Consider the following 72,089-nt stretch of genomic DNA (forward strand, 5'->3'; position numbering starts at 1 on the left):
ACCAAACATGACTGGGAGAGGGAGGGAGTCACTGTTAGAAACAGAGACATATTGTAATCGATCCGATACATATGATCTAAACCAGGTTAACGGACGATCAGCAATACCAGAGTTTTTTAGTTTGAGCAGTAGTATGTTGTGGTACACTGTGTCAAAAGCCTTAGCAAAATCAAGGAAAATAGCTCCAGTTAGGTCTCCTTGTTCAATGCCAGTTTGGATGTCGTTGCAAACTTTTAGGAGGGCAGTTGTAGTAGAGTGATTTGGTCGAAAACCTGATTGATCAGGGGTCAGATAGTTAGAAAGTTGGTAATACTCGCATAATTGCGTATGGACACATTTTTCTAAGATTTTTGACAATACTGGGAGCAATGATATAGGGCGATAGTTAGAAACCAAGGTTAACTCCCCACTTTTATGAATAGGCACTAATCTTGCAATTTTCCAGAGTTTGAGTATGTATCCAGACACCAAGGATTCATTAATTAGGGTTGCGACAGGCTTAGCAATTGCCGACGCACTGAGCTTCAACAGCATTGCTGGGATTTGATCAGGTCCAGACTGGTTTTTCATTGTTAGATTATTAAGGTGTTTCTTAATGACATTGATGGGTACAGGTCTAAAATTGAACTTCTCTATATTGGGTGTTTGCTGTTTTAGTGGGGCCTGATCCACATTTGTAGCTTCAGAATGCGTTCCATTTATTAGTTTGTCAATCAGGGTGGTGGAGCATCTTACAAAATAATTGTTAAAGGCATTTGCTACTTCTAAGGGGAGTTGCAGGTTTTGGTTATCCACATTGACAGTGGAGGGTTGGGAGTGGATTGGTGGATTTTGTAAGTTATTTATGAGTTTCCAAAACTTTCTAGGGTTAGATATGTTATTGTTCAGATTTTCACAGAAATATTGTGCCTTAGCCAATTTTGTTTGTTTAGTGCATATATTTCGCCATTGTCTATATACACAGTGATCATTCATAGAGCCAGTATGTTTGAACTTGACCACAATGAATCCCAAAATTGGTACATTTGAATGAGGTCAGCTGTGATCCAATTCAAGTGTGCTCCTTTTACTCTCACCTTACGCAGCGGGGCATGTAAATTCCAAACTTGTAGGAGTTCGGACTGAAAGAATTCAACTACAGAGTCTAGATCTGGGATTAGGTTTAATTTGTGCCAGGGGAGGTTCTTGATGTCATTTAGAAATGATTGAATATTACATTTTTTGAAGGACCTGATGATTTTAACCTTGGGAGAGGATTTAGTATCCTTTATTTTGTGCACGCAGTACACTAAGCAGTGGTCACTGAAATTGTTAGGGAGAACACCTGCCTCCTGGATTCGGATCGGGAGAAGTGGAGAGAATCCAGTCGAGCAGGGTATGATTATGGCTTTTGATGTTTATGCGAGTTGGGGAGGAGATTAATTGCGTTAGCTGCAAAGATTTAAACAGCGAGCGACAACTGTTATTTTTTGGATTCAGCCAATCAATGTTAAAATCTCAAAAAGCCAAAATTTCACTTTTTGGGTTTTGAGCTATGGATTCACTGAGGAGATGTGCTATGTCTGAAATGGAATGCACAGGGGAGCTAGGTGGGCGGTAGATTCCTGCAACAATGATTGATTTACTGCAAGGGATCTCAATTTTGCCAGAAAGGAAATCAAAGGTGGCAGGAGAGCTAGATTTTTGTAAGGGGGTGAACTTTGTGGAATTGTCAACATAAATTACAATGCCGCCTCCTCTCTTTGCTCTGTCAATTATATGGCATGAATACCCATGTATTGCAATGGCAGAGTTAGGTATTTTTGCAGTTAGCCATGATTCAGAGATCACAATGATTTTTGGCTTGTATTGTAAACACCAAGCTTGCAGTGCATCAATTTTTGGTAGTAAGCTGCAGATATTACAGAGCACAAAGGAGAGGCCTTTTTAAATTGGAAGGCTAGGAATGGAATTTACTGGGGGACCAGGGTTAGACTCTACATCATGTGCAAGGGCAAGTAACATAAGCAATAAGAATTTGGACATAGCTTTTGTTTGGCTATATAGTGAATGGCATACTTAATAATTTTGTGAGGTGGGGGTAGGAGGGCTATTTTTTATAACTCTCCACCAGCACTTAGCAGATAAGTTACAGCAACAGAGAAGGACATGGTGTATGATAATTTGTTTTTCAGTTTGAGGTGTGTGCTTATGGTGGTAATGAAGTGAACAAAATTGGAGTGAGGAAAGGGTTGTCATGAATATCAGTATGGTCATATTTTGATACATGTTAGTGCTATGAGGTGTGTAGATAAAAATAAAACAAAAATAGTACAATATGTGAGGGCTAACAAGTCAGACATTAAATACTAGACGGGAATTTGTTTAGTTACAAATGCAAATTTGTTAACAGATCACAGATACTTGAATTAAAGACCCACAAAATTTGAAGAAATTCATCAGTATTCATTAATTTCCTCTAAATTACCTTATGAGTTAAAAATACTTACGTCTAGGGCACTGGAAAGAAGCGCTAATCCAGAAGCGTCTTCACAGAGCCCTGGGGCGAACTAATAGTAGGCTTAGCAAGGCGGATTCTAGGACCTGAACTAAAGGCAAAGGTCCTTTAGCAGAGGCCCCGGGATCTGCCATGGTAAGCCTCCTATTAGTGCACCCCAGGGCTCTGTGAAATAAGGTCCGAATTAGCACGGTTTTCCAGGTTCCTTGAGTTATGTAACGCTACAGGTGAAATTTTCATTAATTTTTAACAAACATTTATGTAAATGATTCACGGATATTCAGTATTAGTTTTGTTAAAACTGAAAAAAATGCCAAATTGCACAGCATATGTATACTGTATTCTGAAAACTAAATTTATAGAATATTCATTCTGAAATATTTTTCAGAACCAAATTTTTCACCCGGGGACATCTATTAAATACCAACCAGACTTGTCTTATTCACTTTTAACCTATCATAGGGAGGTTGGAGACTTAGTGAACAACAGCCATCTTTTAGTCACATTCATTTCAGCTTCTGATCATTGCAGTGGTGTGTACAGCTTGCTGTGTTGTTTTTTGTTGGGAAATTGTGCAGAATCATATTTGTTTCTTGCATGCAACTGAACATACTACATTATTATTATTTTTTTCATTTTGGGGAGCAGGGATTTATAATATTTCTTTACTAGTTTAGTGTTGAAAAGTTGTAGCTTAATATTGCAGTGGGTGCATAGCTGTGGCTAGTAGATAAGTTTCCTGACTTTGTTAAGTTAAAGCCATTGGGGCCGAATTATCAATGTGAGGGCAGACATGATCCACAGTAGTGGATCATGTCCGCCGCACATTGATAAATGCTGATAGCATACGCTGTCAGCATTTATCATTGCACAAGCATTTCACTAGAAATGCTTTTTGCAATGACGCCCCCTGCACATTTGAGGCCAATTTTCAGCAAGCAGGGGGTGTCAATCAACCTGATCATATGCGATCGGGTGGATTACTGTCAGCTGCCTCAGAGGTAGTGGACAAGTTAAGGATCAGTGGTCTTAAGACCGCTGCTTCTCAACTCCTGTTTCCGGCGAGCCTGAAGGCTCGCGCAGAAACAGCTACATACAGCTCAATACAGAGCTTGTTTAATTGACCCCTTTGTGTGCATAAATGGCCTTTTTTTTCTTACAGTGAGTGCATCTCACTGGCTGCACATATACTGTATATATTGCAGAGGAGGAATAGCTTGTACTTGCAGGTATGTCTCCTCCCTTTGTTGGGTGGAGGGAGTTTTAATTTAGGTTTAAGCCTTTGTGTGCAGAATAAGTTTGTTTTTCTTCTAGTGAGTGCATCACACTGACTGCACATTTATATTGCAGTAGAGGCATAGCTGGGCTAGTAGGTAGGTCTTCTGCCTTTATTGGAGGGGGGGGGGTATAATTTATGTTAAAACCTTTTTGTGCAGAATTGTTTTTTTTTCTTGCAGTGAGTGCATCACACTGAGACATAGCTAGGACTGATAGGTAGGTCTCTTGTCTTTTTGTGAAAAATAAAAGTTTTAATTTAACCTTTTGTGCACCAAATATTTTTTTTTCCTTTTAGTGAGTATGTATTACTGCATATTTTTTTATATAGTTTGCAAATACATATATATATTGTTATTATAGGTGTTATATAAACATTACTAGTATCCCTCATCTAATTGAAACAATATTTTATGTAATTGCAGTGGGAGCACTATGGCTACCTGCCAGTTTTCTACAGGTTCTCTACAGCACTATATTAGTTATGTAGCATACCATATCCTCTGTAAAATATATAACAAAATCAATATTTAATAACAAGAATTTATCTGTTGCTGGCTTAATTGCACATGTGTGCATGTCTGTTGCCTATATTGTCTCTAGTATACTACCAATATTACCTATATCTTAGTACAGTGTACCCCTAATCCCTAATTGAGACCATATTTGTTTTTGCGATTGGGGCACATAATATACTTGGCAGTTTGCTAAAGGCTCTCTACAGCACAATAGTAGTATACCTTTTCTTTTGAGTATAAAATATTTAACAACAATACTTAATAATAATCATTCTCAGTGGCTGGCTATATTGGACACAGTGCATGCCTTTTGCCTATATACATATCTTTTAGTTCTGTGTACCCCTCATCTAATTGAAACCCTATTTGCTATTGCAGTGGGGGCACCATAAAAAACCTAGAAGCTAATAATATATAATTAAACTGTTAGTCATTCATAGTGTGCTGTGTATCCATCTGCTTCCATTCCCACCACTGGTAGTACCACTGCCATGAGCACCGTCACTACCAGTGAAAAGTCCATGGGGCCGATTTATTAAGCCCCGTATGGAGCTGTATGCACCTGTTTCTGCGTGATCCTTCAGGCTCACCAGAAACAGGCATTAAGAAGCAGCGGTCTTATGAACGCTGCTCCTTAACTCATACGCTATCTCTGAGGCGGCGGACAGCAATCCGCCAGATTGCATACAATCAGGTTGATTGACACCCCCTGCTAGCGACCATTTGGTTGCGAATGTGCAGGGGGCGGCATTACACAAGCATTTCTAGTGAAATGCTTGTGCAATGTTAAATGCTGACAGTGTATGCTCTCTGCATTTATCGATGTGCGGCAGACATTATCCGCTACAGCAGATCATCTTCTCCCGCACATTAATAATTCGGCCCCCATGTCTGCTTCTATTTGTCAAATGAGTTGAAGTGGGAAAAGCACTGTTGCCTCTGTTTCACAGATATAATTTTCAAGGCCATTGTATGTTCCTCTTCATCTAGAGGAGAAGTAGCAGTTGTGGAAGCAGCATAAGAGTCACTGTGGTCGCTGTAGTTTATATGCACATCCCACTCCATTGTTCTGTTCAAGTTGGACTTCTGAAAGGTACTGCTCACATTAAAGGAATTTAACAAGGACTTTAAAAACAGGTCTCTGAAATGAGTCTACAAGTATAACTTTAAACATGTTTATGGAGGTGAGTGGGATAGTGAGGAATGTGAGATATGTATCTGTATTAAAACATGTTTGTCCATCTCCCTTGCAGGTGTATTTTTGGGGTTCGTGTATTGGAGGCCTACCTAGTTCAGCATTCAGAAACTCTGCTGCCTGATGCTTCCTCTCTTTCTCCTGCCTTTCTGGTCTATGGTGGCCATCATCAATTAAAGTCATAAATTTTAGCAAACTGTAACTCTAAGCATGTCCTTCCTTAGAGGAGTATTGTTGGAGTTTTTATACTGGTGCCAAACATACTTCAGTAACTCTGCTGCCTGCTGCTGTCTCTCCTGCACCTGCCCTTCCTGCTCTGTGGTGGTCATCATCCATCAATTCCAAATTCTCCAAGATCTGCTGGCCTCTATGTCCATGGGGCTCTAGACATGTCTTTCTCCTCCTTCTCCCTTGGAGGTGTATTTTTGAGGTTTATGTACTGTGAGTCCTACCTAGTTCAGTATCTCTTCTGCCTGCTGCTTTTGCTGCTGCCACTCCTGCTCCTGCCCTTCCTGTTGTGGTTATCATCACTTCAAGTAAAAAAATCATAGCAAACTTGGCCTGCTGTGTACAAGGGTCTCTAAGCACCTCCTCCTCCCTTGGAGGTTTATTGTTGGGGTTTGTTTTCTAGACACCTACCTAGTTCAGGAATTTTGCTGCCTGCTGATGGGGCTCCTGCCCTTCCTGCTCTGTGGGGGTCATCATTAGTTAAAGTCAAATATTGTAGTAAACTGTTGGCCGCTGTATCCAAGGGACTCAAAGCACATTCCTGTCATCTTCCCTTTGAGGTGTATTGTTGGTGTTTGTGTGCTGGAGGCCTACCTTGTTCCAGAAATCTGCTGCCTGCTGCTTCCACTCATGATCCTGCACTTCCTGCTCTTTCGTGGTATTAATAGATCAAAGTCAAATCCTCAGGTAACTGCTAGGTGCTGTGTCCAAGGGACTCTAAACACATGTTTATCCTCCTTGCTTGAAGGTGTATTTTTGAGGTTTATGTACTGTAATCAGAAGCCTGCCTAGTTCAGTAAATCTGCTGTCTGCTCCTGCCCTTCTCTGAATTGAGTCTCCAAGATAACAACAAACTTTGTTATGGAGCAGGTGTTCGAGACAGTGAGAGGAATGTGGGTACTTTAGCATGAGGGATTTTGAAAAAAAGAATGAGAGGGTTAAAAAAAGGAAGATTGTACGGAAAGTTTGTAGTAGGGGAAATATTAGAATGGGAGAGACAAAATGTGGTGGGAAAGGTAGTACTAGTGAATAAGTACTATAACTATCAAATGCTTTTAATTTTAATTTATCATTTGCATTCTCTGTTCTAGTTCCTGTATGTTCTTGTGACCCAGTTAGGGCGGAATCTTTCAATTGTTGGCATTTCCTAGCAGTGTCATTTTGTAACTAAAATTAATGGGTTTTTTTAACTTCCTAAGCATCAAAGGGACACTAACCCCCATTTTTTTCATGATTCAGATGGAGCATGGCATTTTAAGCAACTTTCTAATTTACTCCTATTATCAATTTTCTTTTTTTTATCTTGCTATCTTTATTTGAAAAAGCAGGAATGAAAGCTTAAGAGCCAGCCCATTTTGGTTCTGCACCTGGGTAGCGCTTCCTGATTTGTGGCTAAATGTAGCAAACCGATCAACAAGCTCTATCCGGGTTCTGAACCAAAAATGGGCCGGCTCCTTACCTTACATTCCTGCATTTTCAAATAAAGATAGCAAGGGAACAAAGAAAATTTAATAATAGGAGTACATTAGAAAATTGCTTAAAATTGCATGTTCCATCTGAATCATGAAAGAAAAATTCTTATTCAAATATTAGGCTGAAATGACAGGTGAACATCTCACTTTTTTGGCCAGACTCGGTAATACCACAAATCCACTTACGTAAATTGCGTATTCTATATTTTCAATGGGACTTGCATAACGCCGGTATTACGAGTCTTCCAAAAAGTGAGCGGTACAGCCTCTCCTGTCAAGACTGGTACCACATTTAAAAGTCATTAGTTAAGAGTTTTATGGGCTAACGCCGTAGCATAAAACTCTTAACTAAAGTGCTAAAAAGTACACTAAACTACCTATTAACCCCTAAACTGAGGGCCCCCCACATCGCAAACAATAAAAAAAAATGTAACCCCTAATCTGCCGAACCGGACATCGCCGCCACTATAAAAAATATATTAACCCCTAAACCACCGCCCTCCTGCATCGCAAACACTACTTCAATTTGATTAACCCCTAATCTGCTGTCCCTAACATATCCGACACCTACCTACATTTATTAACCATTAATCTGCAGCACCCCAACGTTGCCACAACTATATTAAATGTATTAACCCCTAAACCTAAGTCTAACCTTAACCCTAACACCCCCTAACTTAAATATAATTTAAATAGATCTAAATAAAATAACTAACATTAATTAAATTATTCCTATTTAAAACTAAATACCTATAAAATAAACCCTTAGATAGCTACAATTTAACTAATAGTTACATTGTAGCTAGCTAAAAATGTATTTTTATTTTACAGGAAACTTTGCATTTATTTTAACTAGCTACTTAGTTAAAATAAAGACAAATTTACCTGTAAAATAAATCCTAACCTAAGTTACAATTACACCTAACACTACACTATAATTGAATTAATTACCTAAACTAAATACAATTAAATACAATTAAAAAAATTATCTAAAGTACGAAAAAAACAAAACACTAAATTACATAAAATAATAAAATAATTACAAGTTTTTTAAACTAATTACACCTACTCTAATCACCCTAATAAAATAAAAAAGCCCGCCAAAATAATAAAAAGCCCTACCCTATACTAAATTACAAATAGCCCTTAAAAGGGCCTTTTGCGGGGCATTGCCCCAAAGTAATCAGCTCTATTACCTGTAAAAAAAGTACAATACCCCCCCAACATTAAAACCCACCACCCACACACCCAACTCTACTCTAAAACCCGCCCAATTCCCCCTTAATAAAACCTAACACTAACCCCTTGAAGATCACCCTACCTTGAGAAGTCTTCACCCAGCCGGGCCGAAGTCCTCAATGAAGCTGGGCGAAGTGGTCCTCCAGACGGGCAGAAGTCTTCATCGAAGCCGGCTAGAAGAGGTCCTCCAGACAGGTAGAAGTCTTCATCCAGACGGCATCTTCTATGTTCATCCAGCGTGGAGTGGCTCCATCTTCAAGACATCCGACGTGGAGCATCCTCTTCCAACGAAGTCCAACTGAAGAATGAAGGTTCCTTTAAATTACGTCATCCAAGATGGCGTCCCTTAAATTCCGATTGGCTGAGAGAATTCTATCAGCCAATCAGAATTAAGGTAGAAAAAATCCTATTGGCTGATGCAATCAGCCAATAGGATTGAAGTTCAATCCTATTGACTGATCCAATCAGCCAATAGGATTGATATATATATGTTGATAGCCAATATATGTTTTCATATAGCTAAATATAAATATATTAAACAAAAATCAAATATATATTTAAAAATAATATGAAAATTTTCTTCCATGTGAAGAACACTGGAATGTAAAATATGCGTAATTCACTTTGGGTAAAGTGCACTTCGGTAAAAGCGATAGGTTAGCGTGTGAGCAATAAGTGTTTTTTTTTTTTTTTTAAGTACCCTCCATTTAAGTCTTCAGGAAGAAGAACTTAAAGGGACACTGAACCCCAATTTTTTCTTTCATGGTTCAGATAGAGCATGCAATTTTAAGCAACTTTCTAATTTACTTCTATTATCAATTTGGTGCTGTCCAATCAGCAAGGACAACCCAGGTTGTTCACCAAAAATGGGCCGGCATCTAAACTTACATTCTTGCTTTTCAAATAAACATACCAAGAGAATGAATCACAAAATAAAACATTTGGGTTCAGTGTCCCTTTAACTTGGTTGCGGTATCCAAAAGTCCTGAAGTTTGTGCGCCTCGGTTTTACTTTCAATTTGTAATACGCATGCCATCCTGCTTGTATAAAAATTTTACTTTCAGCGTTATAAGCGCTCAAGCAAAAGCATTCCACTTGTAATCTAGCCCTAAATTCTGAAGTGAGATCTCAGATCAAATGCATATCCTTAGAATCCTTTTCATGCCATCATTATGTATATGAGACCAAATAATTAGATGTATGGTCCTTGAAGCTCAAGGCTAATTATGCTACATTTAGCTTTTGTAAGACCCTTACACCTTTTAATGCATATTGTTTTGTAGGGACATTAGATGCTCTTCAGTTCTTTTATTTTGTTTGGGATAAAATGTTGATGGATTCTGAAACCTAACAAAACTGTTACTCTGTTTAAGAGATTGTATGACTAACCCCTCATCAAAATAATGCCATTGAATCACATCTCATGAAGTGAAGTCATGTGGATTATCTATCGTAGTTTTAATCATGATTTTTTTTTTTATAAAAATAGCTTTAGTACTAACTACCTCCACACTATGGGTTAGATTTCATAATCAGCGATTGCTTCTTTCTACCCCTGAAGTTTCTAGCTCGCCAGAAATATAAGTTAAGCAGCAGCGGTCATAAAACTGCTGCTCCTTAACTTGTCTACCACCTTTTAGGTGGTGGACTGCAATCATCCCGATTCGATCAAATCAGGATGATTGACACCTCCTGCTAGCAGCCGATTAGCCGCGAATGTGCAGGGGGGCGGCATTGCACAAGCATTTCACAAGAAATGCTTGTGCAATGTTAAATGCCGACAGCGTAAGCTGATAAACATTCAACAATTATATAATATTAGCTACTGGTCCCTATTTATCAACCCATCTACTTACTTGCATTCGCCGGCACCAATATGCTCGCCTAAGATCGCCTAACATCGCTGCCGCGGACCTGAATATGTTCTCCAAAGTTACCAAAAAAGCTGTCAAAAAGCCGCGCACCAAGTATGGGGCGATGAGCAGCGGACTGTTGTTAACTAACAGTCATCGATCTCTAGTGCAAATCAATTGAGGACATGAAATGGGTATCGGCTTGTGCTGACAAAGGGATACTCACAGATAGTATTGCACACTGTAGTGCAAATGGAGCGTACTAGGTATATTATAGTGACCTAGTGCACATAAAGACCCAGGTAGTACTGCTGCAGTTGAAGATAGACTCCGGATAAAAATGGTGGACGTCAGAATAGTAGAAGAAGACTCCAGTATCAATGTATATAATAAAAATATTTAATAAAATGGATAAAAGATACACAGATATACCAATACACCTGTTGTACAATGCTACGCGTTTCTAAGGGGCCTTAATGAAGTGATAGACTCTGCTGCTTTTTAATATATTTTTAATATATTTTTTATATATTTTATTCCAAATTATAATAGTATATATAACATGACTATACACTACATACACCCTATATGTATATAACATCGTCCCCCCACAGCACATCTATTTTCAACAGTATACATCACTATATTACAAAATATATACATCACATACATAATAACACTTACTACTTTTATTGTACTCCTATCTTTTATAAATCACATTTATCATGCAAGCATTCTGCTATAGACTGCATGTATATTAGCTTCCCATATATACATTACACATGTTTTTTTTATTTCATCCCATTAGGTGTCCATATAGTTCTATGTTAATTTAGTTCTTCTTCATAACACACAAGTTTAACAACTCGTATTTAATAGATATTGCTATGCAGTACATTCTTACCCTATTTTGGGATTCTACTAACTTCCACACACACAAATATGCAGTGTGTCTACACACCTTAATATCTAGTATTGTTCTTAGTTTTAATTTGTACTTTTTATAGTCTAACACGCATTTACTTAGCCACGCTGAGTTTTCAGCGCATAACTCTCACACTAGATTTGTCTCTATATTTTTTTTTTAATACGCTACTCATATATTCAGTATCATATATGTAATTAATATTACTTGCATTCACAAGAGTTAACACACGTAACTTTCACGTCACCAGACACACACCCCTTCTCTAATTTTCATAGAGTAGCCACATTGCACTGATTTAGGTGTAACTGATTAGAGCGTTCTCATTGGTTCAGTGAAACACACCCTTTCTTAGTCGTCAACTATCAACTATTAATAGTGACAGACTTTCTATTTAGATTTTTATCCTATATCTTTAAGTTTACCTACAAATACGTAAGATACATATATATTTTTTTAATAATACTATGAATTTTTTATACCAGTATTATTTTATACATATACGATTGAGATAGCTCATAATGTCTTTGCGATGCACTTTGCTTTAGTTTTTATACTACTATAGCAATTCGCTTATCATACTAAACTTGGGATTGCTCTTTATGCATATTGTATTGTATTTTATTTCTTTGTAACATTCTGTTAGCAAACCAATGTGGCTAATTAATGCAGCACCTGTGTAAACGAGATTCAGCTTATCAACATTTAGTTTGCATAGGTATATATGTAGGAGACTCCATTGTATCCAGTATCATTTGCCTGAGGAAAAAGCGCGGTGAGCGCTTAGAAACACGTAGCATTGTACAACAGGTGTATTGGTATATCTGTGTATCTTTTATCCATTTTATTAAATATTTTTATTATATACATTGATACTGGAGTCTTCTTCTACCATTCTGACATCCACCATTTGTATCCGGAGTATATCTTCAACTGCAGCAGTACTACCTGGGTCTTTATGTGCACTAGGTCACTATAATATACCTAGTACGCTCCATTTGCACTACAGTGTGCAATACTATCTGTGAGTATCCCTTTGTCAGCACAAGCCGATACCCATTTCATGTCCTCAATTGATTTGCATAGGGGTCGCCCTCTTGTTTTTCTCATACTTTCAGATCACAGACACACATTCTGTTTTGGGAGGAGCAGCCATAGTCCGGTGCACAGTCTGCTGGGACACTGTGAAGTTCCCAGACCGTTCTCCTGGGCATTATCTCTGCCTTTTAACATTGTGAGTATGTTTGCACTTTGTTTATTCCACTTTTGAAAAATTGGCTACACTAGGAGGCGCCCTTCTTTTCTGCTTTGTTTAGTCATCGATCTCGCTGTTCTTCGGCTTTTTCCCAGCTTTATTGGTATACTGTCACTAAGCACCCACACTATACTATACAGTTTTACTCCTAAACCACTGCTCTCGGACCCCGCCGCAACTAAATAAAGTTATTAAACCCTAAACCGCCACTCCCGGAGCCCACCGCCACCTACATTATACTTATTAACCCCTAATCTGCCACCCCTACACCGTCCCCAACGTCGCCGCCACTATATTAAATTTATTAACCCCTAAACCTAAGTCTAACCCTAACACCCCCTAACTTAAATCTAATTTAAATAAATATAAATAAATTTACTATCATTAACTACATTATTCCTATTTAAAACTAAATACTTACCTGTAAAATAAACCCTAAGCTAGCTACAATATAACTAATAGTTACATTGTAGCTAGCTTAGGGTTTATTTTTATTTTACAGGCAAGTTTGTATTTATTTTAACTAAGTGGAATAGTTACTAAATCGTTATTAACTATTTAATAACTACCTAGCTAAAATAAATGCAAAAGTACCTGTAAAATAAAACCTAACCTAAGTTACAATAACACCTAACACTACACTACAATTAAATAAATTACATACAATTAACTAAATTATATACAATTATCTAAAGTACAAAAAAACACTAAATTACAGAAAATAATAAACAAATTACAGCAATGTAAACTAATTACACCTAATCTAATAGCCCTATTAAAATAAAAAAAGCCCCCCCCCAAAAAAAAAAATAAAAAGCCTAAACTAAACTACCAATAGCCCTTAAAAGGGCCTTTTGCGGGGCAGCTCTTTTACCTGTAAAAAAAAAATACAAACAACCCCCCCAACAGTAAAACCCACCACCCACACAAACAATCCCCCAAAAAAATCCTAACTAAAAAAACCTAAGCTCCCCATTGCCCTGAAAAGGGCATTTGAATGGGCATTGCCCTTAAAAGGGCAGTTAGCTCTTTTGCAGCCCAAAGCCCTAACCTAAAAAAAACCCCACCCAATACACCCATAAAAAAACCTAACACTAACCCCCTGAAGATCGACTTACCGGGAGACGTCTTCATCCAAGCCGGGCAGAAGTGGTCCTCCAGATGGACAGAAGTCTTCATCCAAGCTGGGCAGAAGTGGTCCAGGCGGCAGAAGTCTTCATCCAGACGGCATCTTCTATCTTCATCCTTCCGGCGAGGAGCGGGTCCATCTTCAAGACATCCGACGCGGAGCATCCTCTTCGGCCAATGACTACCCAACGAATGAAGGTTCCTTTAAGTGATGTCATCCAAGATGGCGTCCCTTAGATTCCGATTGGCTGAAAGAAGTCTATCAGCCAATCACAATTAAGATAGAAAAAAAACTTCAGTCCTATTGGCTGATTGGAACAGCCAATAGAATGCGAGCTCAATCCTATTGGCTGTTCCAATCAGCCACAAATATTAAACTTAAATCTAATTTAAATGGTGGGTTTTCCTGTTGGGGGGATTGTTTGTATTATTTTTTTTTACAGGTAAAAGAGCTAATTACTTTGGGGCAATGCCCTGCAAAAGGCCCTTTTAAGGGCTATTGGTAGTTTAGTTTAGACTAGGGTTTTTTTTTATTTTGGAGGGGCTTTTTTTTAATTTTGATAGGGCCCTTAGATTAGGTGTAATTAGTTTAAATTTCTGTAATTTGTTTATTATTTTCTGTAATTTAGTGGGGTTTTTTTTGTACTTTAGATAATTGTATATAATTTAGTTAATTGTATGTAATTTATTTATTTGTATTTAATTGTAGTGTAGTGTTAGGTTTTATTGTAACTTAGGTTAGGTTTTATTTTACAGGTACTTTTGTATTTATTTTATATAGGTAGTTATTAAATAGTTAATAACTATTTAATAACTAGTCTACCTAGTTAAAATAAATACAAACTTGCCTGTAAAATAAAAATAAACCATAAGATGGCTACAATGTAACTATTAGTTATATTGTAGCTAGCTTAGGGTTTATTTTATAGGTAAGTATTTAGTTTTAAATAGGAATAATGTAGTTAATGATGATAGTAATTTTATTTATATTTATTTAAATTAGATTTAAGTTCGGGGGTGTTAGGGTTAGACTTAGGTTTAGGGGTTAATAAATTAAATATAGTGGCGGTGACATTGGGGACAGCAGATTAGGGGTCAATGACATAATGTAGGTAGCGGCGGTGTAGGGGGGGCAGATTATGGGTTAATAACATAATGTAGGTGGCGGCGGTGTTGGGGTGGCAGCTTAGGGGTTAATAAGAATAATGTAGGTGGCAGCGGTGTCGGGGCAGCAGATTAGGGGTGTTTTGACTTGAGGTATATGTTAGGGTGTTAGGTGTAAACATAACTTTATTCTCCCATAGGAATCAATGGGATATCGGGCAGTAGCGAACATAAGCTTTCGCTGCTTTCAGACTCCCATTGATTCCTATGGCATCCAGGGTGGCGGATTGAAAACCAGGTACGCAGGGCCGGAATAGTGTCGAGCGACCTGGTAGAAATTTGTTAACTTTCAAAAGTAGTCAGATAGTGCCGAATTTGCATTCAGAACATCTGTAATGACGTAAGCATCGATCTGTGTCAGACTGAGACTGGCGGATAGTATGTTACGTCACAAAATTCTACTTTTGCCAGTCTGTAGGGTTTGATAAATAAGGAGAATCATGCTCGCCACAATTACGCTGCGGAATTCCAGCGTATTTGCGGTTGACTGCTTGATAAATAGGCCCCACTGGCTCAACATTCAGACTATAACCTAATAATCTAATATCCAAATATGATATAATAAATTCATTAAAATGATTTTCTATTTTAAGGATCTCTTTTGGCCTGGCTATGACATAGATTAATATTTGTGGCTGTTTATTGAACTTCTCTTTCCACCTACTCATACTGGTTTTCTTTTAGGAATCAGTAAATATCTTTTCTAGTTGTTTTTTTCTCATTACTGGAGAAGGTAGAATTGTTTGATTTTAAATTATAGGAGTGTAGCTCCTAAAACAGAATAATCTATGTGCATAGTAGTATCCTTGTATCCTCTGCTTCACTCAGAAAATAAAACATATTAGTTATTTTATGATTTATATTAGATCTCCATTCACTACTAGGGAACTATTAACTATTTGCCTCCTTCTGAACCACATTTTTTTCTTCTATTGCAAAATAGTTTAAATTCCTAATTAAACATTAAAAAGCATGAATATAACATTAAACCCTCCCTATAAATATTGTTTTTATATCATTAAATTCTTTGGGGTCAGGGGTCAGAATTTGCATGCTGTTTAATGTTTGATTGAGAGCTTAAAAGCTGGCACTATTGTCAAGACCAACATTCATCTTGTAATTAAACATCAAACTATCTTATATTTCCATAACTTCACCCCCTCAGTATTTAGTGCATAAATAGACATACAGGACAATGCTTACTATAATACACTGAGGGCTCGATGATGGCAAGATTATGAAATAATGCTCACCGGTCCTTCTATTTCTCTGGTGGAATGATGTAAAGCCAATTTTACCCTGAAAACAGGGTGTCTGGCTAAGGGGCGTATATTGCATTTTCATATGAAAAGTGCACAATAAAAATAGTATTTTAATCATCACACACAAATAAATATTTGAACCAATCACATAAAAATAAGCAGGGAAAAATTGTATTGTTAAGGTGCATCAAAAATCTGGAATCTATCAAGCTTTGAATGGGGGCCTATCTATCAAGCTTGAGGGCTTGCAGGCTCACCAGAAACAGCAGTTATGAAGCAGCGGTATAAAGACCCCTGCTCCATAACCCTGTCCCCCTGCTCTGAGCAGGCGGACAGACATAGCCGGAATTCAACACGATCGAGTACGATCAGGTTGATTGACACCCCCCTGCTCTGAGCAGGCGGACAGACATAGCCGGAATTCAACACGATCGAGTACGATCGGGTTGATTGACACCCCCTGCTGGCGGTCGATTGACCACGAGTCTGCAGGGGGTGGCGTTGCACCAGCAGCAGTTTTCAAGAGCTGCTGGTGCAATGCTGAATACGGAGAGCGTATTGCTCTCCGCATTCAGCGAGGTATATCGGACCTGATCCGCACTGTCCGACATACCTTTGATAAATATTCCCCTTTGTATCTAAGCTTCTGCAAACTGCCTCTTTATCAAAGGTCTTTTGACAGACTTACATTTCAGGCAATTAGTGCTGACTCTTAAATAATTCCACCTGCATGAGCACAATGTTATTTATATGAAACATATGAACTAATGCCCCCTAGCTCTGAAAAACTGTCAAATGTATTCAGATAAGAGATGGCCTTCAATGGGAAATTAGCATATGAGCCTACCTAGGTTTAGCTTTCAACTAAGAAGAGGACAAAGCCAATTTGATGAAAAAAGTAAATTATAAAGTTGTCCTATCTAAATCCTGAAAGGTTAATTTGGACTTTACTATCCCTTTAAGCACACTCTTTTTTTGTAGCTTAAAGTAAATGTAAATTTTGATAATAAAGTGCCCATTTTTTAAAAATTTTATTAAAAATGTACATTTCACTCCTGTTGTGAAAAAAAATACTTACCTTTCAAACTTGACAGCAGCTCCAGCTTCCTTCACCCATCGCAAAGCCTCTTCCTGGGTCTAAAATGAGCAATCCGGCTTCCTCCAATCATGGCATTGAATCAGACATGGGGGGAAGCCGTGATTGAAGGATGACCTATCCATCATTTCTGACATCAGAAATGGCTTGCGACGACCGGAGGAAGCCGGAGCTGCTCTCAAGTTTAAAAGATACATTTTTTTTCACAACAGGAGTGAAATGTAAATTTTAATGAATTAAAGTGCCCCTGTTTTTAATCAAATTTTTAAAAACCGGGCACTTTAGTATCAAAATTTACATTCACTTTAAATACTGTACTTACTAGCCTGGGACCCTCTATGTTAGTGTTGATTCACCCCAAATGGACTATATCCTTAGATCCATCAAACAATGCATTTAATTCCAGCTAAACAGTCTGCAAAGTTCATGATGTCATAAATTCTACAAGATACTGCCCCAGGTACTCACTGCGCTCCATGGTGCAACATCATAGATGGGATTACAACTCCTTAAAACCTCTGCTGCTGCTACTGAGCATTGTTAGTGAGCATCTCTTTATTTTCTGTTTTTTACTTCTATTATGCATGCTTGATGTACATTAAAATACATTAACCAAATTTCATAAAGTTTTGTAGTTTACGTGTAAATCTGTTACATTACCTCCTTAAAATGAAAATTGTTTGTGTGGGTTTGCAACAATTAATACTGAACTAATTTGCTTCAGCAAATTCAACCACTGAGACTGCTGGGGAAAAAAAATGCCAATTTCCCAATGAAACTCATTATCCAAAATCCAAAGCTATAAGCACCTGTGGGTTTATCCCAAGGGGTCTATTTATCACGGCCCGAATGGGGCCATATACACCTGTTTCCGCGTGAGCCTTCAGTCTCGCCGGAAATAGAAGTTAAGAAGCAGCGGTTTTAAGACCGCTGCTTCTTAACTTGTCCGCTACCTCTGAGGCGGAGGATAGCAATACCCCTGATCGCATACAATCGGGTTAATTGACACCCCTTACTAGTGGCCGATTGGCTGCGAATCTGCAGGGGGCGCATTGCACAAGCATTTCACTAGAAATGCTTGTGCAATTATAAATGCTGACAACGAATGCCTTCAAGTGTCTAGCAAAATTCCCTAAAAAAGTTTAAATGTACATCCTCAAAAGAAATAAAACAACACGAGAATAATAAAAATGCATACAGTATAGTTTATATAACAACTGTTATGTATTTATAGTTATCTGTGAACATCCTGGATTTAATAATATTTGCTGGTTTTGTGAACTGGCATCACACAGCTAGTGACAATCCTCATTAAATGAAACAAGAATGCAGGTGGACCCCTGAGCACATTCTTATTTTTTAGATGCATTTTACAGAAAGAATTGAGGCTACTTAAAAAAAAATTCTTCTCAATTTGAAATAAATAAACATCAGAATGTCACATTGTTAATGCAGTTTAACTTGTAGTTTATTTCTACTTTAGTACATTTTTTCCCCCTTCATTTCTGATATTTAGGAATTTCAAGACAGGCTTACAATTGCAAGATAGAGTCCTACAGAGATAAACTGTCTACTGAATATGCTGAGAGCTTTGAGTACACTTCAAACATGCCCAAGTAATGCCCTTATTTAGCCCACTCACTGGCAATGTGAGAGCAAGCAATATGAATATATTTGCAGATTTTGAATAACTTTAGTTGTAATTCTAACTGTTCTGTTTTAAACACATAAAAAATACAAAATGAAAAAGGAACTTAATTTTAAATATATTATTTGTTATACTGTTTCTTCTTTTCAAATAGAAAAGCAAGAAATAACATTTAGGAAGTAACAGATTTCCAGTGTAAAACTTTACATTTAGATACTTGGGGGCATATTTATCAAAGTGCGAGTGGACATGATACAATGTAGCGTTTCATGTCCACTGCACATCGATAAATGCAGACAGCATACATTGTTGGCATTTATCATTGCACCAGTAGTTCACCAGAACTGCTTGTGCAATACCGCCCCATGTATATTTGCGGCCAATAGGCCGCCAGCAGGGGGTGTCAATCAACCTGATCGTATAAATAGGCTCACCAAAAACAAGGGGTATCAAGCTCCATTCGGAGCTTGATAATTCGGCCCCTTGTTGTGGACCTCACTCTTCTTATGGATCCCACTGTAGTGTTGTCCATGTTTTATTTATACAAGACAGTGTCAGAGTTAATAGAAAATGTGTGCCTTTTGCATATCTGGTTTCCTCTTCTCTCAGCGTGTAATTTGTGGGCTGAAACATGAATGAAGAAATAATAGAACAATTTACATTAAACCCTGGGAGATACAATAAAACTGAAAATGTGATAAGCAAGTGTCCAAGAAGAGTATGGGATAAATAATTCTGCTACTAAACTGGATTTCACAGGCTGGGTTTCAAGACAATTTGCATTTTTTTATAAATATTCTAGTCATTCATACTTAAATCTAGAAACATTTACATCTTTTGTGTATGGTTTATTGAAAACATATTATTTGCTCTGTAAAATATTTTGCGTAGCTAATTCATTAACACAATTCATTTATGTCAACAATGGACTAAGATTTTCTTTTTCTATGTGATGTTAGTAAAAATAAAAAAAATTGAAATATTAAGTGTTCCAAAATACAGGAATAGAGTATCTTACTGGACTACTCAACATAATTTATTAAGCAGCGTATGCTGCACTTTCTGCACAAGGTGGCGGACTGCAATCATCCCGATCAGATACGATTGGAATGATTGACACCCCCTGCTAGCGGCAGATTGGCCGCGAATGTGCAGTGGGCAGCGTTGCACAAGCATTTCACCAGAAATGCTTGTGCAATGATAAATGCAGACAGCATATGCTGTAGGCATTTATCGATGTCGGGCGGACATGATTCGCTAAAGCGAATTATGTCCATCCACCATTTGTTAAGTCTACCCCTATGGGTGGAAGTTTTATTCCAGGCAGTTAGCATTTTTCTTTTTTTAATAGTCATCTTGAAGTTCATGAAGAATTGATCAAAGTTTACAAAAATACTTACAGCTCATGTATTGTAGTTGCGTGGATGTGTGTTTTTTTATATAGAACATTCTCGGTTTTAATGTCCTTAGCCACTAGACTGCGGTGCTTTATATCTAATTTGGTATATACATTTTCATGTTGTATATCTTTATCATTATTATCATTTGTACAGTTTTTGCAATCTACAGGTTTATGGGTGGGGATGAGATTGTCACATGGATGGAAGTTGCTGCATTGAGACAAAGAAGATCAAGGTTTATTTTGTTAGTAAAGTCAAAAATATTTTTTAATAAAAGAGGTGAGAAATGTAATTAGTTGTTTTTCCATGAATGTGCATTAATGACTGGGCTTTCAAATGGGATAGCACCTTCATGTAAGCAAAGTCCAAATATGTACACAAAAGTTCATTTTACAGTCCTTGTGCATATAATATTTAACTTCTAAACGGATCACGGAACTGGAGTTCAATAATGTGAGCGCAAGGACTGTAAAATGTGTTTGGTCTTTGCACTCATGAAGGCGTCATTGTTCTCCAACTGGATTCTAAAGTATATGGGTAGCCAGTGTAGAGACTAGCAGAGTGGGGCATTGCTGTTCGGAAGTACTCTAGCAAAAATGTGGTAACAGTGACTTAAAGGGATATAGTATAAAGCACAATGTTTTACTAGGAAGGGTAAAGGAGTAAAGAGTCTTTATTAATTATAAAACATACAAAAAAGATTATCTAAATATATATAGTTTGGAGGAGAGAAGGGAACGGGGTGACATGATAGAAACCTTCAAATATAAGCAACTAAATGTAGTGAAAGCTTAAAGCTATTTCTACAAAAAGAGAAATATTTGAACAAGGGGTCACAATCTAATATTAGAGGGTAGAAGATATGGGAGAAATGTGAGGAAACCGTTTTTGAAAGAAAGGGTAGTGGATTCACAGAATAAACTTCCAGTTGAAGTGGTATACACAAGTACTCTAAAATAATGAAAACATGCCTGGGACACGCATAAGTCTATCCTAAGAAAAAAGTAACATGCAGTATAATGTGCCACAATACAAGTAAAGCAGAATTTAACGCTCCCACTCACATGTTAACTCTGCTAGAAGTAAGCTTTTTGCACGCATAGAGTAGCACTCGTATTGCAAGGTGAAAGTAAACGGTTTTCGCACAACCACTAACCCAATGTGCACAAAAAGCTGAACTTAGGATATCATGCACGCATTAACTTATTCCCCCATAGAAGTCATTGGATGAAAAAACCCTAACACCTTACTCGCACACAAAGCCGATTGAATATTCTCAAATGCGCTAAACCAACATGAAAATATGAATATTTCACATTCCATAGTAACATAGTTACTGGTTTTCACATAGCAGAATATGTTCTAATTATTCATAAATACATATTTCTATAAATATGTGATGGTATTGTTTTTACAACATATATCTATACTTCACTCTATATATTGATGATTATTTATAGGTGTAGGTATATACAGCTATACATAAGAATATCAATCTATAAATAAATAGAACGTATTCTGTTATGTGCAGAACATTGGTATGTGAAATATGTACAGTAAATACACAGTTTATTAACTATGAATATTACATAAATATGCTTGTTCATGTTTTTATCTGCTTAACTGCAAAGGGTTTCAATGCACTTTTATTTATTTATATATATAATCCAAAAGAGACATGCACTCACTCCCCTTTCATCAATGAATTGCCAAGGTGACTCCTCAAATCAGGATATGCAGTGGAAGAAGTGGGAGGGCACTCACAGGTCTTATCCAAAAATATTTCTTTTTTTATGTATTTTACAACATAGCAATCAACGTTTCGGCTGTTCTAGACAACCTTTTTTAAGACAATCTATAATCAAACATATATTATAGGCCAAAAAAATGCATACAGTCGATATACATACTACATATATATTTCTCAGTGTGCAAAACATGCATCTAATAAATACATAAGAAAGCACCTCTGTTATCTCCCCTTATAAGTAACCACCCCTATTAATGTGTTAATGTTATGCTAAAAAGTGAAAGCTCGCTCAGTATATACACTGTTACAGACTAATGTTTATATTTTAATTATTATTAAAATATAAACATTAGTCTGTAACAGTGCATATACTGAGTGAGCTTTCACTTTTTGTCTCATAATATTAACAGCTTTTTTGCTAGTTTTTAGATTGATGCATGCACATTTTTTAGGTGCATTTATTCATGATGTTTTTATTGTTAGCATAATATTAACACAACAATACGGGTGGTTACTTATAAGGGGAGATAACAGAGGTGCTTTCTTATGTATTTATTATATGCATGCTTTGCACACTGTGAAATGTATATGGTAGAATGTATATTGAATCTAGTTTGATTATAGATTGCCTTGAAAAAGGCTGTCTAGAACAGCCGAAATGTCGACTTTGCTATGTTGTGAAATACATAAATAAAAATAAATATTTTTGGATAAGACCTGTGAGTGCCCTCCAACTTTTTCCACTATATATATATATATATATATATATATATATATATATATATATATATATATATATATATATATATATATATATATATATATATATATATATATATACTGTGTAAAAGGGCACTCACAGGATTTAAAGCAAGACTACACATTGTAAAAATAAAAACATAAAAAAAAGAAACAAGCGGCTAGATTTAGAGTTCTGCGGCCAAAGGGGTGCGTTAGCTACGCTGGCTTTTTTTCTCCCGCACCTTTTAAATACCGCTGGTATTTAGAGTTCACAGAAGGGCTGCGTTAGGCTCCAAAAAGGGAGCGTAGAGCATATTTACCGCCACTGCAACTCTCGATACCAGCGGTGCTTACGGACGCGGCCAGCTTCAAAAACGTGCTCGTGCACGATTCCCCCATAGGAAACAATGGGGCAGTTTGAGCTGAAAAAAAACCTAACACCTGCAAAAAAGCAGCGTTCAGCTCCTAACGCAGCTACATTGTTTCCTATGGGGAAACACTTCCTATGTCTGCACCTAACACTCTAACATGTACCCCGAGTCTAAACACCCCTAACCTTACACTTATTAACCCCTAATCTGCCGCCCCCGCTATCGCTGACCCCTGCATATTATTATTAACCCCTAATCTGCCGCTCCGTACACCGCCGCCAGCTACGTTATCCCTATGTACCCCTAATCTGCTGCCCCTAACATCGCCGACCACTATGTTATATTTATTAACCCCTAATCTGCCGCCCCCGCTATCGCTGACCCCTGCATATTATTATTAACCCACAATCTGCCGCTCCTAACATCGCCGCAACATACATTATAGTTATGTACCCCTAATCTGCTGCCCCTAATACCGCCGACCCCTATATTATATTTATTAACCCCTAATCTGCCCCCCACAATGTCGCCGCCAGCTACCTACAATAATTAACAAATAGAAAATACACAGATTGAACAGCGCTAACTGCTACTGGAGGATGATCAACAACACAATAATTTAAAACAAAAATCAGTGGTGAAATAAAACACTAAGAAAATAAATTTACAATATTAAACATACAATACATATGAATTGAGTAAAAAGTAAAAAATAATAAATGCTGCAAGTTATATGCTAGTGCCGCCCAAAATAAAAAACAATAACATGTAAACCACAATAAATAAAATAAATATAATATAATTGAATACGAGACCTGCTGCTGCAGCTTTTCCGGTGGTGTCCTGCGTGCCTCCCGGAGTACAATAGAATCCCAAAAATCTGTGAAAAAACAAAGCGCAAACAGACTCAAGTGTAGATAGATAAGGCGCAAGATACCACGCTATTGAATTACACTTACAATGTTGAAAGTTTAATCAGGCATTTATTTAAAAGCATCAAGGATCCGGATGTATCGTACAAAAACGATAAAAACAATATCAGTCCATAAAACTGTGCGAGTCCCTCAGGATGGTCGTCACAGAACAAGATAGTTCAAACCCTTGCTGGCTTCTGTAGTCGCGGCTCTGGTAGCAATTGCCTTGTCAGAATGTCAGATGCCAGTAACTTCTTCCACAGAGCACTACGGGTCCTCAGGTAGTCCAAGCTTAACCCCAACGCGTTTCAACCGCCAGCGTGCGGTCTTTCTCAAGAGGTAGGATGAATAGTGTATCCTACGATGCAAGTTTATTTATAGCACACAGTCTGATTTCATTGGTTCCATATCGACTGGGTAATTCCATAGTCTCATAGTATTTTATACTTGCATCCATGTAAGACTAAAAAACGTAACTTGGAAATATATAAAAAAAACAGGATTTCATGCTAGATATAAATTGCATACTGAAAATATTATTATTAAAAACCTAAACTAAATATAAGCACAAAATTAATGTTTAATTTGATATATTTGCGATCAATAGTTAATATGAGAAAAAGAACAAAAACATTGTTAATAAGACTATATACCAATGCTATAAAAAATAAATAAATAAATATATGAAGATGAAAAACATAAAAATTATTTTTGGAGAACTGCATATATGTATAAAATACACTATAAAGCAACTAAATAAGAATATAAAAAAATATATAATTATATATAGAAAAAACTAATTTTTACAAGGAAATAAGTACAAAACTAATTCTCTAGGCTAATTCACTAGGCTAACATATATAGGGGGGAACAGCCATTATCTTACTCATGATGTGAAACTAATGTATTAGGGATATTAATAATAAAATTAAAAGATTAAAAAATTGTTAAAATGATATGTCACACAACTTGCCCTATCACAACTATTCACTCTATGGAGCTAACAGATATTACACAATATTACATTTTTACATAAAAGCAGCCAGATCTAAATCAACGTTGAGACCTCCTGGACACAAACAATTTAATTTTTGTATCCAGTAAGTCTCACGTTTACGTAGAGTTAACAGTCTATTTTGGGTGGATGGAGGTATCCAGTCAATGACCTGTACCTTCAAAGATCTAGAATCTCCACCATGTACATCTCTATAGTGTCGTGGGACACTGTGATTCTCCATTTTATTTTTGATATTATTAAGGTGTTCAGAAACTCTCCGCCTAATTTTCCTTTTGGTGCGACCTACATACATGAGGTCACACCCACATGTTAATAAGTATATCACATATGTTGAATCACAGGTACAATGGCACTTGATTAAAAAATCATGTGATTGGTCACTATTTCTGAAGTTGGGTTCTTTCTTCACATGTTTGCATATACCACAGTTATGTTTGCCACATTTATAAGTGCCCTCTTTTAGGCTTAACCAATTACTTTTTTGAGATATCGCTTTGTTTGTTTTGACCGGTTTTAATTTACTAGGAGCTAACAGATTCCTCAAATTTTTCCCTTTCCTAAAGGTGATAGAGGGATGTTCAGGTAGTGAGGGTGCTAACAGAGAATTAGTTTTGTACTTATTTCCTTGTAAAAATTTGTTTTTTCTATATATAATTATATATTTTTTTATATTTTTATTTAGTTGCTTTATAGTGTATTTTATACACATATGCAGTTCTCCAAAAATAATTTTTATGTTTTTCATCTTCATATATTTATTTATTTATTTTTTATAGCATTGGTATATAGTCTTATTAACAATGTTTTTGTTCTTTTTCTCATATTAACTATTGATCGCAAATATATCAAATTAAACATTAATTTTGTGCTTATATTTAGTTTAGGTTTTTAATAATAATATTTTTAGTATGCAATTTATATCTAGCATGAAATCCTGTTTTTTTTTATATATTTCCAAGTTACGTTTTTTAGTCTTACATGGATGCAAGTATAAAATACTATGAGACTATGGAATTACCCAGTCGATATGGAACCAATGAAATCAGACTGTGTGCTATAAATAAACTTGCATCGTAGGATACACTATTCATCCTACCTCTTGAGAAAGACAGCACGCTGGAGGTTGAAACGCGTTGGGGTTAAGCTTGGACTACCTGAGGACTCGTAGTGCTCTGTGGAAGAAGTTACTGGCATCTGACATTCTGACACGGCAATTGCTACCAGAGCCGCGACTACAGAAGCCAGCAAGGGTTTGAACTATCTTGTTCTGTGACGATCATCCTGAGGGACTCGCACAGTTTTATGGACTGATATTGTTTTATCGTTTTTGTACGATACATCCGGATCCTTGATGCTTTTAAATAAATGCCTGATTAAACTTTCAACATTGTAAGTGTAATTCAATAGCGTGGTATCTTGCGCCTTATCTATCTACACTTGAGTCTGTTTGCGCTTTGTTTTTTCACAGATTGTTGGGCTACAATAATTAACCCCTAATCTGCTGACCGGAGCTCACCGCTACTATAATAAATGTATTAACCCCTAAAGCTAAGTCTAACCCTAACACTAACACCCCCCTAAGTTAAATATAATTTAAATCTAACGAAATAAATTAACTCTTATTAAATAAATTATTCCTATTTAAAGCTAAATACTTACCTGTAAAATAAATCCTAATATAGCTACAATATAAATTATAATTATATTGTAGCTTTTTTAGAATTAATATTTATTTTACAGGCAACTTTGTATTTATTTTAACCAGGTACAATAGCTATTAAATAGTTAATAACTATTTAATAGTTATCTAGTTAAAATAATTAAAAAATTACCTGTAAAATAAATCCTAACCTAAGTTACAATTAAACCTAACACTACACTATCAATAAATTAATTAAATACAATACCTACAAATAACTACAATGAAATAAACTAACTAAAGTACAAAAAATAAAAAAGAACTAAGTTACAAAAAATAAAAAAATATTTACAAACATTAGAAAAATATTACAACAATTTTAAACTAATTACACCTACTCTAAGCCCCCTAATAAAATAACAAAGACCCCCAAAATAAAAAAATGCCCTACCCTATTCTAAATTAAAAAAGTTCAAAGCTCTTTTACCTTACCAGCCCTGAAAAGGGCCAATAATTCAGCTCTTTTGCCTGTAAAAAAAACATACAATACCCCCCCAACATTACAACCCACCACCCACATACCCCTAATCTAACCCAAACCCCCCTTAAATAAACCTAACACTAAGCCCCTGAAGATCTTCCTAACTTATCTTCACCATGCCAGGTTCACCGATCCATCCACCGAAGTCTTGATCCAAGCCTCCGAAATCTTGATCCAAGCCCAAGCGGGGGCTGAAGAGTGACGTCCATCCTCCGGCTGAAGTCTTGATCCAAGTGGGCAGAAGAGGACATCCAGACCGGCAAACATCTTCATCCAAGCCGCATCTTCTATGTTCTTCAATCCGATGATGACCGGCTGATCTTCAAGTCCTCCAGCGCGGATCCATCCATCTTCACCGACGACTTCCCGATGAATGATGGTTCCTTTAAGGGACGTCATCCAAGATGGCGTCCCTCGAATTCCGATTGGCTGATAGGATTCTATCAGCCAATCGGAATTAATGTAGGAAAATTCTGATTGGCTGATGGAATCAGCCAATCAGAATCAAGTTCAATCCGATTGGCTGATCCGATCAGCCAATCAGATTGAGCTTGCATTCTATTGGCTGATTGGAACAGCCAATAGAATGCAAGCTCAATCTGATTGGCTGATCGGATCAGCCAATCGGATTGAACTTGATTCTGATTGGCTGATTGGGGGGGTATTTTCCTACCTTAATTCCGATTGGCTTATACAATCCTATCAGCCAATCGGAATTCGAGGGACGCCATCTTGGATGACGTCCCTTAAAGGAACCGTCATTCATCGGGAAGTCGGCAGTGAAGATGGATGTTCCGCGTCGGCGGGATGAACATGGATCCGGAAGAAAGAAGATTGAAGATGCCGTTGATAGAAGACTTCAGCCGGATCATGGACCTCTTCAGCTCCCGCTTGGATGAAGACTTCAGCCGGATCATGGACATCTTCAGCCCCCCGCTTGGGCTTGGATCAAGACATCGGAGCCATGACGGATTGGTGTGATACCCGGCGAGGTGAAGATAAGGTAGGAAGATCTTCAGGGGCTTAGTGTTAGGTTTATTTAAGGGGGGTTTGGGTTAGAGTATGGGTATGTGGGTGGTGGGTTGTAATGTTGGGGGGGGTATTGTATGTTTTTTTTTTTACGGGCAAAAGAGCTGAATTATTTGGGGCATGCCCCGCAAATGGACCTTTTCAGGGCTGGTAAGGTAAAAGAGCTTTGAACTTTTTTAATTTAGAATAGGGTAGGGCATTTTTTTATTTTGGGGGTCTTTGTTATTTTATTAGGGGGCTTAGAGTAGGAAACTTAGTTCTTTTTATTGTTTGTACTTTAGTTAGTTTATTTAATTGTATTTATTTGCAGGTATTGTATTTAATTAATTTATTGATGGTGTAGTGTTAGGTTTAATTGTAGATAATTGTAGGTATTGTATTTAATTAATTTATTGATAGTGTAGTGTTAGGTTTAATTGTAGATAATTGTAGGTATTGTATTTAATTAATTTATTGATAGTGTAGTGTTAGGTTTAATTGTAGATAATTGTAGGTATTGTATTTAATTAATTTATTGATAGTGTAGTGTTAGGTTTAATTGTAACTTAGGTTAGGATTTATTTTACAGGTAATTTTGTAATTATTTTAACTAGGTAACTATTAAATAGTTATTAACTATTTAATAGCTATTGTACCTGGTTAATATAATTACAAAGTTGCCTGTAAAATAAATATTAATCCTAAAATAGCTACAATATAATTATAATTTATATTGTAGCTATATTAGGGTTTATTTTACAGGTAAGTATTTAGCTTTAAATAGGAATAAGTTTTTTAATAAGAGTTAATTTATTTAGTTAGATTTAAATTATATTTAACTTAGGGGGGTGTTAGGGTTAAGGTTAGACTTAGCTTTAGGGGTTAATACATTTATTAGAGTAGCGGTGATATCCGGTCGGCAGATTAGGAGTTAATAATTGTAGGTAGGTGGAGGCGACGTTGGGGGCGGCAGATTAGGGGTTAATAAATATAATATAGGGGTCGGCGGTGTTAGGGGCAGCAGATTAGGGGTACATAGGTATAATGTCGGTTGCGTCGGTGTACGGAGCGGAAGATTAGGGGTTAATAATAATATTCAGGTGTCAGCGATAGCGGGGGCGGCAGATTAGGGGTTAATAAATATAACATAGTGGTCGGCGATGTTAGGGGCAGCAGATTAGGGGTACATAGGGATAACGTAGCTGGCGGTATTGTACGGAGCGGCAGATTAGGCGTTAAAAAAATTTAATAGAGTGGCGGCGATGTGGGGGGACCTCGGTTTAGGGGTACATAGGTAGTTTATGGGTGTTAGTGTACTGTAGAGCACAGTAGTTAAGAGCTTTATGAACCGGCGTTAGCCCAGAAAGCTCTTAACTACTGACTTTTTTCTGCGGCTGGAGTTTTGTTGTTAGATTTCTAACGCTCACTTCAGCCACGATTCTAAATACCGGCGTTAGAAAGATCCCATTGAAAAGATAGGATACGCAAATGGCGTAGGGGGATCCGCGGTATGGAAAAGTCACGGCTGCAAAGTGAGCGTTAGACCATTTCCTGACTGACTCCAAATACCAGCGGGCGGTAAAAATCAGCGTTAGGACCCTCTAACGCTGGTTTTGACGGCTACCGCCCAACTCTAAATCTAGGCCTTAGAAAATACAAAGACAACAAATTATTATGACACCCTTATCCCAAATACGACAAAAAAACAATATCTGCATATATATGTTAAAAGTCAGTGCAAAGATGGAGATATGCGTCTAATACCTTGTTCATTCATACATTATATAGTGATATTAAAAATAAACAATAAAAATATGTATTATAGTTATTAAGATAATATCTATCTGGGCCCATTGTATTTTGCGCACCTTGTGTGTATCATGTTTGATTTTGATGATAAAATGTAGTTTAACATATGGGAGGTTTGAACGCTTTACAAAGATGGACAATCTGTTACCCCTAAGTTATCATTTGTTCAGTCTACCATTTCAATCACGCAACCATAAAGCACCCGTATGATATACGCAGGAAAAACTCTAAAAGTCTGTACACATTACCAGCACGGGATTACTCAAAACAACACACAGTCTGTAAACCTTTAGCTAAGAGATTACAATGAAAATTAAAAATCGTGAATCGCTTAATTAAATATTAAGAACCAGCAACATAAAAAATCATGATTCAATCAGTGACACAACACTATGGCCCCTATTTATCAAGGTCTGGCGGACCTGATCCGACAGCGTGGCTCAGGTCTGCCAGACCTCGCTTAATATGGTGAGCAATACACTTGCCGTATTCAGCATTGCACCAGCAGCTCACAAGAGCTGCTTGTGCAATGCCGCCCCCTGCAGACACGCGGCCAATCGGCCACCAGCAGGGGAGTGTCAATCAACCCGATTGTACTCGATCGGGTTGATTTCCGGCGATGTCTGTCCGCCTGCTCAGAGCAGGTGGACAGGTTATGGTGCAGCGGTTATGGTGCAGCGGTCTTTGTGACTGCAGGCTCGCCAGAAACACGGGGCATCAAGCTCCATATGGAGCTTGATAAATATGCCCCTATATATTATGAACCAGTAGGTATCCTACACAAAACCCACAAAACAAGTATGTGTTATCACGTAGCGTGTAAGTATATGACTTCATTCCCACACAAACGATTACTCTTAAAGATAGATGTGTAAAAAAGTAAACATGCCAACATAAGAATATGATATATTATGGTTTCTGTGTGTTAAATAGTCTACAGCGGCAATCGGTCATTCTTATTAAGTTAATATAAGTACAAATAGGGTTCATGTTGTTCGGCCCCAGTTGGGTATTTAGCCTCATGACAGCGTTTGTTTATACACAGCCCCTATACGCTAGCTGATCGGGAGTGCAGTCGCGACGCCGTTCCATGTTGTTTGCCACATGTTTCTTTCAAGTAAGATATTGAACAGTTGTCTAGACCGCTAATATGTTGCACATATGTTTCACTTTTTGTTTCCGTTCTTATGTAAGCATGTTTACATTTTTACACATCTATCTTTAAGAATAATAATTTGTGTGGGAATAATGTCATATACTTACACACTATGTGATAACACATAACTGTTTTGTGAATTTTGTGTTGGATACCTATTGGTTCATAATATATAGTGTTGTGTCACTGATTGAATCATGATTTTTTTATGTTGTTGGTTCATAATAAATATTTAAGCAATTCACTTATTTTAATTTTAATTGCGATCTCTCAGCTAAAGGTTTACAGACTGTCAGCTAGATTACGAGTTTTGAGCGCTATAGGGATTTTAACAACCACCACAAAAGCGGCGTTATTTCACCTCCCTATAGCGCTGGTATTATTTCACCTCCCTATAGCGCTGGTATTATTGAAGTTCCAGTGTACGGCAGAGACCGTATGAAGAGGATGCTCCACGCTGGATGTCTTCAGGATGGACCCGCTCCGCACCGGATGGATGAAGATAGAAGATACAGTCTGGATGAAGACTTCTTGCCGCCTGGATGAGGACTTCGCCGGCTGGATAAAGATCGAAGAGGCCGCCTGGATAAAGACTTCTTGCCGCATGGATGATGACTTCGCTGGCTGGATGGATCCTTCAAGCAGGAATTAAAGAACTGTAAGTGGATCATCGGGGATTAGTGTTAGGTTTTTTTAAGGGTTTTTTGGGTGGGTTATTTTTAGTTTAGGGTCTGGGCATGTAAAAGAGCTAAATGCCCTTTTAAGGGCAATGCCCATACAAATGCCCTTTTCAGGGCAATGGAGAGCTTAGGTTTCTTTTAGATAGTTATTTTATTTGGGGGGGGGTTGGTTGTGGGGGTTGTGGGTTTTACTGTTAGGGGGGTGTTTGTATTTTTTTTACAGGTAAAAGAGCTGTTATCTTTGGGGCAATGCCCCAAAAAAAAGCCCTTTTAAGGGCTATTGGTAGTTTATTGTAGGCTAGCATTTTTTTGAATTGGGGGGGGGCTTTTTTATTTTGATAGGGCTATTAGATTAGGTGTAATTCTTTTTTATTTTTGATAATTTGTTTTTTATTTTTCGTAATTTAGTGGGGTTTTTTTGTAATTTAGTTTTTTTTTTGTAATTAGATACTGTGTGTAATTTTTAGAGTAGTGTTAGGATTTTTAATGTGTAGTTTAGTTTAATTTAATTGGTAGTTAGTTTAATTGTAGTTTAATAATTATCTTAGTTTTATAGTTAGTTTAAAATTAATTTATTTAATTTGACAGGTACGTTTTAATTTAACCCCTTAATGACAACTGACGTACCAGGTATGTCATGCAAAAACTAACAGTTAATGACAATGGACGTACCTGGTACGTCAGTTGTCTAACAGAGTGCTGGAAGTGATCACAATCGCTTCCAGCAGCTCTGAGGGTATTGCAGTGATGCCTCAATATGGAGGCATCCTGCAATACCCCTTTACAAGCCTTCAATGCAGAGAGAGCCACTCTGTGGCCCTCTCTGCACCGGTAGTGATGGTGCCGTTGTCCGGCTGGGAGGGAGCGTGCGTGCGCGTGCACGAGACGCGCGCGTGCACGTGAACATAGTGCGCATGCACGGGTGCGTGTGCACAAGGCACGCATGCACGAGGCCCGCACATGTACACGTGCACGCGCGCGCATTAGCCACACTGACACCAATGAGGGCAAAAAGCCAGTACCCAAGATGGCGGTAATTAGGTAGGGGAGAGGGTTAGAGAGCTGGAGGGGGGATCAGGGAGGTTGGGGCTAAGGCAGGGGTCCATCCCAGCTAAAAGATTTTATTATTTTTATTTAAAAAAAAAACAAAAAACTCTTATTTAGTACTGGCAGACTTTCTGCCAGTACTTAAGATGGCGGTAACAATTGTGGGGTGGGGGAGGGAAGAGAGCTGTTTGGGAGGGATCAGGGGGTGGGATGTGTAAGGTGGGAGGCTGATCTCTAAAATTAACCCTGCAAGCTCCCTACAAGCTACCTAATTTAACCCCTTCACTGCTGGGCATAATTCACGTGTGGTGCGCAGCAGCATTTAGCGGCCTTCTAATTACCAAAAAGCAATGCCAAAGCCATATAAGTCTGCTATTTCTGAACAAAGGGGATCCCAGAGAAGCTTTTAAAACAATTTCTGCCATAATAGCACAAGCTGTTTGTAAATTATTTCAGTGAGAAACCTAAAATTGTGAAAAATGTAAAGTTTTTTTTTTATTTACTCGCATTTGGCGGTGAAATGGTGGCATAAAATATACCAAAATGGGCCTAGATCAATACTTGGGGTTGTCTACTACACTACACTAAAGCTAAAATTCACCCTACAAGCTCCCTACAAGCTCCCTAATTAACCCCTTCACTCCTGGGCATAAAACACATGTGGTGCGCAGCGGCATTTAACGGCCTTCTAATTACCAAAAAGCAACCCCAAAGCCATATAAGTCTGTTATTTCTGAAAAAAGGGGATCCCAGAGAAGTATTTACAACCATTTGTGCCATAATTGCAGAAGCTGTTTGTAAATAATTTCAGTGGGAAACCTAAAGTTTGTGACAAAATTTGTGAAAAAGTTAACTTTTTTTTTTTTTTGATCGCATTTGGCGGTGAAATGGTGGCATGAAATATACCAAAATGGGCCTAGATCAATACTTTGGGTTGTCTTCTAAAAAAAATATATATATACATGTCAAGGGATATTCAGGTATTCCTGACAGATATCAGGGTTCCAATGTAACTAGCGCTAATTTTGAAAAAAAGTGGTTTGGAAATAGCAAAGTGCTACTTGTACTTATTGCCCTATAACTTGCAAAAAAAGCAAAGAATGTGTAAACATTGGGTATTTCTAAACTCAGGACAAAATTTAGAAACTATTTAGCATGAGTGTTTTTTGGTGATTGTACATGTGTAACAGATTTTGGGGGTCAAAGTTAAAAAAAGTGTGTTTTTTTTCCATTTTTTCCTCATATTTTATCTTTTTTTTTTTTAGTAAATTATAAGATATGATGAAAATAATGGTATCTTTAGAAAGTCCATTTAATGGCGAGAAAAACGGTATATAATATATGTGGGTACAGTAAATGAGTAAGAGGAAAATTACAGCTAAACACAAACACTGCAGAAATGTAAAAATAGCCATTGTCATTAAGGGTAAGAAAATTGAAAAATGGTCCGGTCATTAAGGGGTTAATTTAAGATAGGGAAATTTTAATTTTAATATAAAGTTAGGGGCCATAGCGCTGCTTTTTCACTCATAACACCAAACTCGTAATCTAGCTGTGTGTGTTTTTTTGAGTAATCCCGTGAAGGTAATGTGTACAGACTTTTACAGATTTGCTTGTGAATATCATACGGGGGCTTTATGGTTGCTTGATTGAAATGGTAGACTGAACAAATGATACTTCAGGGGTAACAGGTTGTCCATCTTTGTATGGCGTTCACACCTCCCATAATCAAAATCAAACATTGATACACACAAGGTGCACAAAATACAATGGGCCCACATATATCTTCTCTTAAAAACTCTAATAGATATTTATATTGTTTATTTTGAATATCACTATATAGGGCCCCAAGTATTAAAATGCGGATGGACAGCTTCTCAAATTGCAAAGCTGTCCACCCGCCTTCGCTGCATATGTGAAACGGATCTATTGATCCGCTTGCACGTATGTATCATTATAGACTTTGATGAGTGTGTAATGCATGCCCCTTCATTCGCGTGACCAATTGCACGATTGAAGGGAATGTCAATCACCAACAGTGAGAGAGCTCTCAGTGATTTCTCTACACCACCTCAGAGGTGGTGGAGAGTATAAGAAGCAGCTGTCTAATGACCGCTGCTTCTTACATTGCAGTAAGCAGGCTCGCATATACAAACCTGGCCTGCAAGGGCCCCGGAGTAGCTCTCACTGCTTGGTACATAGAGACCATAATGTATGAATGAACAAGGTATTAGAAGCATATCTCCATCTTTGCACAGACTTTTAACATATATATGAAGATATTGTTGTTTTTTTTTGTCATATTTGGGATAAGGGTGTCACAATATTTAGTTTTCTTTGTATTTTATAAGTTTATATTTTTGATGTTTTTATTTTTAGAGCATATAGTCTTGGAAAAAAAGCTTTATTTTCAGCCAAAACATTGACATGTGATAACGTTTAACAATATTAATGAATAAATTAATAAAATAATTAATGAATAAATATATTTTTTGCTTTAAATCTTGTGAGTGCCCTTTTACAAATAGGGATGTATATGATTGATTTAAGCATTGCACCTGGATCAAAGATATAGTTAGGTGGGGAGGATGATTTTAACTATGTCAAAGGAAAAGGTATAGATAAGATAAATATTAATAAGCAGAGGGCTAAAGCTCCCGGAGATTCAATGTAGCTATTGGATACCTGCTGGGCCTCCCTATTAACGGGTTTCATTATATTCTATAACTATTATATGCAGCTGAATGAGTTAAAGAACTTGAAACAGGCCAAAGCCACGTATGCACTATCCCGACCGCAGACAGTACATCAAGGCTTGTTAAAACTATGGGACAAAGAGACCCAGCAAGATAAAACTATGCAGTCAAATCCAGTGGTGCTTTAGTACAATGAAAACTAAACTTATTAGGAGCCTTCAACACTGGACCTGACAAGGGCACAGCTAGATCAATTTCAGCTTAGGCAAGCGACAGCTAATGGCTGTAAACCCAGGGAGGCCTCCTCTACCAATTTAAAAAGATTAGTAGAAGGCTACTTATAATCTAGAATTATATCCAAGCTAAAGAGGCAAACTTAAAAAGAATTAAAGCATAGCAAGGTGCACATATTTAACAAAATTAATATAATACATGAATATTGCAGTATAATGCACAAAAGATGGCATTTAAGCATAAATAATACTTTGTTTATGAACCATATAAGCTATTTTAGGAAGGTGTTAAATAAATAGGTGCTGCATCAAATATTCACGTCTGAGCAAGGCTATATAACAAGAAAATAAAAAAAAAATTGTGTCAGAGAGATATAAGAGTCCCAGCACGACAAAACAGTATAGTACCATAAAAGTCCCATACAGCTATTACTGCAAAGTTGCCAGGCCTTGCATGTTGGCAGAAGTATCAATCATAGTAGGCACAAAGTCTGGAGAACCCGGCAACTGCCGCTGGGCCACAGTCATATTGTCCTCATGTTGAATTCTTACCCAACCCCAGTTCTCACAGCCGCCAGCAGATAGGGGGCCTCAAGGCCCAGGGAAACTTCTGGTACTAGACCAACATTAGTAAACAATGGGATCGGGTCTCCTTCTTCTGACTTGGGGAATCGGAAATCAAAGAGATACGCGGGCGTTCAAAAAACCACCCCGTTGCACCCAGCTACTATCCCCTGAGCAGTCTCAGCATGGCAGACAAGAGCCAGTTGCCCGGCCATAGAGGTTGGAGATTGATCCATGGTAATAGACACGGGGTATTTCGCCACACACTCTTCCAGATCTAGGCTAGGGGGGCATCTTGTAATATGGCTTGGTGTGTCTCCGTGCTCTCCTCCTCGATCTCAAATATCTCCAAGCCTGGACACCATTCAGCTGACGTAGAATCTGTATTCCCCCAGTTGTTGCCATGTTGTGCAGTAGGAGGAATTATAATGCGATCAATCCTCTTGCATATCTTCTTTTCTTGATCCTCCAACAAAGCCTGTATTTGGATAAGGATCTCCTCCATAATAATAAAATGAAAAGAGTAAAGCTGCTGTTATTCACTCAGATCCCAGTTTCCCGGGGGGGGGGGGGTTGTTGGAGGCTTTCCCACGCTGGGCCGCCAAAGCCTGCAATGGCCGGTCCGGGAAGTTCAGTATCAAGTAAATATTTATATTTTCGTTTCCAGCAAACTGTCAGCTGTCACCTACAATAAAATATCTTGCTGGATGGCTTCCCTAGTATAAGATACACGGTGTAATGTATATCCCTATTACTGAGCTCCCAGAATAGCTGCCATCTTGGGCCATAGCCCGGACACGCCCCCATTTTAAATGTATTTTGATTTGTTTTGTGACAACAAACATACACATATATGCATAGAAAAATACACACTTATGCATATACACTTCTGAGCCTCTCCCAGTCTAACACCTTGTCATATACCTTTTTTTAAAGGGACACTGTACCCAAATTTTTTTCTTTTTTGATTCAGATAGAGCATGACATTTTAAGCAACTTTCTAATTTACTCCTATTATCAAATTTTCTTCATTCTCTTGGTATCTTTATTTGAACTGCAAGAATGTAAGTTTAGATGCTGGCCCATTTTTGGTAAACAACCTGGGTTGTCCTTGTGGATTGGTGGATAAATTCATCTACCAATAAAAAAGTGCTGTCCAGAGTACTGAAAAAATAAAAAACTTAGATGCCTTCTTTTTCAAATAAAAATAGCAAGAGAACAAAAAAATTGATAATAGGAGTAAATTAGAAAGTAGCTTAAAATTGCATGCGCTATCTGAATCACACAAAAAAATTGAGTTCAGTGTCCCTTTAACTTTAAATAAATGTTTTTAAATAAAACAAAAACATATTTTACTTTTACTATGCATAAATATGTTTTATGTGTCTTTGTTTTATATACTTTTATTGTAGTATTAACACTTAAAGGGACACTGAACCCAAAATTTTTCTTTTGTGATTCAGATAGAGCATGCAATTTTAAGCAACTTTCTTATTTACTCCTATTATCAAATTTTCTTCATTCTCTTTGTATCTTTATTTGAAATGCAAGAATGTAAGTTTAGATGCCGGCCCATTTTTGGTGAGCAAACTGTGTTGTTCTTGCTGATTGGTGGATAAATGAACCCCCCCAATAAACAAGTGCTTTCCATGGTCCTGAATCAAAAAAATTGCTTAGATGCCTTCTTTTTCAAATAAAGAAAGGAAGAGAATGAAGAAAAAATGATAATAGGAGTAAATTAAAAAGTTGCTTAAATTTGCATGCTTTATTTGAATCATGAAAGAAAAAAATTGGGTTCAGTGTCCCTTTAACTTCAGGTCTCCAGTTACAAAGCACTAGCCATTGAAAGTATTGGACGCATACAAAAAAATTTCAGCCGTGCTAACATTCTCTGGTAATTATTTTTTACTGAAGACTTGTAAGATCACATTGTGTGATGTTCTTAGTTAGGGATGTGACTAGGCAGATAGATTGATAGACAGATAGATTTAAATTACTAATACAATTCCATATTCATTTGTGTGCTTATTTGATATGGAAAGCATTTAATAAGCAATACATATACCCTGACTAGTGACACTGAATAAGAAGTTCTGTAAATCTGGCTAATGTTGTATCATGAAGGTCAGAGTGTCTTTCAGCTGTGTTTGAAGATACTTTCAAGCTCAATGTAACCTTGGACAGTTATTAATCAATGAGTCACACAGAGCCTGTTGCAAAGGTAGAATGCAGATAATTAGTAAACAATTAGTCTCCAAAAGTAAAATATTTATATAACCTAGACAATCTACCTTGAATTGCTAATTAGAGGCATAAATTCATTTTAGGTAAAGAGTTACTATAATTGAAAATTCACCAGTTAATCTTTTTGCCAATTTCTGTAAAATTATACTCAGATACAGTTTTTTTTTTTAAAATTAAATTACAAACTGAATTCAATTGTTAACAAACTTCCACTTAATTGTAATCAATCATACATGGTATAGAAAGTAAGATAAGATGTTTTTACAAATGTTAATAGCAATAATATGGGTGATACCATATTTCATGAGATGAGTAATACCACAATAATGTAAATCATGATAACGCATATATTAATGATCTCTTGGATAACACCATGCATAATTTTAATAATAATCATAAGAAAGGCTCTAAATGTATTTTCTGGACTTAAAACATGAGATTCCTTCAATGCAGAAAATGAAAAAGAAAAGGAGAGAAATGCTGAACTTAAGTCCATACAAGTTTGCTGTTTGTCTAATTCACAAATTTAAGCTATTCAAACCACACGTCTGCATCACAATTAAAATGTATACTTTTGAATGTTCATTAAAAACTAGCAACGGATGACAGACAATAACTGCAAACATACCCATGTTCTTATTCCCACTTCAAATACAACCAATATATGGCCAGATCTTCCTCATCAATGTGATCCTACTAATAACACCGATAGACGAGACAAACCCTACAAATACCACTGATGGATGAGACAAACCCTACAAATACCACTGATGGATGAGACAAACCTTACTACTTTCACAGTTTGATTGTTCTTACTATTTATTTTAATGTATCAGTCACAAATTTGCTAATGAGTTTAACCAAACATCATTTGTGGTCACCGATTCCATTGTGTGGTTAATCTTAATAGGGAAAAAATAAATAAATACAAAAGCTATTTTTTCATACCAATTTCTCTATTTTATTTTACCCTAGTTTGCCATAGTTTACATTGAGAAAATCTTTAGTTAAAAATTTAATTTTTCAAATGCTCATATCTTTGGAGTGGAATGACATAGCTTGATGAAATTTGGCAATTAAAAACCCTAACTGGGAATCACTACAAAAATTTCAAAAGATTTGGTTACAGAGTTTTTGAAATATTTGAGATTGAACAAACAGGGATATGAGTTGAACAATAACATACGGCTAGATTACGAGTTTTGTGTTATGAGTGAAAAAGCAGTGTTATGGCTCTATTTCACTACCGAGTTTTACGAGTATTACGAGTCCACACACTTTTTTGGCCGTAACGCAACGTAACTACCCCAGCTTTCAAAAAGTCCTTTTTCAATGGGACATAGCGCCGGTATTAGGAGTTTGCCTGTCTGGCAAAAAAGTGAGTGCTACAGCCTTTACCATCAAGATCCATACCGTAAACTGAAAGTCAGTAGTTATGGGTTTTACGCTACAAAGCTGTAGCATAAAACTCATAACTAAAGTGCTAAAAAGTACACTAACACCCATAAACTACCTATTAACCGATAAACCGAGGCCCTCCCGCATCAAAAACACTAAAATAAAATTATTAACCCCTAATCTGCCACTCCGGACATCGCCGCCACTATAATAAACATATTAACCCCTAAACCGCCACACTCCAGCATCAAAAACACTAGTTAAATATTATTAACCCCTAATCTGCTGTCCCTAACATTTTCGCAACCTACATTACTGCTATTAACCCCTAATCTGCTGCCCCCAAAATCGCTGCCACTATACTAAAGTTATTAACCCCTAAACCTAACCCTAAGTCTAACCCTAACACCCACTAACTTTAATATAATTAATTAAAATAAATCTAAATAAAAATTCCTATCATGAACTAAATAATTCCTTTTTAAAACTAAATACCTATAAAATAAACCCTAAGCTAGCTACAATATAACTAATAGTTAACCTAACCTGAATTACACTAACACCTAACCTTACACTACAATTAAATAAATTACATTAATTAAAATACAATTAACTAAATTACAAAAAAAACAAACACTAAATTACACAAAATAAAAAAGAAATTATCAAATATTTAAACTAATTTCACCTAATCTAATAGCCCTATCAAAATAAAAAAGCCCCCCAAAATAAAAAAAAACCTAGCCTAAACTAAACTGCCAATGGCCCTTAAAAGGGTCTTTTGCGGGGCATTGCCCCAAAGAAATTAGCTCTTTTACCTGTAATAAAAAACACAAACAACCCCCCAACAGTAAAACCCACCACACACACAAACCAAACCCCCCAAATAAATTCCTATCTAAAAAAAACTAAGCTCCCCATTGCCCTGAAAAGGGCATTTGGATGTGCATTGCCCTTAAAAGGGCATTTAGCTCTTTTTCTGCCCAAACCGTAAGCTAAAAATAAAACCCACCCAATAAACTCTTAAAAAAAAACTAACACTAACCCCCAAAGATCCACTTACAGTTTTTGAAGACCGGACATCCATCCTCATCAAGCCGGGAGAAGTCTTCATCCAAGCGGCAAGAAGTCCTCTAACAAAGTCGGGAGAAGTCCTCATCCAAGCAGTAAGAAGTGGTCCTCCAGGCGGGCCGAAGTCTTCATCCAGATGCCATCTTCTATCTTCATCCTTCCGACGCGGAGCGGCTCCATCTTCAAGACATCTGGCGCGGAGCATCCTCTTCTGTGGATGGATCTTCAAGAATAAATTCTTCGTTAAATTATGTCATCCAAGATGGCTAGAAATCTATCAGCTAATTGGAATTAAAGGTAAAAAAATCCTAATGGTTGATGCAATCAGCCAATAGGATTGAGCTTCAATCCTATAATGTAGGTGTCGGTGATGTCGGGGCGGCAGATTAGGAGTGTTTAGACTTGGGGTTTATGTTAGGGTGTTAGGTGTAAACATAAATTTTCTTTCCCCATAGGAATCAATGGGGCTCCGTTACGGAGCTTTACGCTCCTTTATTGCAGGTGTTAGACTTTTTTTCAGCCGGCTCTCCCCATTGATGTCTATGGGGAAATCGTGCACGAGCGCGTAAAACCAGCTCAAAGCAGCACTGGTATTTGAGTGTGGTATGGAGCTCAATTTTGCTCAACGCTGCAATATTGCCTGCTAAAGCCATTTTTTTTGCAAACCTTTAATAGCAGCGTTATAGGGAGGTGAGCGGTGGCAAAAACGCAAAACTCGTAATCTAGCCGATAGACTTAACATTGGAGATCTAGATATGTTTATCTGAGAATAGTGATGTCGCGAACTTAAAAATTTCGGTTCGCAAACAGCGGACTCGAACTTCCGCTACTGTTCGCGAACCGCCATTGACTTCAATAGGCAGGCGAACTTTAAAACCCACAAGGACTCTTTCTGGCCACAATAGTGATGGAAAAAAGGTTTCAAGGGTACTAACACCTGGACTGTGGCATGCTGGAGGGGGATCCATGGCAAAACTCCCATGGAAAATTACATAGTTGATGCAGAGTCTGCTTTTAACCCATAAAGGGCCTAAATCACCTAACATTAATAAATTGTTTGCAATAACGTGCTTTAAAACATCAGTTATGATGTTGTATCGATCAGGTAGTGTATGGGTTACGCCCGCTTCACAGTCACAGACGAAACTCCAAGTGTAAAGCACCGCAAACAACTGCAAACAGTCCATTTGCACAACCACAAGATAGATAGATTTGATAGATAGATACATAGATTACATAGCTCAATAGATGCAATATACATTTGATCGATACAAATTGCATAGATCAATAGATGCAATATACATTTGATAGATACGAATTACATAGATCAATAGATGTGGTGTGTTAAAGGGACAGTAAAGTCGAAACTAAACTTTCATGATTCAGATAGGGCATGCAATTTTAAACAACTTTCCAATTTACTTTTATCATCAAATTCGCTTTGTTCCCTTGGTGGTATTTTTGAAAAGCTAAACCTAGCTATGCTCAAACTGATTTCTAAACAGTTGAAAACCGCCTCCTAGCTCAGAGCATTTTGAAAGTTTTTCACAGTTAGACTGTGCTAGTTCACATGTGTCATATAGATAACATTGTGCTCACTCCCGTGAAGTTATTTAGGAGTCTTCACTGATTGACTACACTGCATGTCTGTCAAAGGCACTTAGATAAGGAGGGTGTCTGCAAAGGCTTAAATACATGGTAATCACAGAGGTAAAAAGTATATTAATATAACTGTGTTGGTTATGCAAAAACGGGGAATGGGTAATAAAGGGATTATCTATCTTTTTAAATAAGAACATTTTTGTTGTAGACTGTCCCTTTAAGTAGTACTATCCTTAGCAGTTTACTATTACCTGTTACCCCCCCCTATCGGGGGAGGTCTATATGGCCTGCATTTTTGGAACAGGGAGATGGAAGAAGATGATTGGTCTATCCTCCTACTTCAAATTTGTCAAAAACACAAGTGGCTGTCTCAAAACAGTCCAGACACGAGATAGATAGATTTGATAGATAGATATACATAGATTGATAGTTAGATAGAATCGATAGAAGATAAATTGATAGATTTGATATAATTACCCCGAAAAAGTATAATAATAAAACATGCAGTCTAGGATCCATGGTAACTAGGTTGTGTTAAGTAGTACTATTGTTAGCACTTTAATCCCTGTTACTCCCCCTATCGGGGGAGGTCTATATGGCCTGCATGATTACCCTGACAAAGTATAACAACAAGACACGCGGTCTAGGACCCATGGTAACTAGGTTGTGTTAAGTAGTACTTTTCTTAGCAGTTTAATCCCTCTTACACCCCCTATCGGGGGAGGTCTATATGGCCTGCATGATTACCCTGACAAAGTATAACAACAAAACATGCGGTCTGGGACCCATGGTAACTAGGTTGTGTTTATATTAGTACTATTCTTAGCACTTTAATCCCTGTTACTCCCCCTATCAAGGGAGGTCTATATGGCCTGCATGATTACCCTGACAAAGTATAACAACAAAACATGCGGTCTGTGACCCATGGTAACTAGGTTGTGTTAAGTAGTACTATTCTTAGCACTTTCATCCCTGTAACTCCCCCTATCGTGGGAGGTCTATATTGCCTGCATGATTACCCTGACAAAGTATAACAACAAAACATGCAGTCTGGGACCCATGGTAACTAGGTTGTGTTTATATTAGTACTATTCTTAGCACTTTAATCCCTGTTACTCCCCCTATCAAGGGAGGTCTATATGGCCTGCATGATTACCCTGACAAAGTATAACAACAAAACATGTGGTCTGTGACCCATGGTAACTAGGTTGTGTTAAGTAGTACTATTCTTAGAACTTTCATCCCTGTAACTCCCCCTATCGTGGGAGGTCTATATGGCCTGCATGATTACCCTGACAAAGTATAACAACAAAACATGCTGTCTGGGACCCATGGTAACTAGGTTGTGTTTATATTAGTACTATTCTTAGCACTTTAATCCCTGTTACTCCCCTATCAAGGGAGGTCTATATGGCCTGCATGATTACCCTGACAAAGTATAACAACAAAACATGTGGTCTGTGACCCATGGTAACTAGGTTGTGTTAAGTAGTACTATTCTTAGCACTTTCATCCCTGTAACTCCCCCTATCGTGGGAGGTCTATATGGCCTGCATGATTACCCTACCAAAATATAACAATAAGACATGCGGTCTGGGACCCATGGTAACTAGGTTGTGTTAAGTAGTACTATTCTTAGCATCTTAATCCCTGTTACTCCCCCTATCAAGGGAGGTCTATATGGCCTGCATGATTACCCTGACAAAGTATAACAACAAACCATGCGGTCTGACACCCATGGTAACTAGGTTGTGTTAAGTAGTACTATTCTTAGCACTTTCATCCCTGTAACTCCCCCTATCGGGGGAGGTCTATATGGCCTGCATGATTACCCTACCAAAATATAACAATAAGACATGTGGTCTGGGACCCATGGTAACTAGGTTGTGTTAAGTTGTACTATTCTTAGCACTTTAATCCCTGTAACTCCCGCTATCGGGGGAGGTCTATATGGCCTGCATGATTACCCTGACAAAGTATAATGACAAAACATGTGGTATGACACCCATGGTAACTAGGTTGTGTTAAGTAGTACTATTCTTAGCACTTTCATCCCTGTAACTCCCCCTATCGGGGGAGGTCTATATGGCCTGCATGATTACCCTGACAAAGTATACCAAACAAACATGAAGTCTGGGACTATAACTAGGTTTTCTTAAGTAGTACTATTCTTAGCAGTTTAATCCCTGTGATTGGTCTGTCCTCCTACTTCAAATTTGTCAAAAACACAAGTGGCTTTCTCAAAACAGTCCAGACACGAGATAGATAGATTTGATTGATATACATAGATTGATAGTTAGATAGAATCAATAGAAGATAAATAGATAGATTTGTTAGATATATAATTACCCTGACAAAGTATAATAATTAAACATGCGGTCTGGGACCCATGGTAACTAGGTTGTATTAAGTAGTACTATTTTTGCATTTTAATCCCTGTGACTCCCCCTATCGGGGGAGGTCTATATGGCCTGCCTGATTATCCTGACAAAATATAACAACAAGACATGCGGTCTGGGACCCTTGTTAACTAGGTTTTGTTAAGTTGTACTATTCTTAGCACTTTAATCCCTGTAATTCCCCCTGTCGGGGGAGGTCTATACGGCCTGCCTGATTAACCTCACCAAATATAACCACAAGACATGCGGTCTGGGACCCATGGTAACTAGGTTGTGTTAAGTAGTACTGTTCTTATTAGTTTAATACCTGTTACAACCCCTAATGGTGGGAGGTCTATATGGCCTGCATGATTAGCCTGACCAAATAAAACAACAAGACATGGGGTCTTGGACTGGGACCCATAGTAACTAGGTTGTGTTTATATTAGTACTATTCTTAGCACTTTAATCCCTGTTACTCCCCCTATCAAGGGAGGTCTATATGGCCTGCATGATTACCCTGACAAAGTATAACAACAAAACATGCGGTCTGTGACCCATGGTAACTAGGTTGTGTTAAGTAGTACTATTCTTAGCACTTTCATCCCTGTAACTCACCCTATCGTGGGAGGTCTATATGGCCTGCATGATTACCCTGACAAAGTATAACAACAAAACATGCTGTCTGGGACCCATGGTAACTAGGTTGTGTTTATATTAGTACTATTCTTAGCACTTTAATCCCTGTTACTCCCCTATCAAGGGAGGTCTATATGGCCTGCATGATTACCCTGACAAAGTATAACAACAAAACATGTGGTCTGTGACCCATGGTAACTAGGTTGTGTTAAGTAGTACTATTCTTAGCACTTTCATCCCTGTAACTCCCCGTATCGTGGGCGGTCTATATGGCCTGCATGATTACCCTACCAAAATATAACCACAAGACATGCGGTCTGGGACCCATGGTAACTAGGTTGTGTTAAGTAGTACTGTTCTTATTAGTTTAATACCTGTTACAACCCCTAATGGTGGGAGGTCTATATGGCCTGCATGATTAGCCTGACCAAATAAAACAACAAGACATGGGGTCTTGGACTGGGACCCATGGTAACTAGGTTGTGTTTATATTAGTACTATTCTTAGCACTTTAATCCCTGTTACTCCCCCTATCAAGGGAGGTCTATATGGCCTGCATGATTACCCTGACAAAGTATAACAACAAAACATGCGGTCTGTGACCCATGGTAACTAGGTTGTGTTAAGTAGTACTATTCTTAGCACTTTCATCCCTGTAACTCCCCCTATCGTGGGAGGTCTATATGGCCTGCATGATTACCCTGACAAAGTATAACAACAAAACATGCTGTCTGGGACCCATGGTAACTAGGTTGTGTTTATATTAGTACTATTCTTAGCACTTTAATCCCTGTTACTCCCCTATCAAGGGAGGTCTATATGGCCTGCATGATTACCCTGACAAAGTATAACAACAAAACATGTGGTCTGTGACCCATGGTAACTAGGTTGTGTTAAGTAGTACTATTCTTAGCACTTTCATCCCTGTAACTCCCCGTATCGTGGGCGGTCTATATGGCCTGCATGATTACCCTACCAAAATATAACAATAAGACATGCGGTCTGGGACCCATGGTAACTAGGTTGTGTTAAGTAGTACTATTCTTAGCACCTTAATCCCTGTTACTCCCCCTATCAAGGGAGGTCTATATGGCCTGCATGATTACCCTGACAAAGTACAACAACAAACCATGCGGTCTGACACCCATGGTAACTAGGTTGTGTTAAGTAGTACTAATCTTAGCACTTTCATCCCTGTAACTCCCCCTATCGGGGGAGGTCTATATGGCCTGCATGATTACCCTACCAAAATATAACAATAAGACATGCGGTCTGGGACCCATGGTAACTAGGTTGTGTTAAGTTGTACTATTCTTAGCACTTTAATCCCTGTAACTCCCCCTATCGGGGGAGGTCTATATGGCCTGCATGATTACCCTGACAAAGTATAACAACAAAACATGTGGTATGACACCCATGGTAACTAGGTTGTGTTAAGTAGTACTATTCTTAGCACTTTCATCCCTGTAACTCCCCCTATCGGGGGAGGTCTATATGGCCTGCATGATTACCCTGACAAAGTATACCAAACAAACATGAAGTCTGGGACTATAACTAGGTTTTCTTAAGTAGTACTATTCTTAGCAGTTTAATCCCTGTGAATGGTCTGTCCTCCTACTTCAAATTTGTCAAAAACACAAGTGGCTTTCTCAAAACAGTCCAGACACGAGATAGATAGATTTGATAGATATACATAGATTGATAGTTAGATAGAATCAATAGAAGATAAATAGATAGATTTGTTAGATATATAATTACCCTGAAAAAGTATAATAATTAAACATGCGGTCTGGGACCCATGGTAACTAGGTTGTGTTAAGTAGTACTATTTTTGCATTTTAATCCCTGTGACTCCCCCTATCGGGGGAGGTCTATATGGCCTGCCTAATTATCCTGACAAAATATAACAACAAGACATGCGGTCTGGGACCCATGCTAACTAAGTTTTGTTAAGTTGTACTATTCTTAGCACTTTGATCCCTGTAAATCCCCCTGTCAGTGGAGGTCTATACGGCCTGCCTGATTAACCTCACCAAATATAACCACAAGACATGCGGTCTGGGACCCATGGTAACTAGGTTGTGTTAAGTAGTACTGTTCTTATTAGTTTAATACCTGTTACAACCCCTAATGGTGGGAGGTCTATATGGCCTGCATGATTAGCCTGACCAAATAAAACAACAAGACATGGGGTCTTGGACTGGGACCCATGGCTAACTAGGTTGTGTAAAATAGTACTATTCTTAGCACTTTCATCCCTGTTACTGCCACCTCTCGGGGGAGGTCTACATGGCCATCATGATTAGCCTTACAAAGTACAACAATAAAACCTGGGCTCTTGAAACCATGTTAAGTAGGTTTATTTCGGTAGTACTGTTCTTATTAGTTTAATACCTGTTACAACCCCTAATGGTGGGAGGTCTATATGGCCTGCATGATTAGCCGCACCAAATAAAACAACAAGACATGCGGTCTTGGACTGGGACCCATGTCTAACTCGGTTGTGTAAAGTAGTACTATTCTTAGCACTTTCATCCCTGTTACTGCCAGCTCTCGGGGGAGGTCTACATGGCCATCATGATTAGCCTAACAAAGTACAACAATAAAACCTGGGCTCTTGAAACCATGTTAAGTAGGTTTATTTCGGTAGTACTGTTCTTATTAGTTTAATACCTGTTACAACCCCTAATGGTGGGCAGTCTATATTGCCTGCATGATTAGCCACACCAAATAAAACAACAAGACTTGCGGTCTTGGACTGGGACCCATGACTAACTCGGTTGCGTAAAGTAGTACTATTCTTAGCACTTTCATCCCTGTTACTGCCACCTCTCGGGGGAGGTCTACATCATGGCCATCATGATTAGCCTAACAAAGTACAACAATAAAACCTGGGCTCTTGAAACCATGTTAAGTAGGTTTATTTCGGTAGTACTGTTCTTAATAGTTTAATACCTGTTACAACCCCTAATGGTGGGAGGTCTATATGGCCTGCATGATTAGCTGCACCAAATAAAACAGCAAGACATGCGGTCTTGGACTGGGACCCATGGCTAACTCGGCTGTGTAAAGTAGTACTATTCTTTGCACTTTCATCACTGTTACTGCCACCTCTCGGGGGAGGTCTACATGGCCATCATGATTAGCCTAACAAAGTACAACAATAAAACCTGGGCTCTTGAAACCATGTTAAGTAGGTTTATTTCTGTAGTACTGTTGTTATTAGTTTAATACCTGTTACAACCCCTAATGGTGGGAGGTCTATATGGCCTGCATGATTAGCCGCACCAAATAAAACAACAAGACATGCGGTCTTGGACTGGGACCCATGGCTAACTCGGTTGTGTAAAGTAGTACTATTCTTAGCACTTTCATCCCTGTTACTGCCACTTCTCGGGGGAGGTCTACATGGCCATCATTATTAGCCTAACAAAGTACAACAATAAAACCTGGGCTCTTGAAACCATGTTAAGTAGGTTTATTTCGGTAGTACTGTTCTTATTAGTTTAATACCTGTTAAAACCCCTAATGGTGGGAGGTCTATATGGCCTGCATGATTAGCAACACCAAATAAAGCAACAAGGCATGCGCTCTTGGACTGTGACCCATGGCTAACTCAGTTGTGTAAAGTAGTACTATTCTTAGCACTTTCATCCCTGTTACTCCCACCTCTTGGGGGAGGTCTACATGGCCATCATGATTAGCCTAACAAAGTACAACAATAAAACCTGCACTCTTGGAACCATGTTAAGTAGGTTTATTTTGGTATTACTGTTCTTATTAGTTTAATACCTGTTACAACCCCTAATGGTGGGAGGTCTATATGGCCTGCATGATTAGCCGCACCAAATAAAACAACAAGACATGCGGTCTTGGACTGGGACCCATGGCTAACTCGGTTGTGTAAAGTAGTACTATTCTTAGAACTTTCATCCCTGTTACTGCCACCTCTCGGGGGAGGTCTATATCATGGCCATCATGATTAGCCTAACAAAGTACAACAATAAAACCTGGGCTCTTGAAACCATGTTAAGTAGGTTTATTTCGGTAGTACTGTTCTTATTAGTTTAATACCTGTTACAACCCCTAATGGTGGGAGGTCTATATGGCCTGCATGATTAGCCGCACCAAATAAAACAACAAGACATGCGGTCTTGGACTGGGACCCATGGCTAACTCGGTTGGGTAAAGTAGTACTATTATTAGCACTTTCATCCCTGTTACTGCCACCTCTTGGGGGAGGTCTACATCATGGCCATCATGATTAGCCTAACAAAGTACAACAATAAAACCTGGGCTCTTGAAACCATGTTAAGTAGGTTTATTTCAGTAGTACTGTTCTTATTAGTTTAATACCTGTTACAACCCCTAATAGTGGGAGGTCTATATGGCCTGCATGATTAGCCGCACCAAATAAAACAACAAGACATGCGGTCTTGGACTGGGACCCATGGCTAACTCGGTTGTGTAAAGTAGTACTATTATTAGCACTTTCATCCCTGTTACTGCCACCTCTCGGGGGAGGTCTACATGGCCATTATGATTAGCCTAACAAAGTACAACAATAAAACCTGCGCTTTTGGAACCATGTTAAGTAGGTTTATTTCGGTAGTACTGTTCTTATTAGTTTAATACCTGTTACAACCCCTAATGGTGGGAGGTCTATATGGACTTCATGATTAGCCGCACCAAATAAAACAACAAGACATGCGGTCCTGGACTGCGACCCATGGCTAACTCAGTTGTGTAAAGTAGTACTATTATTAACACTTTCATCCCTGTTACTGCCACCTCTCGGGGGAGGTCTACATGGCCATCATGATTAGCCTAACAAAGTACAACAATAAAACATGCACTCTTGGAACCATGTTAATTAGGTTTATTTCGGTAGTACTGTTCTTAGTAGTTTAATACCTGTTACAACCCCTAATGGTGGGAGGTCTATATGGCCTGCATGATTAGCCACACCAAATAAAACAACAAGACATGCAGTCTTGGACTGGGACCCATGGCTAACTCGGTTGTGTAAAGTAGTACTATTATTAGCACTTTCATCCCTGTTACTGCCACCTCTCGGGGAGGTCTACATCATTGCCATCATGATTAGCCTAACAAAGTACAACAATAAAACCTGGGCTCTTGAAACCATATTAAGTAGGTTTATTTTGGTAGTACTGTTCTTATTAGTTTAATACCTGTTACAACCCCTAATGGTGGGAGGTCTATATGGCCTTCATGATTAGCCGCACCAAATAAAACAACAACACGTGGGACCCATGGCTAACTCGGTTGTGTAAAGTAGTACTATTATTAGAAATTTCATCCCTGTTACTGCCACCTCTCCGGGGAGGTCTACATGGCCATCATGATTAGCCTAACAAAGTACAACAATAAAACATGCGCTCTTGGAACCATGTTAAGTAGGTTTATTTCGGTAGTACTGTTCTTAGTAGTTTAATACCTGTTACAACCTCTAATGGTGGGAGGTCTATATGGACTGCATGATTAGCCGCACCAAATAAAACAACAAGAAATGCGGTCTTGGACTGGGACCCATGGCTAACTCAGTTGTGTAAAGCAGTACTATTCTTAGCACTTTCATCCCTGTTACTCCCCCTATCGGGGGATGTCTATATGGCCTGCATGATTACTGTCACCAAAACATAACAACAAGACGTGCGGTCAGGGAACCATGGTAAGGTTACTTCCTTTTGCACAATCAAGTATACCAGTTGCAGACAGAGGTTCTGAGCCTGCATTATGGCTGCACCTCTCCCTAAAAGAGGCATCTGTTACAGAGTCTGTGGGCATGTATGCAAAGAGCTGGCCTGCCTAAAAGGAGCAGCAAGGCAGTACAGGTCATTCTCCTTCAGCCGTTTTATACGAACCAGGAAATGTAAAAAGAAACATGATTGGACACCCAGTATACTTCGTTATCCTTCAGCCTTTTTATACGAGGGTCACGGACCCTCAACAGAAACAACAGCATGGAACACCACATATGCCATCCTTTTGAACAATCCAGTACAGGTATGGCATCCATTTTAGGAACCCGGAAATATTTTTTAGGAACCCGGGAGGTGGAAAAAGATGCTTGGACAACCAGTACACTTCGTTCTCCTTCAGCCTTTTTAGACAAGGGTCCAGGACCCTCAACAGAAACAACAGCAGGAAACACCACCTATGCCATCCTTTTGAACAATAGAGTACAGGTATGGCATTGATTTTAGGAACCCAGAGATAATTTTTATGAACCGGGAAATTTAAAAAGAAACATGATTGGACACCCAGTACACTTCGTTCTCCTTCAGCCTTTTTATACGAGGGTCCCGGACCCTCAACAGAAACAACAGCAGGAAAGAGGACATATGCCATCCTTTTGAACAATATAGTACAGGTACGGCATTGATTTTAGAAACCCGGAGATCATTTTTAGGAACCGGGAAATTGAACAAAAAAAATTATTGGACACACCCAGTACACGTTGTTCTCCTTCAGCCTTTTTATAAGAGGGTCCAGGACCCTCAACAGAAACAACAGCAGGAAACACCACATATGCCATCCTTTTGCACAATCGAGTACAGGTATGGCATTGATTTGAGGAACCCGGAGATAATTTAGAGGAAACGGGAATATTGAACAAAAAATGTGCTGGGACACCCAGTACAGGTCGTTCTCCCTCAGCCATTTTTATATGATGGGCCACGACCCTCAACAGGCACAACAGCATGAAACACCACATATGCCACCCTTTTGCACAATCAAGTACAGGTATGGCATTGATTTGAGGAACCCGGAGATAATTTAGAGGAACCGGGAATATTGAACAAAAAATGTGCTTGGACACCCAGTACAGGTCGTTCTCCTTCAGCCTTTTTGTACGATGGGCCACGATCCTCAACAGGCACAACAGCATGAAACACCACATATGCCATCCTTTTGCACTATAGATTACAGATATGGCATTGATTTGAGGAACCCGGAGATAATTTAGAGGAATCAGGAATATTGAACAAAAAACGTGCTTGGACACCCAGTACAGGTCGTTCTCCTTCAGCCTTTTTATACGATGGCCCACGACCCAAAACAGACACAACAGCATGAAACACCACATATGCCATCCTTTTACACAATTGAGTACAGGTATGGCATTGATTTGAGGAACCTGGAGATAATTTAGAGGAACCGGGAATATTGAACAAAAAACGTGCTTGAACACTCAGTACAGGTCGTTATCCTTCAGCCTCTTTATACGATGGGCCACGACCCTCAACAGGCACAACAGCATGAAACACCACATGTGCCACCCTTTTGCACAATCGAGTACAGGTATGGCATTGATTTGAGGAATCCGGAGATAATTTAGAGGAACCAGGAATATTGAACAAAAAATGTGCTGGGACACCCAGTACAGGTCGTTCTCCCTCAGCCTTTTTATATGATGGGCCATGTTACGGTACCAACAGGATACCAAGGGTTAATACCAGGGAACAACGTCCTGCATAGGGAATCAGCAATTCACAAACCAGCCAGTTTTCAGGTTTAAACAGAATGTCATTTATTAAAGGCTATGCCTAGTATTTATGCAGGTCTGCCCCCCCCCCCCCAGATGGGGGTTGAAAGACTGTTGTACATTACATGGAGGGAACAAGCCCTTTGACATGATACAATAGAATTACCTTACTTAAACACTTCAACCACAAGACACTCTTGGCTCTTCTTATCACTTAGGCGTTTTCTCTCTGAGGGTGATTAAACAATGGAATTCTTATCACTAACTAAATTATGGTTGGAGCCAGCAACTTGTGTTTAGAAAATAGTTTCTTAAAGCTAAACACAGTTAACTCCTTCAGTCCTGACAGAAGGGTCTGTCACATAGCTCCCCCCTTGTGGAACACTCCGGCAGACCCGGCTTGACCTTTTTGCCGGTCAACCTGGATTGACCGAACTAGGAGGTGGTAGGCATGTCAGTTTGCCAGGACAATCCATCTGTATTCCCGTTTATGAGAGAGAATTCCTGTCCATACAAACAAGGGTTCAACTTCCTCAGTGCCCAGACTAGGGCCAAACAGTCCTTCAAAATCCCATCAGCTTCTTTACTAGTTTTCTGTACCTGCTCTTTATAGGTATCCACAATCCCTTCATACTGACATAGGGTGCCCTTGAGCTGCTACACCTCACTATGAGCCAGCATCAGCTTCTCCTCAAGTGTCGCTAAGTTTGTCTTTAAGGTTTCATGTCCCACTCTCAAGCTGGTGTTTTCTGCAGTCTGTCGGTGCAGCTTATCTAGCAGAGATTCACGTTCTAAACGTGCTTTTTCCTCTGCGCTCCTCTTCTCCTTCATCAGCGCATTGTAACGGGACCTCCACATATCAATAGCGGATAGAGATTTACTGAGCTCAGCGTCCTGGGGCTTAGCAGCAGGTGGGTCAGTCTCTGCTGCACGGATCTGGGCACGGGGTAGTCACAGGGTTAAAATCAGCGGGACCCATAGGAGCGTAGGCAGAAACAAGGGGGGCCAAGTCATTTCCAAGAAGAACATCAGCAGGTAAGTCCTTCTTGACCCCCACATTCACAGGTCTAGCGCCCACTCCCCAATCCAAATGTACCCTGGCAACAGGTAGGCTGAACACATCGCCCCCTGCTACCCTCACAGCCACAGTGTCTCCAGTGTACTGTTTCTCAGACACCAAGTTCTTTTGAAGCAAGGTCATAGTAGCACCAGTATCCCGTAGACCACTGACCTTCTTCCCATTCACTTTAACCAGTTGCCGGTTATTCCGGTGGGCAGCTTGCACAAGGTCTGCCTCATGTAGGATGCTCCAGCATTCTTGCGCCTCTGCGTAGCGGGCCACAGGCTGAGGATTACGTGGGATTCCGCCGGCGGGTCTTCTCCAGGACTGCGCTTGGTTCGCTGCATTTAGGGGACACTCTGGTCTTTTGTGCCCTAGTTGCTTACATCTAAAACACCGAATAGGTTGTGAGTAGCACCGCAAATTGAACAGGGCTCTCTGAGGGTAGTTCGTGGCCGGAGGCCGTGTGGTATAGCGGTGCGCCGGGGTTTGGTAACTGGCAGCTGCTGGGGTGACTGGGGGTCTGTACTCCACTCTAGCAGGGGGCTTAGTGGTAGCAGTATCCAGTTTGCGGGCATCCGTATACTCATCTGCCAAGCAAGCCGCTTCCTGCAGGGTGGAGGGTTTACGGTCCCGAACCCACTCTCGAACTCCTGCAGGTAATTTGTCGAAGCAATGTTCCAACAGGAATAGCTGCAGCACCTCTTCCCCAGATATGGCTTGGCACCCCGCTATCCAGTGAGCTGCTGTGCGGTGCACCTTACATGCCCACTCAAGGTAGGAATCTCCAGCTAATTTAACAGTGTCTCTGAACTGCCTCTGGTATGCCTCCGGTGTAACCGCATACCTGGAGAGAAGAGCCTCTTTTACAGTATTATAATCCCTGACTTCCTCATCTGGAATGGCCCGAAAAGTCTCTCTGGCCCGGCCGGATAATTTTCCAGATAATATTATGACCCAGTCCTCTGCGGGTACCTTGTGTAGTGCACATTGCCTCTCAAAATCCGCAAGGTACCCATCAATCTCTCCTTCTGTTTCCAGGAAGTTTTTAAAAGCTGCAAAATTTACTTTTCTCTTTTCCATCTTAGTCAGTATTGTAATAATCCCCCTCTTCCTGAGGTTACTGGCTTGTGTAGTTGTGTAGTTGCTCTTCTGGGCGATAAGGTTCATTCCGTCGCTTGCCACCAATTGTTACGGTACCAACAGGATACCAAGGGTTAATACCAGGGAACAACGTCCTGCATAGGGAATCAGCAATTCACAAACCAGCCAGTTTTCAGGTTTAAACAGAATGTCATTTATTAAAGGCTATGCCTAGAATTCTTATCACTAACTAAATTATGGTTGGAGCCAGCAACTTGTGTTTAGAAAATAGTTTCTTAAAGCTAAACACAGTTAACTCCTTCAGTCCTGACAGAAGGGTCTGTCACAGGCCACGACCCTCAACAGGCACAACAGCATGAAATACCACATATGCCACCCTTTTGCACAATCAAGTACAGGTATGCAATTGATTTGAGGAACCCGGATATAATTTAGAGGAACCAGGAATATTGAACAAAAAATGTGCTTGGACACCCAGTACAGGTCGTTCTACTTCAGCCTTTTTGTACGATGGGCCACGACCCTCAACAGGCACAACAGCATGAAACACCACATATGCCATCCTTTTGCACAATAGATTACAGATATGGCATTGATTTGAGGAACCCGGAGATAATTTAGAGGAACCGGGAATATTGAACAAAAAATGTGCTTAGACACCCAGTACAGGTCGTTCTCCTTCAGCTTTTTTATAAGATGGCCCACTACCCTAAACACGCACAACAGCATGAAACACCACATATGCCACCCTTTTGCACAATCGAGTACAGGTATGGCATTGATTTGAGGAACCCAGAGATAATTTAGAGGAACAGGGAATATTGAACAAAAAATGTGCTTGGACACCCAGTACAGGTCGTTCTCCTTCAGCCTTTTTATACGATGGGCCACGACCCTCAACAGGCACAACAGCATGAAACACCACATATGCCATCCATTTGCACAATAGAGTACAGGTATGGCATCGATGGAACCCAGAGATAATTTTTCGGAACCAAGAGATGGAAAAAGATGCTTGGTTGGTCCTCCTACTTCAAATTTGGGGCATTGCGCGTGCAATGTACTGTGCCACCAGATATGAGTGGTGTGTTAAGTAGTACTATTCTTAACAGTTTAATCACTGTTATGTGCCTTTTTTTGCTTTGAGTTTTGTAGCCACAGTTCAGAGGCCAGAAAAATTAGGCATGTACAAATGCCTTAAAAATTTGGTATTGTTGCAGCCGCTGCTGTAGCAGCGGACAGAAAAATTGATGTTTGTAAAACAGTTAGAAAGTGCCCTAAAACCTTGCGGCTTGAACACTAGTTGTTGGCAGATAAGTCACGCAAGTCATCCTGCATTATAAGAAAAAAAAAAGCCAGCGTGTGTGCCATTTGTAGCCCAAGGCAGCTCATTTCATCATCAGGCCTTTTTTCTCAACTGTATCGCCCAATGTCAGTCCCTTCGGGATCCATCCCTCATTCATTTTAATAAAGGTGAGATAGTCAAGACATTTTTGACCTAGGCAACTTCTCTTCTCAGTGACAAAACCTCCTGCTGCACTGAAGGTCCTTTCGGACAGGACACTTGAAGCGGGGCAGGCCAGAAGTTCAATTGCAAATTGGGATAGCTCAGGCCACAGGTCAAGCCTGTACACCCAGTAGTCAAGGGGTCTATCACTCCTCAGAGTGTCGAGATCCGCAGTTAATGCTAGGTAGTCTGCTACCTGTCGGTTGAGTCTTTCTCTGAGGCTGGATCCCGAAAGGCTCTGGCGATGCATGTCCTCCATCAACAAGACATCAGGAAAGCGTCCTGTACTTGCCTCCGTGGTCATGGGAGGAGGAGGATTACTTTCATCGCTTATACCGGGGGTATAGTAGCGTGGACACCCAGTACAGGTCATTCTCCTTCAGCTTTTTTATACGAGGGTCCCTCAACAGACACGACAGCATGAAAGACCCCATTTGCACAAGGTTGGATGCCAAGCTAATCATGTCCCGTTCCTTGTCCTCACTGATGTCACTGAGGGTATCTTCTTCCCCCCAGCCATGTACAACAACATGGGTACCAGGGAGGTGACAACAACGAGCACCCTGGGATGCCTGTTGTGCTTGATCTTCCTGCTCCTCCTCAAAGCCACATTCCTCCTCTGACTCCTCTTCCTCACAATCCTCTTCCTGCGTTGCAGCAGGTCCAGCAAGCGATGCTGATAAGGCTGTTTCTGGTGGTGATGGACACCACAACTCTTCCTCTTCACGCTCATCTATGGCCTGATCCAGCACTCTTCGCAGGGCACCCTCCAGGAAGAAAAAAAATGGTATGATGTTGCTGATGGTGCCTTCGGTGCAACTGACAAGGTTTGTCACCTCCTCAAAAGGATGCATGAGCCTACAGGCATTGCGCATGAGCGTCCATTAATTTGGCTAAAAAATCCCCAGCTCCCCAGAGGCTGTCCTAGCACCCCGGTCATACAAATACTCATTAACAGCTTTTTCTTGTTGGAGCAGGCGGTCGAACATTAGGAGTGTTGAATGTGTCGGGCTGTCGCAAATCAAACGCCTCACTGGCAGGTTGTTTCAACGCTGGATATCGGACATGTGCGCCATGGCTGTGTAGGAATGCCTGAAATGGCCACACACCTTCCTGGCCTGCGTCAGGACATCCTGTAAGCCTGGGTACTTATGCACAAAGCATTGTACAATCAGATTACACACATGTGCCATGCACGGCACATGTGTCAACTTGCCCAATTTCAATGCTGCCACCAAATTACTTCCATTGTCAGAAAAAACCTTGCCAATCTCCAGTTGGTGCGGAGTCAGCCACTGATCCACCTGTGCGTTCAGGGTGGTCAGGAGTGCTGGTGCGGTGTGACTCTCCGCTTTCATGCAAGTCAACCCCAAGACGGCGTGACACTGCAGTATCCGGGATGTTGAATAGTACTGGGGGAGCTGGGGGGGTGCCGTTGATGTGGAGCAAGATGCAGAAGCAGAAGAGGACTCAGCCGAGGAAGAGGTTATGGAAGAGGATGGAGTAGGAGGAGTAGAGGAGGTAGCAGCAGGCCTGCCTGCAAGTCGTGGCGGTGTCACCAACTCCTCTGCAGAGCCATGAATTCCATGCTTGTCAGACATCAGAAGGTTTACCCAATGTGCAGTGTAGGTGATATACCTGCCCTGACCATGCTTTGCAGACCAGCTATCAGTGGTCATATGGACCCTTGCCCCAACTCTGTGTGCCAGACATGCCATTACTTCCTTTCGCACAATAGAGTACAGGTTTGGGATTGCCTTTTGTGAAAATAAATTTCTGCCAGGTACCTTCCACTGCGGTGTCTCAATAGATACAAATTTTTTGAATGCATCAGACTCCACCAGCTTGTATGGTAAAAGCTGGCGGGCTAAGAGTTCAGACAAGCCAGCTGTCAGACGCCGGGCAAGGGGGTGACTTTGAGAAATTGGCTTCTTACGCTCAAACATGTCCTTGACAGACACCTGACTGTGGACAGATGACCAGGAACTGCTACGTAAGAGAGACTCAGTAGAGGATGGTTGAGAGGGGGCAAGGACGACAGCAGTGGTTGACGTGGCTGAAGATGCTGGAGCAGGAGGAGGAGGGCGGCTTTGAGTTTGTGTGCTGATTCTACTCATGTGTTCTTCCCATCAGCGTTTGTGATGTGAGACCATGTGCCTTCGCAAAGCAGTTGTACCTAGGTGGGTGTTGGACTTCCCACAACTCAGTTTCTTTTGGAACAGGTTGCAAATGGCATCACTGTTGTCAGAGGCAGACACACAAAAAAAATGCCACACTGCTGAGCTCTGCGATGACGGCATTCTGGTGGTGGCAACAGCATGCGTTGATTGGCGTCGGCGTACTCACTGGCTGACCCCGGGTGCTGACGCATGCTGTCTGAATGTGCCACTAGCTCCTTGAGACGACCTCCCCCTGCTTCCAAGTGAAGCGGCTGTGGTGCTAGTGTTGTTGGTGGTGACAGGCGGGCGAGTGGCACTGGTCACTTGAGAGGTGCCCAAAGCACAGCTGGACGTGGATGGTGCGTCAAGGTTAGGAGGACTAGGAGCGGAAGCTGTAGAAGATTGGGTGTCCTGTGTTAGACATTCAACTAGGTCCTCCTCAGAACTTTTCGCGTCCCCCCTGGCACCTGGCGTCTGAACAATGTGCATATTTGTAGGGTCTAAAGGAATCACGGCACCTGCGGGGTGGCCTGCCTCTGCCTGTCATTTTTTTTTAAATGTACACTTACAATACTATTAAACAAATTATGAGTGGTGGCACTGGGCAAGTGGGCACAGTATACGCTGTGAGTCTGACAACAAAAAAAAGACTGATATTTCAAAGTCAAAAATGTTTATTTTTTAAATATTAAAAGTACTGTTTTGGGGGGCGGAGCAAGCCTAGCAACTGAACAGACGCATATCACTTCAGCTCCATCGCAAAGTTTTATTATTTTATTTTCAGACTGTTCAACCCGGCTTAAACTGACATCACAGATTCATTTAACAGCAAGGAATGGATTGGTGCTACTTGAGATGCCTTAAGATATTTGAAATAAGAGATTAATATCTGCCGAAGGGACTATTGCACAACTCCAGGCTGGCCATTTTGAGGACCACGAGGACACTAATTAATTTAAAGTAAAAGGCTATAAATTGCGTTCAGTACAACGCTAAAAGGCAGCCTCACATGGAGTTTACTACCGGCTTCTTAGAAGATCTGCTATGTCTCGTGGAGGACCACCATACTGCTCTGGAAGCGGCGTTGCTTGCTGCTTTCCAGCCTGCAATTACCTCTTTACCTCCTGTACAAAGCCCGGGTATGATGGTCCGAGATGACGGTGGAGGCTCGGAGCCCAGGGACTTACCTTACGCCTGTCACAGCGCCAAGAGAGAGCCGATCTTGGTCGGCGCACTACTTCTAGCAGAAGCGGAGAGGAATGTGGTCGCATACGTTAAGAGCTTGGAACCCGCTACCACCATAGCCGCTATGCGCAACTGGGAAAGCTTCACTGTCACTCACTCAGCCTTTACTCTACATCGGGAGTTCGAGAGCGATATCCCTAAAAAGCGGTTCTTGTTGCCTCCATGTGCTGCGCATCACACTACAATGCTGAGGCCCGTGCTGAGATCAGGAGAGGTGACTCTAACAACAATTCTGGCCACCGGTGTGGGGTAAACTTGCTGAACATTGCTTCACCGTTATTGCAGCCGCAGCTGCATTTATGTGTTTATTACCCCACGAAGTTTAGATGGTTTAATTAATACAATAAGCTCCGTTCTATCTTACATATATTTTCCCCTAAAGTTATATGTACTCTACATCAGTTACCGCATATGGGGGGTTTGAACATTTACTCTCTTAATGACCAGTGGGACTGCCTGTTGTGCTACAATCTATAGACTGTATGTCTTTGCTAAACTATTGTAATAAGGCTTTTTGGCTTCTTGTTTATAACAGCTCTACAATTACGTCCCTAATTACTGAACTGAAATTTCATTTGCTTACAGGGTAACACAAGCTGCTCCTCTGAAAATTTGTATATACCCTGTTCTGTTTAATTTGGGGAGGCTTTGATAACGTGGATTTTTTTTGTCCAAGTGTGTACTTGTATTTCATAGGTGTGAGGAGAAGCTCCCTTGTTTATATAGTTTCAAGGGCAAGACCCCCATAGATAACTAGCTACTCATAGAAATACCTCATGGTTTTGTGCCTGTCTATTGCAAGCTGCTACTCCTATGTTTGTTATCTTATATATATATTAGTTAGTATACACACCAACACTACAGTCCCTACCATATTTTACCACATATATTTTGTATGGTGTATCTCCTGTACTAATTCAAGCCTGAACTTCTATATCTCTTTATCTGAAGGGACTGTTTGTTGTGTTCATATATATATTATTCTGATCACTGCTATACTGTATGTTATATGTAATTCCTCTTAAGTAGCATGTATCTTACTACACATCACACCAGATGCGACCCAACCAAATAATTCTCAATGTGTAGCTCTAAGATCTTTTATAATGTTAATAACTCTTAAAGACTGTTATAATGCATATTATATTATATATACACTGTCACAAAGGTATTCTATTAACACAGTTTTATCCTTGATATGCTGCCTTTTACTTGCTATATATATTGCATGTTAACTATGCAGTCCCACAGTTTCCTGCTGAGGACTTCCCTCCATACTTAATATAGTTAGTTTATCACATTCAGTTTAACCAGTTTTTTGCTCTAGCCTTAGTTCTTTGCTCAGTTACTACTGCCCTTGGGATGGGCACAAGTTAAAATAGGTCTGCATCCTTCTCTCCACCTCATAAGCAGAATTCTGGTATCATAGTAACCAAGACTACTCAAACTAATATGCTAAGGCCACACCTTTTGTCTGCAGTTTGAATAGGCATCTCCATTATCAAAGTTTACTGCTGACTTGTTCCACTATGTTTTATATATGCTAATTAGATTGTTTATGGGATGAAGATAATGTTTCCACACAATGTTGTATCATATCTATAGGCTCACTATTGTTTGCATTCCAAGAGATCAATAGAATCCTAAAATCTCATTGTATGGGTTTCCCAAGTTTACAAACTCCCACACTGTATATATTCTATTTGAACTTGGGCGCAATCTGTGTGCGTGGCTTCTTGCCGCCAGCGGCCGGGGCGGTGGGAGGTCATGTTTACCAAACAGATAACCTCACAGATTAGTTGCGGATATACTTGCCCCTACATTTATATAATCCCCCAAATTTAAATCAGAGATATTCTATCGAAATCCAGCTGCAACCCTTATTTATACGTAGTTCCCTCTATCTTACCATATCCTACTACGTATACTTACCTTATAGCCCACCCTTAATTGTACTACTAGCTCTCCTCAGTAGTGCCACGAGTAAGAGTGTCTCTCTATAGAATTTAGTCGCTCTCAATGGTTCCTATTTGTGAAGAGTTATGTTGGGAGCTTGCACATTCATTTCCCTAGCTCTAGTTTGGTGATAGTGAGACAACCCACAAATATAACAAATATTTAGAGGCTAATACATAGAATCTTAGTACTATTCCATATACTTCTTTGATGTATCCTGTTTACTATATATTTTATTTACCACCTCCTACCCCCCCAATATATATAATATACCTCCTACTTTAGGAGGGTTAACTTTGCGGTTTCTCTTGCTTATACCGCACTTTTGAATACCCCCTCCATATGCACATCTTGCAATACAACATAGGATTGACCATCTTTTTCTATTTTCAGCCTAGCAAGATTGTCTAACAATTTTTTTATCACCACCTTTATTGCAGACAATGAATCCATCGCAATATATCTACATGTTTTCTCAATTAATTATACACAAACACAGCAAGTTTATATATTTACTCTTATTATTGCTTCCAACACCATTTACTAATTATCCCAAAAAATAAAAAATTCGAGGTTTATAAATGAGATCCAAAAGTGGTCCCTTTAGTTACAATTTCCTTCTTCCGCTTTATTACTACCTGTTGCTTTTGTTGGCCCAAAGGTAATTTATGATGTCATATTGAAGGTTCCTGAAGGATTAACACCCTATCTATACAATGTCTACAAGCTATGTATCTTGTTGGCTATATGTCTCTTTCATGTCTATTTTATTACTCCTGTAACATTGAAGCCTTATTTCATGTGACATAAGAATTTGTTATGATGTTTTATGTATGCCTTTAACTAAACCTCAATAAATAAAAAAAAAAAAAAAAAAAAAAGTACTGTTTTAACAAATATGATTGGTGGCACTAGTTGACAAGTGGGCCTGGCTGGCACACACGCTGGGAGGAAGGCAACTGCAATTAGATTACGCTAGCTGAGTGATGCTTCACAGTCCAAAATTATTATTTTTTTAAAAATTGACAATACTGTTAGAACAAATATGATTGGTGGCACTAGTTGGAAACGGCAAGAGGGACTGGCACACACGCTGGCAGGCAGGCAAATGCAATTCAATGCTGATGATTCACAGTAAAAAAGTTTTTAGTTTAAATATTTTCAAACCTGTTAGAACAAATATGATTGGTGGCACTAGTTGGCTTGGCAAGTGGGCCTGGCACACACGCTGGGAGGAAGGCAACTGCAATTAGATTACACTAGATGACTGATGTGTCACTAGCAGATTGATTCACAGTCAAAAAAGTTTTGATTTAAAATATTTTCAATACTGTTACAACAAATATGATTGGTGGCACTAGTTGGCTAGTGGGCCTGGAACACACGCTGGCAGGCAGGAAACTGCAATTCAATTGCACTAGCAGACTGATGATTCACAGTCTAAGAATTTTTTAGTTTAAATATTTACAATACTGTTAGAACAAATATGATTGGTGTAACTAGTTGGCAAGTGGGCCTGGCACACACGCTGGCAGGCAGGCAACGGCAATTCAATGGCACTATCAGACTGATGATTCACTGTCAAAAAAGTTTTGATTTAAAATATTTTCAATACTGTTACAACAAATATGATTGGTGGCACTAGTTGGCTAGTGGGCCTGGACACAAGCTGGCAGGCAGGGAACTGCAATTCAATGGCACTATCAGACTGATGATTCACAGTCAAAAAAGTTTTGATTTAAAATATTTTCAATACTGTTACAACAAATATGATTGGTGGCACTAGTTGGCTAGTGGGCCTGGCACACACGCTGGCAGGCAGGAAACTGCAATTCAATTACACTAGCAGACAGATGATTCACAGTCTAAGATTTTTTTATTTTAAATATTTACAATACTGTTAGAACAAATATGATTGGTGTAACTAGTTGGCAAGTGGGCCTGGCACACATGCTGGCAGGCAGGCAACTGCAATTCAATGGCACTAGTAGCAGACTGATGATTCACTGTCAAAAAAGTTTTGATTTAAAATATTTTCAATACTGTTACAACAAATATGATTGGTGGCACTAGTTGGCTAGTGGGCCTGGCACACACGCTGGCAGGCAGGAAACTGCAATTCAATTGCACTAGCAGACTGATGATTCACAATCTAAGACTTTTTATTTTAAATATTTACAATACTGTTACAACAAATATGATTGGTGTAACTAGTTGGCAAGTGGGCCTGGCACACACGCTGGCAGGCAGTCAACTGCAATTCAATGGCACTAGTAGCAGACTGATGATTCACTGTCAAAAAAGTTTTGATTTAAAATATTTTCAATACTGTTACAACAAAAATGATTGGTGGCACTAGTTGGCTAGTGGGCCTGGCACACACTGGCAGGCAGGAAACTGCAATTCAATTGCACTAGCAGACTGATGATTCACAATCTAAGAATTTTTTATTTTAAATATTTACAATACTGTTAGAACAAATATGATTGGTGTAACTAGTTGGCAAGTGCGCCTGGCACACACACTGGCAGGCAGGCAACTGCAATTCAATGGCACTAGCAGACTGATGATTCACAGTAAACAAATTATTTATTTTAAATATTTACAATACTGTTATAACAAATATGATTGGTGGCAATAGTTGGCAGCAAGTGGGCCTGGCACACACGCTGGCAAGCAGGCAACTGCAATTAGATTACACTAGCAGACTGAACGTTCACAGTCAAAAAAATTTTTTTTTTAATATTTACACTACTGTTATAACAAATATGATTGGTGGCACTAGTTGGCAAGTTGGCCTTTCACACACACTGGCAGGCAGGCAACTGCAATTCAATTGCACAAGCAGGCTGATGATTCACAGTCAAAAAAGTTTTTATTTTAAATATTTACACTACTGTTATAACAAATATGATTCGTGGCACTAGTTGGAAAGTGGGCCTGGCACACACGCTGGCAGACAGGCAACTGCAATTAAATAACAATAGCAGACTGATGTAACAGTTTGTTTTTTAAAAAGTTACACTAATGTTACAAAAGATAGGAGTGATGGCACTCAGGATAGAACTAGGCACAGTATGTGCTGGCAGCCTGACACACAGGCTGGCACTAGTGGTGGCAGGCTGGCCTGTAAACTAAAATTAAATAACACTAGAAGACTGATGTAAAAAATTTTTTTTACAAAATGTAAACTAATGTTACACCAGATAGGAGTGGTGGACTGGCACTGAGGATGGAAGTAGGCACAGTATATGCTGGCAGCCTGACACACAGGCTGGCGCTAATGGCAGCCAGGCTGGCCTGGCAACTAAAATTATATAACAATAGCAGACTGACGTAAAAAAAAAAAAAAAAAAAAAAAAAATTACACTAATGTTACACCAGATATAAGTGGTGGAAAAAAGAGCTATTAATCACACTATATGATGTGGGCCAGAAACTCACAGGCCTGATGGAAAATGAAATTAGATTACACTAGCAAAATGATTTAATTTTTTATTTTTTTTATTTAAAATAATGTGAAGCAGACATGAGTCATGGCTGGCTGCTGCTAGGACAGCAATTAACCACAGTATGCTGTGTAAGCCAGAAAAACACAGGCCTGATTGAAAATGAAATTAGATTACACTAGCAAAATGATTTACAATTTTTTTTTTTTTAATTTAAAATAATGTTAAGCAGATATGAGTCGTGGCTGCTAGGGCAGTAATTAAACACAGTATGCTGTGTAAGCCAGAAACACACAGGCCTGATAGAAAATTAAATTAGATTACACTAGCAAAATTATTTCAAAGGTTTTTTTAAAAATTTAAAATAATGTTAAGCAGATATGAGTGGTGGCTGGCTGCTGCTAGGACAGCAATTAACCACAGTATGCTGTGTAAGCCAGAAACACACAGGCCTGATAGAAAATGAAATTAGATTACACTAGCAAAATGATTTAAAAGTTTTTTTTTTAAATTTAAAATAATGTTAAGCAGATATTTGTCGTGGCTGCTAGGGCAGCAATTAACCACAGTATGCTGTGTAAGCCAGAAACACACAGGCCTGATAGAAAATTAAATTAGATTACACTAGTGTAACAGCTCTCTGCTATTCACAAAGAGTGAGGATATAGGGAAATGGTTTTGGAGCTCAACTGCAGGACGCCAGGAAGAAGTAAATATGTATATATTAAAGAGTTAGTATGTATCAGCTCCTTGCATATAAGCACTACTGAGCACGTGCAATAAGTATCAAGGAAGTGAATTTTAGTCTTGTAGTAAACCTTAAGATATTTAGAGGTGCAGGAACTGGACTCAAGTAAATAAGTTCACAGACAGAGTAGTACTAATTCCAGCAGGAAAAAGTAACTAGGTTATTAGTATTCCTTGAATATAAACTTTGAAAATAATAAAATCGTTGTAGTCAGATCAGCAAATTTATCAATCAATTGCTGATGGTAATCACAAACCATAACAGGAATCTCCAAGTAAAAGTGTTTGAATAAACTATACAGTCTTACTTGGTATCCGGATTCACCTAAGTAGACACAGATCCTAGGCAAAGAGGTGAAGCAAAAGTCTCTCCTTCAGCAGCCGCTGCAGAGTGGCTTATGCTGCAGACACAGAGCTGCAGGAACACACAAGCTGTAGAGTGGAAGGAATTCAGAGCGTGTCAGATGAAACACGCTGATGCTCAGGATGTTCCGGTGTTTGACTGCTGGCAAGATGTTTCCGGTGTTGCGCTGAGCAGCAGAGGAATGGAGCTTGTTTTTGATCAGCTCTGCAGAGCGGAGGAATTGCGGAGAGGAGAGATAAGAGACTACCGCGGCTGGCAAGTAGAAACAGGTAGTTGTAACCAGCCTCTGAAAAGAACACTATTCCAAGAAGTGTTTAGGCAGTCCGGTACTAGAGATAATGTAGAGGAGATTAGTTATTAGCTGTTATTAGGCTTGGATATGGTATCCTTGTAATCCAATAAGGTAAGGCTCAGAGAATAGTAGCTTGCAGGCTACAGAAACAAAATACTAAGCGCCGAGCGCTGTGAGGCCAGGTGTTTTATTAGTTAGGTAGATTGAGGTAGTTGAGAGCTGCTGGGTCCTAAAAGGTACAGACTCTGACATCACCTCCACCTCAAGCGAGCTGTCCCACAGCTCGACGTGCAGGACGGTCCGGATGTCTCCGATGGAACAGAGACACTAGATGGGGAGCATTCAAATTGGAAGCTGGTTCCTAGGTATTCCAACACTGCACCCCGAAATCTGGAATCCAATACTGAATGAACTTCATATGAATCAGTCTCCGCCAGAGGTAGAGTAGGTGGTAAAATCAGGTCAGTGTCTCGAGTGGGACTGTATAGCTTGAGCAAAGAGACATGAAAAGTCGGGTGGACTTTCATAGAAGGTGGTAAATCCAAGGTCACAGCATTATCGTTTATGATTCGACTGACAGGGAAAGGTCCAATAAAATGGGAAACCAACTTCTTGGATGGCACTTGTAGACGTAAATTTTTTGTTGAAAGCCAAAACTTGTCGCCTATGGCATAATTCGGGGGTGTTCGTCTTCGGAGGTCGTAGTAATGTTTTTGGCTTCCTTGTGCCTTCTGGATATTCTGGGTAATATTAGAAAACGCTGTAATAAGGTTTTGGCTATAATCTTCCAGTTGAGGAGATGCAGAAGAGGTTTCAGAATTAATGTGAAAGGTGGGGTGATAACCATAGGAGGCATAGAAGGGAGACAGTTTAGTAGATGAATTCTTTAAATTGTTGTAGGCATATTCTGCCATGGGCAAGTAGTCCACACAATCGTCTTGTTGTTGGTTACAATAACATTGCAGATATTCCTCAAGCCATTGATTCAATAGCTCAGTTTGGCCATTAGTCTGTGGATGGAATGAGGTAGTATAGCTGTGGTTAATCTTCATCAATGAGCATAGTTTAAACCAAAACCTCGACGTAAATTGGGTGCCCCTGTCCGTGATTATCCTAGAAGGAGTTCCATGAAGTTTTATGATATGTAGTAGGAATAGGTTAGCAGTCTCAGCTGAGGTAGGCAACTTATGATACGGGATGAAATGTCCCATTTTAGTAAACATATTGATTATGACTAAGATAGTCGTTTGTCTCTTAGAGGGTGGTAACTCGACAATAAAGTCAATGGAGACTTGTTCCCAAGGTCTTTGGGGAATAGGAAGAGGCATTAAAAGTCCGTAGGGTTTGTTTCTTTCCGATTTAGAAGAAGCACATATCAAACAAGAAGTTACATAGTCATAAACTGATTTCTTCAATTTTGGCCACCAGTAAGTCCTTTGGACTAAATCTGTTGTGCGATTCACACCAGGATGGCCTGACAAAGGTAGATCATGATGGTGTCATATAAGTGTAGTTCTTAGACTGGGAGACACATATATCCTATCATCATGATAGTATACTCCAGATTTTTGTGAGAGTAAGTCTAAAGGTAATTCCTTGTCGTTTTTGTAGGATGCCAATAACTCTTCCTTAAGACAAGAAGAAAGGGCAATAAAGCGCTCTTCAGGTATGATTGAAGTTGAGTTGAACTCTAAGGTTGGTTTGGTATATAATCTGGATAGAGCATCTGCTTTTCCGTTTTTGATTGCAGGACGGTATAAAATGTGAAAGTTGAATCTGGCAAAAAATAAGCACCAACAGACCTGTCTGGCAGAAAGTGTTTTGTTTGACTGCAGATATTGGAGATTTTTGTGATCAGTGTAGATGGTGATGGGGAATTTTGCTCCCTCCAAAAGGTGTCTCCAGTTTTCTAAAGCTCTGCGTATCGCTAACAATTCTTTGTCCCCTATAGAGTAGTTCATTTCTGCTGGACTCATGATCTTGGAAAAAAAGAAACAGGATGTAAAGGTTCGGAGAGAGATTGTCTTTGCCATAAAACTGCTCCAGTAGCGTAGTCTGAGGAATCGACCTCTAAGATGAATTGCAGATTGATATCTGGGAAGCGGAGTATAGGTGCAGTTGAGAAACTGTTTTTTAGAAAATTGAAGGCTGAAGTTGCTTCTTTAGTCCAAGAAAAAGGGATAGATTTACTAGTAAGCTGAGTGAGAGGTCTGGCAATCTTTGAGAACCCTTTAATGAACTTACGGTAGTAGTTCGAGAACCCAAGAAATTTCTGCAGTTCTTTTTTATCCTTGGGTTGTGGCCAATCTAGAAGTCTTTCAACTTTCTTGTGTTGCATACTGATACCCACTGGTGATATTTCATAACCGAGGAAAGAGATCTGTGAGCAATGAAATTGACACTTCTCCAATTTAGCGTATAGTTTATGTACACGAAGTCGGGACAATACCCATCGAACATGTTTTCTATGTTCTGCAAGAGATTTGGAATAAATAAGGATGTCATCCAGATACACCACAACGCAAAGGTCCAGCAAATCTCAGAAAACGTCATTAATAAAATGTTGGAAAGTTGCCGGGGCATTGCAAAGGCTGAATGGCATCACAAGATATTCAAATAATCCGTATCTCGTATGGAATGCTGTGAGCCATTCGTCACCATCGCGGATACGGACTAGATTATAGGCCCCACAGAGGTCAAGTTTCGTGTATATGGTGGCATCCGAAAGGCGTTCAATCAACTTCGGAATTAATGGGAGAGGGTATCGATTCTTTACTGTTCTTTTATTTAACTCCCAATAATCTATAATAGGTTGGAGTGAGCCATCCTTATTTGTCACAAAGAACATTCCAGCCCCTGCTGGATATGTTGAAGCTCTGATGAAGCCTTTCTTTATGTTTTTGTCTAAGTAGATCTTGAGATGTTGTAATTCTGGTTGATTCAAAGGATAGACATGTCCAAAAGGAATGCTGGCTCCAGGTTGGAGTTGTATCGGGCAGTCATAAGGGCGATGAGGTGGTAGGTTCTCGGCTTCGGATTTGCTGAATACGTCTGTAAATTCTGAATATTCAGGTGGTATTACCGGTAGGTCTGGAGTAGTTTGTAAGATACACTGTTTGGGAAAACAAGTATTAATGCAATAGGTAGAGTTGAAATGTATTTTAGAAGAAGACCAGGTTATATGTGGTTTGTGTTGTTGTAACCATGATATGCCCAAAACAATGGGGAAGTGTGGTGAGGGTAAGACATCAAAAGAAATGTGTTCGGTATGACCCCCACTAGAACTGACTACTAATAGTATGGTGTGATGCGTTATGGGACCAGTGGTAACAGTGGAACCATCAATGACTCTGACAGCAAGAGGTTTTGATTTCAGAACAAGAGGTATTTTATTAGTGATGACAAGATTGGAATCGATTAAGTTCCCAAAAGCACCAGAGTCCACGATAGCGTTAGTAGGTAGTCTTTTGTGGTCCCACTGCAAAACAAGGGATAATCCACCGTAAGTTATTGGGTTATGTGAGATATGAGTTGATTTGATAGAAATAAACTTACTTTTCTTGTTCTTCAACAAATGCGGGCAATCCTGTACAGTGTGTGATGCATCAGCACAATACATGCACAAATTATGAGTCTTCCTCCGAAACCTTTCTGCAGGTGTGATAGGACCTTGAACAACCCCAATTTCCATAGGTACAGATTGTTGGTTAGGGCTTTGCGAAGTGCTGTGTACTGGTGGAGGTGTTGTCTTGGGTGAAGTATCTGTGTGGTATCTCTCATGTCTCCTCTCACAGAGTCTTCTATCGATTTGGGTCGTAACCCTCATCAAGGCTTCTAATGTGGGTGGCATGTCTTTGCGAGCTAATTCATCCTTAAGGGACTCGGCTAATCCTAATCTAAATTGATTTTGGAGAGCAACAGGACTCCATATAGAATCAGAGGCATATAGTTTAAACTCTGAGATATTGTCCTCAATAGGCCTCTTCCCTTGTTTAAGCTCTCTCATCATGGACTCGGCAGTCAGTTGAACATCCTTGTTCAAATATAATTCATCCATATTGTCAAAGAAGGAAGACAAGGAGGACATTATGGGATCTTGGTGTTCACATAGATTGTTGGCCCAACCTCTCGGTTCTCCACGTAGGAATGACACGACTGTGAGGACTTTTATTCTGTCAGTTGGATAGCTGCATGCCCGGAGACTAAACAGGAGATGGCATGCATTTTTGAATTGTTTGTACAACTTCCTGTTTCCAGAAAATGTTTCTGGCAAAGAGACCTGTGGTTCAGGTAGGGTGTCATGTGCTGCCTTTAGGGCTATTGAATCCTTTATGATGTCACATAGGGATTGGTTTTCTACCTGCAGGTCTCTGACCGCTTGTGCGATCTGGTCCCCCCTCTGGGTCAGGTTGTAGACGAGCTGTGGTATCTCTGCTGGCTCCATAGGTTTTGGGCTTAGTATTATGTAACAGCTCTCTGCTATTCACAAAGAGTGAGAATATAGGGAAATGGTTTTGGAGCTCAACTGCAGGACGCCAGAAAGAAGTAAATATGTATATATTAAAGAGTTAGTATGTATCAGCTCCTTGCATATAAGCACTACTGAGCACGTGCAATAAGTATCAAGGAAGTGAATTTTAGTCTTGTAGTAAACCTTAAGATATTTAGAGGTGCAGGAACTGGACTCAAGTAAATAAGTTCACAGACAGAGTAGTACTAATTCCAGCAGGAAAAAGTGACTAGGTTATTAGTATTCCTTGAATATACACTGTGAAAATAATAAGATCGTTGTAGTCAGATGTATCAATCAATTGCTGATGGTAATCACAAACTATAACAGGAATCTCCAAGTAAAAGTGTTTGAATAAACTATACAGTCTTACTTGGTATCCGGATTCACCTAAGTAGACACAGATCCTAGGCAAAGAGGTGAAGCAAAAGTCTCTCCTTCAGCAGCCGCTGCAGAGTGGCTTATGCTGCAGACACAGAGCTGCAGGAACACACAAGCTGTAGAGTGGAAGGAATTCAGAGCGTGCTCA

The sequence above is a fragment of the Bombina bombina genome, chromosome 3 (assembly GCF_027579735.1).
Source record: "Bombina bombina isolate aBomBom1 chromosome 3, aBomBom1.pri, whole genome shotgun sequence".
Lineage (NCBI taxonomy): Eukaryota > Metazoa > Chordata > Amphibia > Anura > Bombinatoridae > Bombina > Bombina bombina.